Here is a 72,089-nt window from a genome sequence, read left to right on the forward strand (position 1 = left end):
GGGATTCGAACCCGGAACACTTACATCATCAAGCAATTTATTTAAATCTCACAAAAAATAGGGTGATTCCCCCTTACAAATTTGTGGCAAGTTAAAGAAAATAGAAACAGAAACAGAAACAAAAGAAAACAAAAAAGAAAGAAATTAAGAAGAGAAAATAAAAGCAATTAACCGTGTAAACAGACGGAATTCCCACGGGAATTCCCATGAGATTTTCCATTCCGGATGGGAATTCCGGATGGAAATTCCCATATTGAACTGTCAAATTTTTACCATCCGCTCTATGCGCCTCTGGTGGACTTCAAGCGCAACACAAAAATGCTCCGAAGATTTGAATTTCAAATTTTGTTTTTTCCGAATATAAATAACGGAATGTGTATTTAAAAGATATTTTACGTACTTTATTTTATTAAAGTGGCTTTATTATACCACAAGGATATTAGTAATATTATCTATTAATACATTTCATGGAAAATCTTTTAAAATTTCTCGAGAAATGATTAGAAACGTTGTTATAGCGTAAATATCTTGTCAAAAACCCCCAATTAAAGTGGATAAATCAACGACAGGCTTTGGATATCTTTGCTGATAGGATCTATTGATTAATTTTCGTTTAATTGTAGTGCTGATAATTTAAAATTTTATAAAGTGTTGGAAGAAAATGTATAAAATATCCCTGGGTGACCAAGCAGTCAATTCATTCGGAACAGAGATGTTTACAAAAATTAGTTAATTGTATAATAATTGAATACAAATTGTTTTAAAAAACAAGAAGACTGTAAAATATTTTAAAATTTTATTTCCAAAAAAAAGTAAACAATAAAAAATATTTATATCCGAAAAGGCAGTTTATATGGTTTCTGGCTATAATTTTCATCAGTGAACTTCGATAGTTCTTGTTCTTACTATTCTTTGTATTTCCTTATCTACACTATTATATTCTTCACATTTTTTAATAATGGGATTTATTGAAAAAGATAAATTTTGAATCTGCCTTTCCAATCATTTAAACCTCTTCTGAAATGTTATTGATGAATATTTAATTTAATCCAGAAACACTAATCCTTTCAAAATTATTATAGTATTATTATTCGATTTCAAATTTGCTTTTAAAATCAATGTTTTGATCACTACAGGAGATTTTACATGTTTTTTCATATATTATTTGCTTAAAAACACTCCAAATTAAATTTTCGGAATTCTCCGGAAGCAAAAAGCTATCTCGAGCGAGATAGCTTTTTTCCATTTTAGAAAATTGAATATTTCACCCTCCAACGGAAAATTTCCATTTGAAATTCAAAATATTTCAAGACATTCGGGCAGTTTCGTGCACTTTTGCAGAGGGCGCTTGTATAGCAAATTTACCATTTGCTCGTGGGAATTCCCGTGGAAATTCCGTCTGTTTACACGGTAAAGAGAAATATGTTGATAAACAATTTCATCCTGAGTACTGCAAATGTAATCCCGAATTGCATCCGATGATCGTCGATTATGTTTACTAAAACAGGTGTATATATATACACCTCTAACGAATAGTGTGCGTCTGAAGCACTCATGATTACACTTCGGCACTATGAGACTCCTGACCCTGACCGAACTTCACGAGAGAGGCCAGATATCCAGGACACCTAAACTCTTGAAGGCGATGTAGAAAAATGAGGGCACACGTAAGCTGAAGTGATGGAAGATCACATCCCAGTAGAGACTAGAACGTTGCGGTGAGCTGAAATATGGTCACGGGGACGCAATCCGCAAACGTACCTGACGAAAAATGAAGTGGATAGGCGGCGAATAGTCTCACAGTCTGCCAGTGGTAGAGCGAGTGCTCTACCATTTGACACATTGAGTGCTTTATAGGTTATGTAGGTGAGGAAAAACTAATTGGATTTCAAATAAATAGTTACACGCTCGAAGTTCTTGATAATTCGGATGACATTTTTTAACACATTACCCAATAAATCCTGAAGCTATATTTAATGCGATTTAATTAGCCTTGATATTAGCAAATTTAGCCTCTTGTTTAGCCGCATCGCTTATTGATCGATGTGACTGTGCTTCAATTTAATTTTCACAATAATTCTTCTATAATAATACTAATATAATGATGCTTCTATGCGTTATTTTGCTTTAAAAATCAGTTGAGTTGATAGATTTTCATTAATTAACCTGGGTATGAATTCTGAAATGGTGAGTTATTCACGTCAGAAATTCACGTCTCTTAGATCACTTTCATTAAGCGTTTTGTGAAGCTTTCACAAAAATGATCATGTAAATTCTTAGGTACTGTAAGTGGTTGACGTGAAACTTTTTTGTGAAAACTTCACGAAACACTTACAAAAGACGATCCAAAACTCGTGAATTTCTCACGTGAAAAACTCACGGGTTTTTAGAAATTTAAACCGTGGTCTACAAGAACACGTTTAAATATGCTAAAATAGCTTTAAAATGGTTGCCCAAATAAATTTCAATAAAATCAAAAAATTAAATGTGAAAATTGTTGATTTATTTCAATATTCTTCCACTCAAACTTGCAGTCTTTTTGAACTGAATTGCTCTTATTCAAATAAATTTACTCGGATCGGAATTATTATTATTTGTGGTCAAAAAGTAAAATAAATACCATGGTGTAATAATAATCTAATTGGAAGTGAATGCTAGACAATTTCCTGGGGATGCCCCCCCACCAAATTTACTAGATACTAAATTTAACTCAGAATAAAAGATTTCAATCAAACAATTTTGTAAGCAGTGGTGTAAATCTTTTCTAAATATTTTTCGCGAAAGCAAAAATATTTTAAACGCTAGTTTTTTGGCTTTTCAGTCTTATTTGAATACAAATAATTCCTTTCCAGAAATATGCAGCTTTTTTGGATCTTTTCTTATTTGTTTTTTTTTTATATCATGGTAAAAGCCCTTACAAATCGTCTGATTGAATTGTTTGCTGTACAGTAGGCTCTCTGAAAATTCGGGCATTTGGGGCCGAAATGTCACTCGGATTAGAAGGAAAGTCGGGCATCAAATTGTTTGAAATGCAATTATTTTTTGTTCAATTTCATACTCATATTAAGTTTACATGCTCATATTAATTCTAAATTTCATGAAAGCCCCTTAACTCTTTCGCGTCCCACTTTCATTCAGCAAGTGAGTTCATGTAAAATTGAGTTTTTCCTAATGCTTTATTATCAAATATAATAGTTCTGAGAGAAAGAAATTTTCCATTGCGTGAAAATTCGGAAAAGCTCCGGGTCATGACCCTATTGTCGGCAAGGGAAGTATACATACCATTTTCAAAATCTATATCACGGGCTTTCTAAAAGTTTTTTTTGCTTGAAGTTATTAATTTGGCCAAAACCATGGCAAACTGGATTGTTTTGATGGACACTGTACTCCTGGTGTTCAAGGAATCTTCCTGATAATCCCTTGAACAGTCTCACTGTCACAATATTTTGAGTGGTATTTGGCAAAAATAAACTTATCTACATATTTATTCACACACAATAGAATTGCACAATATGAGACGCTTGTTGAATACTCTAAAATATTGCAAAATATGTTATAATTCATCAGATAAGGAGCAAGAGTCCAGGAGCAAGATATTTTTCTCCTGGATTTCACAAAGAAAAACAATGTCCCAACTGTCCCAACTGCATTGTTGGCACGAAAACACTTTCATAAACTTTTAACTCTGGAAAATTGAGAGTAGTTTATTATATCAAAATATGCAATGTACAATCTTTGGATATTCTATTTTGTGTTTCTAAAGAACTTTTTGCTGAAAAAAAAATAAATTAATATAAAAAATTTTGAAAAAGGAAAGTCATTTCACAAAGTTCGAAATTAGTGATTTTTGATCTCAAATATTTTCTTTTCCTGAATATCTGAAGTCTTGAGAAAATTAGCCAAGAATCTTACATCCTTCTATTATGATGTCGTGCACAAACCGATAGATTTCAATTAATGTAAATAGTCAAAAAAAATTTCCCCGGGTCATATATGACCCTAATGACGTGAAAGAGTTAATAATGCAGAATCACATCACAACTGAGACAAACCATGACAAATTTGATCATATTTGCTTCATTTGATAATTACAGTAGACTCTCTCTCAATCGGGAATATGGGGCAAAATGTCATCCGGTTTAGCGATAGAATTGAGCGTGAAAGCCTTTGTAAATTCCACAAAAAGCGCTCAATTATAAAGAATCACGATATAATAGGAAGAATTACAGCGAATTTGAACGAATTAGCTTCATAATTAAACGTGAAAATTGTCAACAAAATTTGTCGCCCGATTGAAAAAGAGCTGATTGAGTGAGAGTCTACTGTATAGTCAAACTTGAAAAATATCAACAAACTTTTTTCAACTTTAATTGCTGCCCGAATTAAAAAGTAGCCCGATCTTAAAAGAGCCGAATTAGCGAGTGTCTACTGTAGTTGACATGCTAAAAATCCCACTGAAAGTTAAATTTGTTCCTCTTTGATGCCCAATATGAATACCAATAAAATATTAAGTACATATATTACTTACTCGTATGCTGTATCAGTTAGTCCAGCCGGGCAGTGCTACGAAATAGTTAAACGCCGAAATGTAGGCAATTTGCAGCTTTTGAATAAAACAACTTACAAAATTAAATTTTCAACAAAAATCAGAGATTTTCACCAGGAGATCCTTCTCAATTGAAACACAATGCATTTTTTAAAATAGTTTTATTTATTTAATATCCTTCAAAGCATAATCCTTAAAAGTAGGAATAAAAATGAAAACAGATTCAAAAAATTCTCATTTACAATTTTTTTGTGTTAATTAAATTTTACAATGAACACTTTTTGTCTTATTAGTTCAGTGATTTCCTTTCTGCGTTCACTTTTTCATTCTTCTATCTTGTATTGCATCCAAAAATATTGGGGACAAATTTCAAAAAAAAAAGATAACAGATTAATAGAAAATGGGCAAAGATGAAAAACCGCGGCGTGCCTTCAATGCGATTTTATGTACAAGCACGAATGAAGAAAAAGTTCTTTTCCTTTTTATCTTATATCAAACGAACACATTGGAAGCAAATTTCTGTGCATGATGCTTCCTCCCAGCTAAGAGACTCCTAAAAATTGCCAAAAATTCTCAGGGACTTAAAAAAAACCAATTTCGCTCCGACAATTTTATTTTAAATTTTGGAGCTATTTTTATTTTTTTTAGATTTTTCCGTCTTAAAATAATTCCAATTTCTTATCAATTAATTTTTCCTTTTTACAAATTTCTTAGCCGAAAAATATCTCTCTTTTTTTTCGCACTTTGAATCGTCGATTGTATCTTTATTTTTTTTTAATCTGAAAGAGTTTTTCAGACACAAAAATTGTCATTAAAAATATTACCCAAAAAATAAAAATATCACTTTACATTCCTTATTTGTGTATATTTTTTTTCTCAATTTTTTTTTTAAATCTTCTTTCTAGCTTTCTTAAAAAATACTTTATTCATCTCAAATATGTTTGATTTCATTGTTTAACCATTACACCTATTTTATTTTCATTTCACTGTACAAAAGATTACAAATTGGGGGGAGTTTAGTTGATATTTTTTCCTCATAGGATTCCTCTTTTTTTTTTAGTTACAAATTCTAGGTTAGAAAAAAAGCTAGATGTTCCAATTTTTTCAGTATCTCATTTTTTATGACTTCATTTTTTTTTATTTATTAAATTAATCGAATTTGACTTAATTATACAACCCTAGTTATTAAACATGGGCCTCAATTCCTGATTTAACCGTGAAGTTGCTTTGGATGTGAGGTTATGGTGAATTTAACCTCAAAATTTTTGGACGTACGTTACGTGGTGAAAATTGCGATAAGTATCTGTTGCAATGCAATTTCCTAAGACCGATCTGATTACTTTACAAAGTTCGTAATTAAAATATCTTCTATATTTCGAAATTTAACAAATTCTAACCACACAAATTTTACCATAAAGCTGCTTTTGTTTTCTAGCCACAACATTTGAAAAAGAAAACACAAACAAATTTCGACTGATCCATGTGAGAAAAGAAAATCACAAAAACACAATTTGGTCGAGTGAGTTTTTGAGATTGTCCAAAAATGATCCTTGCCTTGTAAATATTGCAAAATAAGTTTTAATGCTCTTCCAGATACTGAAAGAGGTCCATATCGGGACCGAAAGCTCTGGGCAAGAGCAGAAAAGTGTCTTCTTCAAAAGGTAACGATTTTTTCATTGGCAAATCGCGCCAATTAACGTTTAGAAAAAAGAAAAGGTGAAGTTAAAAGGTAACATAACCTAGAATTTATAGTCGTACTAACCAAAATTTAAAAAAAGTCTCTTTCGAAAGTAGACTACATTGCAAAAAGCTTTATGTTTAGAAACCAAATACTCTTTTTAGTATATTTTTTTCAAAGAGTATAAGATATTTCCGCTCAGTAAATTTCTGCTTGGAAACATAACCTAAAAATTTACGAGCTCAAATGACTGAAAAAGGTAACTTTAGCAGAAAAAACGTAATAAATTCCGCTATTTAGATTCTGAATAATAAAAATTTTAGTCTTTTTCCCAGGGGCATAACATTTCCTATGTTTTCCATATATTTCTAGCGAGCCGAAAAAACTTTTGAGTTTATTAGCTGTTTTCTGTCATTGTAGAATGAATAAGCAAAAAGTACTAATACAAAATGAAAGCCAATTTAATAACGAAGAGGCAACCGAAAACCCTAAATTGGCAACCTACGCAGTTTTGAAGATATCTCGTGAAATGTGTACGAAAACAGGGAAAAAATTACACTAAAATCGGTAGCATTTTTCAGATCTATAGTCACCCCCCTGCTTTTTCCCCAAAAAGTTTAAGGAAAGGTCATTTTCGTGTTAACATCTTCCCTTTAGATCCAATCCATTGGCTGAAAATCAGACAAAAACCTCCTTTTCAACTTTTTTGTCCGAAAATACATTTTATTGCAAAAAATCCCGACTTAATGAAAAAATCTGGTAAGACTTGATCATTTTCTGTTCACTAAAATCCTTCTATCATGTCTATATTTCAACTCTCTAAGTACCTTGCGACTAACCTCAAAAATGGGCTACATTTAAATATTTATAGACAGAAGCCTTTCTAAATCTTCGCAATAACTCAAAAGACACTTTAGTTGTCCTTCAGCTCACGTAAATCCCTTTAAAATTTCTTCGGGACCAAAAGCTTGTTATGTATCTCTTAGGTAAATTACAAACATAACCCTACTTTTCAAACTCAAATTCCCAATTTGTTTTTATACTGGAAGTAGTACAGTACAAGAAATGTTATGAACACTTATAAATAAGTTCTAAGCCCAGAAAGGATTCTTCGCATATAATTCTCCCATTTAATAAACAGATAACTCCAAAATTTGGGGTTATGTATGACCTAACCCCGGAAGGGAAGATCATCTCATAACGGGAAATTTTCTCTTCTAGTTCAAGAATCTGGCATCTTTTAAAATCAGAATTCAACGAGCACTTCTGCTGAAATATTTTCCGGAGCCAGTAGGGGAATTTTGGAATAGAATTAGAATTAAATTCGAAAACCGGACGACAATAAAAGCCGTTTAGTATCAAATGGCCATTGCAAGCAGCTTCACAAACCTCTCAATTATTCGTATGAATCACATTTCGAATAGTTTTGGCGAATCTACCACATAAAAAATTCCAAATCTGTCATATGACATTGTCGCTCTTACAGAATCCCCCTACAGAATTTGAGGTTAGAATTCAATCTATTTAGTATTTAAATGACTTTAAAATAATATTCTGTATATTTTTCGGTGAATTATTGTTCAGAAATATCTCTACAAGATACAAGGCATATTGATTGATAATGCCAAAAGAAGATGTCCTAAAACATTTATAGGTTAGATTTAACATAACCTAAAACTTTCAAATTAACCTATTGGTCAAGTAATAAGACTCATTGCAACGTAGCTCACAAATAACTGGTAAATTTGATAGAATTTGTCAATTTTCTGTTCATGCGTTAAATTCAATAACCTTTAAATATTTTCTCTCTTGAACTTTATCAGAAGAGAAAGCCATTTCTAACCTCTCAGAATGCTTCAAAGCTTGAGTTATGCTTCTGTATATAACTTAAAATTGCAATGTTTTATGAAGTTTGACTATTACAGTTACAGTCTTTTAAATCTGAATGTCTCAAACTCGAACGCAGGTTGACTTCAAAATATCAAATGTGAGGTTATGTTAAAAAATTTATGAGTCAAACACTGAGAACCATATTTTCTTGCTGCTTCCTGAATGCACCGAACGATTATAATGCACACATTACAATCGTATAAAATGAAAAAGAAATTCATTACCACGAAGATTTGTGAAAAATACGGGCATTTGATTTAAAATACAATTTAACCTTATTCCAACTCCGTAATTTTCTAAAATATCGTTCGAATTTAGGAGCCCAGCGAGCACAGTTAGCTGAAAGAGTTGAAAGAAAACGCTTTCAGGATATTTTTGCTGAGTCAATCAGCAAAAATATGCTGAGCGGTCAGCCTTTCTCGAACAAAATAGTGCTTTAAGGTTAGCAGAATTCAGCTGAAAATACCAATGTTTTCAGCTGAATAGAAAACGGTTAGCATTTGGAGCTCGCTGCGGGAAGTGAGGAATATCATTCCCCAGCGACCATTAAATGCTAACTGATTTCAATTCAGCTGAAAACATGTATTCCGCTAATCTTAAAACGACATCCACGAGGCAGTACCATTTCCATTTACTTGGTTAGCATTTTTTGTTCAAGAACTGCTGATTGGTTAGCATATTTTTTTTTAGGAAGCAGCATATACGCTACTTTTCTTCAGCTTCAGCTTCTTCTGTGCTTCATGGGTTATACCCAAGCATTTAGAAGACTCCACTGTATTTCAATAAATGAATTGGTCAAGAGGTTGTCCAAAAATTTAAGGTTATGTAAAGGAAACTGCCATTTGAAGACCGTTTCTTATTCAATGAAGTATCTAAAGTTTTTAATGCCTCAAAAATCTCTATTTTTTTCTTCGGAATTACACAAATATAACAATTGAAAAACAATTTAAATATTCAGGTTTTTTTTTTAGGTTATGACTTGACTTAACCTCATAATTTAAGAAAATCCGATGTCTCTTTATCAAACGAAAGGCATAATGTAAATTAATGACTTGTTCTTGTCATTTAAAAAACAAATAAACGCAAATTCCGTATTTTTTGGTTTTGCTATTGTTAAAATGTCCAAGAATCTCAACAATTCTAACCACAAACAATTTGACAAATCTCAGTTTTAAGTCTAATTCAGTCAGAATTTCGTCTTTCCAGATCAAAATTAGTGAAAGAACTTCCATCCAGATGCAAAATCTAAATAAACCTCTAAAAGAAATTTTCGTATGCGTTTTTGAGGTTAGGTTAACATAACCTAAAATTCTAAACCGACTTTTTTAGGTTAGAATTTGTCAGACAGTTTAAAATTGCATAAAGACTGTCAAATTGAATAATTTATGCCAAAAAGCCTCTGCATATTGGGTGTAATTTTCATAAAAAATTGCATTTTTGACAGGATTTTGACGTTTTCTTGACATTTTGACAAAAAACGTTTTCTAAACATTTTTTGACAAGATTGCTCTCAACGTGTAGAGGTCGAAATTGCCAGTAAATCGATATATTTCGAAAATTTAACTATACCCAAAACTTCTCTGGCAATTTGAGGTTAGCTCCAACATAACCTAACATCCAAAGCAAAATCTCAGCCAAATCAGTGAAAAACCGGCACTTTTCGTCATAAATTTTAAACTAGTTTAATGTGACTAAATACAAAAAATATGAGAAATAAATCACGTCCACCAACCAAGAAAAAAATGTAAATGTTAACAACAAAAAAAATACTTTGAATATTACCATAATTACAAATTACCTTCTATACAAAAAATAATAATAGAAATTATTTAGAAAAAATAAACATTGACTTAATTCTCTAAAACTGTACAGGAAGATCCATGAAAATGCAAGAAAAAGAATCTTTTTCAAATATTACCATTCGAAAGATGATCAATTTGCGCTATTTAGAATTTGTCCAAACAATTGCTCATTCAGTTGCAAAACTTAAATCGAGAATAAATTACCATGAAAACCTCATTAAAAAGCCATCCCTTGAATAAAAGCTATTCAAATAAATGAAAAAAATACAATGGTGACTACTGAAGAATACTTTAGAAATAGTCAAAAAAAAAGCAAAAATACCATGAGATGCGAGGAAGATCAATCAAATGACTTATTTACAACTTTAATGACAATTGCAGGAGAGACACAAATCCCCCCCAAATTAGCAACATTTTCACAAGATCTATCCTGCTTTCTTTTTTCCTAAATATCTTACACAAAAATAACAAAAAAAATACCGAAATGAAAAGAGAAAATGAATATGGTTTAGTGTAAGAAAAATCCATGAGAATACGTGAGAAGTAGAAAAAAAAGAACCATTTGATAGTTAGAAACTAACGTTTTAAATTTAATATTTCAATGTAACAATAAATAGATCTTTGATTAATAATACGCTCCTTTGTTTTTTTTTATCAATCATAATGTCCCTCATTACAATTCCCATTTAATAACTTTTTTTCTTGTTTTACTTTTTTTTAGTGTTTTGTGTGTGATTCTTGCTCTTACTTTTTTTTTGGGTGTTTTTTTGTTTCCTTATTTCTTTTGCTAAAGTGATTGCCCTTGCGGAACACTTAATCGATGTTTCTTGTGCAGCAATCTCTTCTGCTATTTCACCTTCTTGGCATCCCCATTGAGCAAACCATTGTGATTCTGGTCACTCGTGTGCCCATTTGTAACGCCACCGTTGCTGTACCCATTGCGGTGGTGGACTCCATTCATCTTGTTCTTGCTCAGCAGCTGCTGCGACTCCTCTTCATCATTCATCACGGGCTGCAACAAAATTGATTACTAATCAGGGTGGAGAATCACAATAAACAAACCAAGAAAAATTTGCAAAATGCTCGTGGCTAATATTAGCGATTCGAATCTCCTTGACATGGACTCTTAACCCATCACTGACTGAGAGAAATCCGAAAAAGTTAAAATAACATTCCGGAAATGTTACTTTTACCCTGCAGTATTGATCCGAAATCGGTGTAAATATTACCCTTTTTAGGTGTATTAGGGGTTAAAGTTACCCTTTTTCATGTTAATTTTACACTTAAAAAGGTGTAAAATAACATTAAAAAATGTTGATATATTTTTACACCTAAAAAATGTTAAAGTTACGAGGAAAAAAAGTTAATAGCACCCCCTTTTCTTCTCAGTGATTACAGTCGCCATTAGCTGAAAATCTTAAACAAGCTCCGCCTTGAAATTTTTTCAAGCCACGCCCCTCTCAAAAACCTATGTCCAATTTATTTAAGGTTTCTTACTTTTTCAAAACCAATTATGTATAAATCTGAGACACATTGGAAGAAAAATAACACCACATATTTTTCAATTTAGAAAAAGACATATAATAAAAGAGGCCACTCCTATACATTTTTGGAAAGTACTTTCACATCATTTACCATTTACCGATTCTCAATCGATTTGAACGGATTCATATATCATTCAAAAGATCCCAAAAAAATTGTTTTAAAGTATCGATTTTCGGATAAAAATTAGTTATCGGCTATGAACCGGTTAATTACCGGTCCAAAACCGATTGGAACCGGTTTAGTTTTATAGCAAATTCCAAGACCTTTCCAACGACCCCAAACATGACCCTATTCGCTTGATAAATGCGCCCTCTAGTGTCTTTTTAACCTTTGACCTTGAAAAACCGTTATTAGGAATGATTCAACGGTATTATTCTTATTAATCTCACCTACTATAATCCTAACAAAATTTCATGTCGTCCGATCGAGCTCAAACTTGGCCAAAATGTGTTTCATCACTTCCTGATCACGAATATATGGGCGACTAAGTTACGTTCCCGGTCAGCCGTCCGTCCGTCCGGCCGTTCTTTGGAGCTCAATAGCTCCTAAACTAAAAGAGATATCGACTTGCGGTTTTCGACAAAGGTTATATACCGGGTGAAAATTGCAACTTGGTGCATTGACCCCCCACCCCCCACCCCTCCTTCCGCCATTTTGAATACCCCCCTTTTTTGTTTTCTCAATAGCTCCGCCCCTATGGCATCGAACAGGCTCAAATTTTAGTATGTTATAGCTGGGTCTTCGATCAATACCAAAACTAAAGTCCGCCGACCGCCCTGACCCGAGCTATAAGGGTCCAAAAAACAATTCTTAAAATGGCCATAACTCCGGTTCTAATTGTCAGAATTTAAAAAGTGAGGGCTTTTTGGAAAGCTCTCGTGAAATTCCACTTCCCCTTCTAACATCGCAAGTTCATAAAATCACCGCTAGGAGCGCTATTTAAAAAAAAAAATTTTTCAATTTTCTAAGTTAAATAACTCAAAAATTCCATTGTGCATCGGGCTGAAATTTTAGTATGTTGTAGCCGCTGATTATACCTATCAAACAAAAAAAAATACTTAAGTCGATCTAAAACCCCTGACCCAAGCTATAAGGGGTCAAAGTTCGAATATTGACCGGCCTCTATCTCCGGTTCTAATTAACATTTTGAGCTAAATTTTGGGTTTTTGGTTTCGTCTCGATAAGCACTTTCAGATAGAAGTTCAAAAAGTCACCACAGGTGGCGCTGCGATAGCGTCAAAATTCATCGAAATTCAAACTAGTTTTTTTCAAAAACGCCATTGTGTAAATTAATCAAATTTTAGTATGTTGTAGTCCAGTCTATGACGTTTCCAAAAAGTGGCATAAGTGCTCTATGGTTATAATAGAACCGGAGATATGAGGGGTCAAATTTCACAAAATTCAAAAAATCATATCTCCGGTTATATTAGACCGATTTTGATGAAACGAAAGATCTCACCAAATGCTACAACTTTCTAGAATATTTGAACTTCGTGGGACCAACACCAGGGGCGCCACAGTCGAAAAACCAATTTCAATATCACATAACCTCAATTATCTCGATACGTGCTTCACTGATTTTGATGATTACTTCGACATAATTGTAGAGGACATTTGTGTCTCCATTTCGTCCATGTATCATTTTCCACTCAAGCTACGCTATTTCTCCAATTTTGCCGTTTAAGTGTGAAAAAATTTACTTTTCCCATAATAACGCTTTCAAATCAAAACAACAAAGATGAAAAATTTGACTGCCTCTACTCGACCAAGACATTTAAAATAGGATTTTAAATGGAAAGTCTCACAAAATACAACAATTCTTTGATATAGTTGAATTTCATCAAATGAACACTAGGGGCGCTCTGGTCGAAAAAACGAGTTGAGAAACAAACAACCTCGATTATCTCGGCTTCTGATTAATCGATGAGATCAAGTTCTACAGCAAAATTATAGAGAAAATTCTGGTCTACGTTTCACCGATATATCACTTTTCTGTCAGTTCATCCAAATCCTTTATATTTTGGTTTAAATACAAAATTTGTATAATTTCACGAATTTGATTCAAGATAACTGAATGGCGTCCCCCAACTTCTGTTCTAAATTGAATTTGCATGCATTCCGAGTTAGCTCACGTTAATAATCTCACCCACATAAGCCGGTTAGGATTATCTGTTCCTTTAACTTGTGACCGTCCTGGAGCTTAAACGGTAAACGATATTAACTTCCGGTCTCCTATAATCCCCAATAAAAAATCTATATCTCCACAAGTTTTTTTCTTCCCCTACCACCTCCCAACCATCCCTTAAAAACCATGTTTTTTTATTCTTACAAAATTGGCCTAAGTTTTTTCAATGATTTTCATATATAGTTTAGAGGTAGTCCAGGCGAACACTTCGTCCAAACATACACAGTAAAAAATTGTGTGAGAAATAAAGTTGTGTATGGGAAAAGTTGTGTAAATTCACAAGCATTATGGTTGTAAATTGTAAAATTACTATCATATTGGTGGTACGATATTAACATAATGCTAGTAAAATTATGTATTGTGTAAGGAAATTTGTGTATTGGAAAATTTGTGTGAGAACTGTCAAAATTCCATTGTTTACTATTGCAATTTTTCTAAGATTTCAGATAGATTTTGCATTTTTAACTGCCTAATTGTCTTTTGGAATCATTCATTGGATTCTTAAAATGTGCCTCAGTCGTGAAAAATTAGGAATAATTATGTAATAACAGAAAACAGAGGAAGCATCATGTAAATTAGAAAAATTGACGATGCAACTCTTGGCCATTTGCTGAAGAGAAGTAAGCAAGTCGGTAGCGCAGGCAGAAAACACGAGACCATCAACGCAAAGATTATGGGTTCAAGTCTCAGACTCTCTCTTATTTTTTTTCCTTTTTTTATTCTTTTTTTCTTTTTTTTCTTAGTTTAATACCGAGACATATCACAGATAATACAAATAAACCGAACAAAATTGCTCTACAATCAAAATTATAGACAAGAAGCCATTTTATAAAATTGAAAATACACAACTTTGCCAATACACAACATTTCCAATACACAAAATTTACAACCATAGCGCTCGTGCAAAAATTACCAATCGTAGTGGTTGTAAATTTTTATTACTGTGTAGCTATGACCGGAAAATTCGCCATTTTAAATGATTTAAGGTGAAAGGTCAACCACTTTGGAGGGCCCATTTTTCAAGTGGCTTGCTTAAATTTGAATTTTTTGGAAAGGTATTGAAATTCTGAACCCGGCTTCATCGGTCTTCATCGGTAATGAACCGGTCAAATACCGATTTTTGAATACTTTTTCCAGATTTTTCTTTCTTTACCTTAAGTTTTTCCCGAGCTAGAGGTCAAACGGTAAGAGATATCGACTTCCGGTCTTCGATGATCGCCTCATTAGTGGACATTATCTCGGACGATCTTTTCTTCTTTTTCCCCTATCCCCCGTCCATCCCCTAAAACCATGTTTCTTTTATGTGTTTTTTAATTTTTTTTTCAAAAATGGCCCTAGCTTTTTCAATGATTTTCGGAAATGTTTTAGAGGTAGCCTAGGCGAACATTTCGTCTACACGTACCTATGACCGGAAAATGCCCCATTTTTAATTATTGAAAGTCGAAGGTCAATATCTTTGGATGGCTCATTTTTTAACCGATTTTCTCAATTCGGATTTTTTTGAAAGGTCTTGACATTTCTTATCCGGCTATAGCAGTTCAAATCGGTAAAGAGTTGTAACTGATTTATTTTTGTCGAATATTTAAACAGATTCGGTCGTTTCAAATTAACTTTATTTTACTAAGTTAGTTATTATTTATAAAAAAAACACTAAATTATTCATTGATATGTTTTCTCTTTTCCACTGTACGCAAGTTTGACGTAAGAATCGAACCCAGGACCTATACAACACAATATCATTACTTTATTCATTTAGCTAATTAAGCTCCAAAAATACTTTTATCTTAAACAATAAACTATTTTGAAAATTCAATTCAATAAATCCCATTGTTTCTGACGCCCAAATGCCATTTCAACTACCTCAAATTCGTTATAAATCTCAATTAAAAAGACATTTCGAAAAGCGATTAAAATTACATACTACTCTCGAGTTCCCTGCGGGTGTATTATTTATCCATTATTTGGCAAATTAAAATGCATGCAAGAACCCAAAAAAATTGTATTTTTTTTAAATAAACCTTTGTGATAAGTAAAAGAATAAATAAGGATGAAATTTCGAAAATGAACAAAAAAAACTCTCAAAATATTTTTTTTCCAAGCAAAATACGCACAGCAGATGCATGACGGGGATTTTACACTTGATTTATACAAAATCTGCTGATTAATCTCCATCAATAAGTTCTTTTACACATAAAACTCTCCAAAAACATTTCAAGAAGCAAATTTTAAGCAAAGGTTCAACGTTCAAGTTGATTCTTTGCACAACATCTTAAGAATTTTTGTGTTGAAATGGTCAAAGTCATGCTGAATAATTCTAAAAGGTATGCTTGGTCAATATTGAATAATTTTGACGCAATTTAATAATCTTAAGAAATCACAACACTTCAATATTTCACTCTTTTGTTCTCCTTTTTTTTCTATGGAAGAAAAGTAGGAAAGTTTCCCATTAGAATAACTCACCATACATGCCCCCTGATTGCCATTTCCATTCACAAATTTGCCATTTCTCGTGGCAAAATCTGCATTTGAATCACTAGCCGACAACTTTCCTCTCGGTCGGCTGTATTTGGCTTTGTAGAAGTCAGAGAAGAGGAACAAGAACATAACACCGTGCAGTCCAATCCACACCATGAATCCCTTCGGATAGTCGCACTCTCTGAAGAGCAACTGGAACTGATGAATGAAAATTGCCACAAATTGCACCTAAAAAGAAACAGAGGAAGGATTTAGAAATTTATTGAATTTTTAGACAGGACTTTATTGTTTCATTTTTTTTTTACTAACCATTTGGAATGTGGTAAGGTACTTCTTCCACCAAATGTACTTTTGATACCTTGGACCCATTGCTGCCAGCATATAGTAGAAATACATGACAATATGCACAAATGAGTTAAGCATAGCGAAGAATGTACTATGACCACCTGAAATTAAAAAAAGAAGTAATTTGCAAAAGAATCTTGATTAGAATCATCTGAAAATTGAATTCTCAATAGACTGCCTCAATAGACACCTCCTTAGATTTTGACCTTGAAAAATCCCATCGAAGGAATGGTACAAGGTCATAGCAGTACAAAATGTCCATCATCAGAAATAACGGGTGGAAAAGCGTCCCAGAGACTTTGCGAATTGTTCGAACTCGTGACATAGATGCTATACCTCAAAAGTCCTTTCGCATCATTTACCGTTCACCGGTTGACCGGTCGTCAACCGATTTAAACCGAATCATAAATCACTCAAAAGATCCAATAAAATAGTTTTAAGAGTAATTAAAGTGATTTTCGGACAAAAATTACTTATCGGTTCATAACCGATTCAATACCGGTTCATAACCGGTTTATTATCGGTTCACGACCGATTTAAACCGATTTATAAATCATTCAATACATTACCCAAAATACACTAGGAGTAATATAATTGGAAACTTCAGATTTTCCAAATTCTACCAAAATACGACCCCTTTTCCTTTGGAGGGTAAGGAATCGAAAGGGACAGATAATCCTAACCGGCTTATGTGGGTGAGATTCTTAACGTGAGCTAACTCGGAGTGCATGCAAATTCGATTTAGAGCTGAAGTTGGGAGACGCCATTCAGTTATCTTGAATCAAATTCGTGAAATTATACAAATTTTGTATTTAAACCAAAATATCAAGGATTTGGATGAACTGATAGAAAAGTGATATATGGATGAAATGTAGACCAGAATGTTCTCTATAATTTTCCCATAGAACATGATCTCATCGATTACTCAGAAGCCAAGATAAGCGAGGTTTTTTGTTTCTTAACTCGTTTTTTCATCCAGAGTGCCCCAAGTAGTCATTTGTTGAGCTTCAACTATTTCAAAGAATTGTTGTATTTTGTGGGACTTTCCATTTAAAACCCTATTTTAAGTGTCTTGGTGGAGTAGAGGCAGTCAAATTGGCATCTGAGTGATTTCAAAGCGTTTTTATGGGAAAAATCATTTTTTTCACACTTAAACGGCAAAATCGAAGTGATAGCGTAGTCTGAGCGGAAAATGATGTATGGACGAAATGTAGAGACAAATGTGTTCTACAATTGTGTCGAAGTAATCATCAAAATCGGTTTAGCGACAGTCGAGATAATTGAGGTTATGTGATATTGAAATTGGTTTTTCGACTGTGGCGCCCCTGGTGTTGGTCCCACGAAGTTCAAATATTCTAGAAAGTTGTAGCATTTGGTGAGATCTTTCGTTTAAGCCCTCACTCATCAAAATCGGTCACATAGAACCGGAGATATGATTTTTTGAATTTCGTGAACTTTGACCCCTCATATCTCCGGTTCTGTTTTAACCACAGCGCGCATACGCACCATTTTGGAAACGTCCTAGACTGGACTACAACATACTAAAATTTCATTAACTTGCACAATGCCGTTTTTGAGAAAAGTGACTTTGAATTTCGATGAATTTTGACGCTATCACAGCGCCACCTGTGGTGACTTTTTGAACTTCCATCTGAAAGTGCTCATCGAGACGAAACCAAAAAGGTAAAATTTATGTCGCTATGTTAATTAGAACCGGAGATAGAGGCCGGTCAATGTTCGAACTTTGACCCCTTATAGCTCGGGTCAGGGGTTATGGATCGACTTAAGGTTTTTTTTGTTTGATAGGTATAATCAACGGCTACAACATACTAAATTTTCAGCCCGATGCACAATGGAATTTTTGAGTTATTTAACTTTTAAGATTTAAAAATTTTCTTTTTAAAAAAAGCGCCCCTAGCGGTGGTTTTATGAACTTGCGATGTTAGAAGGGGAAGTGGCATTTCACGAGAGCTTTCCAAAAAGCCCTCACTTTTTAAATTCTGACAATTAGAACCGGAGTTATGGCCATTTTAAGAAATTTTTTTTGGACCCTTATAGCTCGGGTCAGGGGGGTCGGGGGACCTTAAGTTTGGTATTGATGGAAAGCTCTAAGGCCCAGCTATAACATACTAAAATTTGAGTCCGCTGAATGCCATAGGGGCGGAGCTATTGAGAAAACAAAAAAAGGGGGGTCTTCAAAATGGCGGAAGGAGGGGTGGGGGGTGGGGGGTCTATGCACCAAGTTGCAATTTTCACCCGATATATAACCTTTGCCGAAAACCGCAAGTCGATATCTTTTTTAGTTTAGGAGCTATTAAGCTCCAAAGAGCGGCCGGCCGGGAACGTAACTTAGCCACATATATATTCGGAATCAGGAAGTGGCGAAACACATTTTGGCCAAATTTGAGGTCGATCGGACGACATGAAATTTTGTTAGGATTATAGTAGGTGAGATTTTGTTAAGAATCTCACCTAATATATACCGTCGTTGCGGGTGACTTTGCACATTTTTTCGCTGTTTTTCAACTTTACCCTCTAAAAGTGGATAGTTAAAGTGAAGGAAGGGGATGAATGGGTAAAATTATTTGTATTCAGTTGTTAATGAATGGATTTTGTGCCACTAACATTAATTTTATAAAATTTTACTATATTAAAAAAAATCAAGGAAAAAGGCTTGCACTTGGGATAAGGTGCGGGTGACTTTGCACTTTTTAATAAACACTAAAAATCAACAATTTCTGATAATAAACGACAATGAAGATCTTCATATCTAAGGGTAAGATGTACGAGATCTACAAGATGACGTGGTCGCCATCTTGATCTGACGTTTCAAACCCTAAAACTGGTCCAATTGGGTTGAAATTTTAGTATGTTGTAGCTGATGTCAAGACCTTTTCAAAACGTATCTATGTTCCAGTCTACGTCAACTATTTACCTAGATACAGAGGCTCAAAGTGTAAAATTTTGTAATACTCATATTTTGGCGGTCTTTTTTTTTAATCTTCAATATTTGAAACCTAAACGAAATGCCTCAGTAACCATTAAAAATGGTTGAGGCAATTATTTTATATATTTATTTACTGTAATACAATTTAAGAAAAAATAAACGAAAAGTGCATTTAATTAATTTTTTATTTTTCATCTTTGCGAAAACATTTTATAAGATTCTCAAACAATGCGCTGTTATAAACAAAAACATTACTTTTCTTTTTGTTTGTTTGTTAGATCTAATCGCCTCACGATAGCGCTGTCTTTTTTATGATAGTTTTGATAAAAGAAGCTCCCTGTAGTTCTGTATTCATGAAAATGTCAAAATTTTGAACTTGGAGCCCCTATATCCAGGCAATTACTTGACCTAGGTCGGATTTTATATATGTTCTGAAAAGGCCTTGACATCAGCTATAGAACATACTAAAATTTCAGCTCAATCGGATGAGATTTTTGTTAACGGATTAACTCGTTGAGCACTCACAACTCCACCTAGCGAAACTATAGCGATATCGTAATACGAGGCTAGCCGCGGTTATAGCACCCCTCAGAGTTACCACCCAAGCTGAACAGGTATTGGTACCGTTGGCTTAGAAGAGTCTTCGTCAGGGCAGGCTTTCTCCCTAAAACTCCTCCAGGCTCAACAGTCCTACTACAATAACCACAAAATTTTTTTAAGATACATGCCCTCAATTTTGCGATACTAAAGTTTAAAATATAAAAAAAGCTTTCCTTCAGCGCGTAATTCTGGAGAATAAATTACCAACAAGATTTTTAAATTTTGTTTCTAAATTTTCATGTCTAGTTCCATCATCGTATAATCCGGAACCTGGGAATACAACTTCTTTCAAGTTCCACATAAACTTATATTCCGAGGGTCTACATATTGCAAATTTTCAATATTTTTTTTTACTATCGAATTTTGAGATGAAACACATCTTTTGAAGGATTTGAGGACAACAACAATTCCGTTTACATAAGAGAGCTGGTAGCAACGTGTTCATCTTGACAAATTAAGCTAGTACTTGTTTCTGTTTTTGTTTGAGACATAAAAAAAACTATGGTGAATTTAAAAACATAAGGTTTTTGGGCATTAGAGTAATGACTAAAAAAGTGCTTAACAGGAAGCCCTTCATTACGTACACAGTAAAAAATTGTGTGAGAAATAAAGTTGTGTATGGGAAAAGTTGTGTAAATTCACAAGCACTATGATTGTAAATTGTAAAATTACTATCATATTCGTAGTACGATACTAACATAATGCTAGTAAAATTATGTATTGTGTAAGGAAATTTGTGTATTGGAAAATTTGTGTGAGAACTGTCAAAATTTCATTGTTTACTATTGCAATTTTTCTAAGATTTCAGACAATTTTTGCATTTTTAACTGCCTAATTGTCTTCTGGAATCATTCATTGGGTTCTTAAAATGTGCCTCAGTCGTGAAAAATGAGGAATAATTATGTAATAACAGAAAACAGAGGAAACGTCATGTAAATTAGAAAATTGACGATGCAACTCTTGGACATTTGCTGAAGAGAAGTAAGCAAGTCGGTAGCGCAGGCAGAAAACACGAGACCAACAACGCAAAGATTATGGGTTCAAGTCTCAGACTCTCTCATTTTTTTTTTCCTTTTTTTATTCTTTTTTTTTCTTTTTTTTTCTTAGTTTAATACCGAGACATATCACAGATAATACAAATAAACCGAACAAAATTGCTCTACAATCAAAATTATAGACAGGAAGCCATTTTATAAAATTGAAAATACACAACTTTGCCAATACACAACATTGCCAATACACAAAATTTACAACCATAGCGCTCGTGCAAAAATTACCAACGATAGTGGTTGTAAATTTTTTTACTGTGTACTTATTGAGAATACTTTTTATGTCATTATTACAAACTACTTAATTAAGGTACACAGTAAAAAAAATTACAACCACTACGATTGGTAATTTTTGCACGAGTGCTATGGTTGTAAATTTTGTGTATTGGAAATGTTGTGTATTGGCAAAGTTGTGTATTTTCAATTTAATAAAATGGCTTCCTGTCTATAATTTTGATTGTAGAGCAATTTTGTTCGGTTTATTTGTATTATCTGTGATATGTCTCGGTATTAAACTAAGAAAAAAAAGAAAAAAAGAATAAAAAAAGGAAAAAAAATAAGAGAGTGTCTGAGACTTGAACCCATAATCTTTGCGTTGATGGTCTCGTGTTTTCTGCCTGCGCTACCGACTTGCTTACTTCTCTTCAGCAAATGTCCAAGAGTTGCATCGTCAATTTTTCTAATATACATGACGCTTCCTCTGTTTTCTGTTATTACATAATTATTCCTCGTTTTTCACGACTGGGGCACATTTTAAGAACCCAATGAATGATTCCAGGAGACAATTAGGCAGTTAAAAATTCAAAAATTGTCTGAAATCTTAGAAAAATTGCAATAGTAAACAATGAAATTTTGACAGTTCTCACACAAATTTTCCCATACACAAATTTCATTACACAATACGTAATTTTACTAACATTATGTTAGTATCGTACCACCAATATGATAGTAATTTTACAATTTACAACCATAGTGCTTGTGAATTTACACAACTTTTCCCATACACAACTTTATTTCTCACACAATTTTTTACTGTGTAGGTTAAATCGTTAAATGGTTATGCGATTTTAGTATCGCTATTCGCCCCATTACGCTGATGTTTTGCTCATCTTCATATATTAAGTGTGATTCTTACATATTCACACGTATTTTTAAGCAGTGGAATTTTCCGCAACCTCCTAAAATTAGGTCATTAAATAAGCACTTAATGTTTGAGCCATACTGCCACGTTTAACCAGAGCCAGAACTAACTATCGTACCAAAAAACACAGCTAATTCTAGATAGTTTCGTCTAAAAACGATTAAAAGACTTCTCAGAACATAATTTCAAATAAAAGTCTCAAGTACTCAAAAGTAAAAGAACCAAGTTTTGTATCTCAAATCCCAATAAACTTAATTTTTAGAATTTTGAAAAATACCAATACGTTCATTTGTTGAAAAAAAAAAACTTCTTGACTTTGAAAAAAAAAATGTTTTACGGTTTAAACATATTGGAAGAAGCATCGTTGTCAAAAGTTTTGCCATTTTGCAAAGTTTCTTACAACTCCATAGCCTCCTTTTTTATCGGTTTATAATGGATTAAACCTGATTAAAGTTTTTTGGGGATTCAAAGTCCTCTCAGGAGAATTCAAATTTGTCATAATCGGTTGAGAAATATAGATAGATCCTTCTCCTCCTTAATTTCTAAAACTGTTTTAGTAATGAATGAGGAAAAGAATCTTAGGTTAAAATGCGATTTTTTGACTTTGAGAAATTTTTAAAAGGGATAATTTAGGAGTGTTGCAAGGTATGAATGAAATGACCATTTAGTTTTGTAATGCCGACTTCAGACCTAAGGCTTAGCCATATGGCTTAATTTCTCTAACTTCTTATCAGTCAAATTTTACATAAACTTTTGACTTAGAATTGCATTATAAAACTCAACTAATCTATTAGGTTCTAAAGAACCAAGTTAATTGGTTGTTCTTTAAGATTTTGAGACCTTCTGGAACAAGGCTCTGGTCTGAAGACGGTCTAAGGAGTGATTCATAAAGAATTTTAATTAAAGATAGTGCATAAAAAAAAGAAATCAATTATCTGGAATGAGGTCTCATGAAAACCCCAAATCATTATCTCTGAACTTTTGGCCTATATTAACTATTCTCCCTTATTTCGATTATGAAGTGATAGGATATTGGTTTCCCAAGGCTTTAAGTATTACTACATTTAATTTAAATATTTTTTGGTAAAGATAAAAAAGACATCCAAAAAGTATCAACAAAACCCATTTCTTTGAGTGCACTTCATTAATTACAATTGCATCAGAAACCATCATGTTTAAATGATTTTTTCCAAATTATTCAAGTCTAACCATTTCTCGACATTCAAAGGGATAATAATAAACAGCACAGCGAATTAATTCATTTTGTGGTGAAAGGAAACCGTCAGAATTGATTGAATGCATCGTGTTATAAATTAATTTGTCCAGACAACAAATTATTACTGAACACAAACACCTGTATAGACTTTTCTTTTTCAGCTGCATTCTTAAGTTCGTAACAATAATTTACCAGACACTCAGACAGTTCACCACAATATTAAAGTTCAGGGGCAATTATGTTTAAAATTAATAAGTGGACATTAAAACCACAAAAATGACCATTTTTGAATGTACAAAAATCCATAAATTAAGAACTTGGGATTTTCCTCAGGAAATTAAAATGAAAAAGATACATTGACTTCTGCATTTTTGTATAAATCAAAAAAGGAGCAAAATGCATAGAAAGGTCACAGAGGTAAATGATCTCACGTGAGAGAACAATCTTAAGATCATTGGTCACAATGGAAAATTTTCTTGCCATCAACCTTCAACTTTAATTTATATCACCTCTAAATTAATCGTCCAGCACAAGAAAAAATCGAAGAATTGAGAATCCCTACAATAAATCTCAATTTTGTATAACTCCTTATATCAATATTTACGTTAAACACCTACGCAATAAATCTTATCCCAGTTTAATGCCTCTTGAACTGCGAAAAATAAAGTATTTTGGCAAGAATTTGCCCAAAAGAATGTGAAATGATAACATTTAATGAATACCAAAGAAGAAAATTAGAATATAAATCAATAAACAAAGTTGGAAAAAAATCGAATATACTCGCGGTACTCGCGTATCCATCCAAATTTCTCGCAGAGTCTGGGAAAGGCTGAAAAGTGTGATTGATGAATAATTAATGTGTCGAGAAAAATCTCCAACAATTTCCCACCAATCTAGCAATTAATTAGAAAATAATTAGTCATGCTATTAATTTCATTGTCAGATAGAAAAAAAACATTGATATGGTCACTATCAACAAGTAATGTAGAAAATTTCTTGTGGAAAAACACTAAAAAAGTGAATCTGTAGAGAGAGAAAAAATGGGAGGATTTCAAGCAACATTAAAAAATCAGCTGAAAAAAACACTTTAAATGCTTGATTGCACCCAAAAAGAACTTTCTGATGAAGAATTGCATGATTAAACACCAAAGTTATTATATATATGAGTGAAATGTCGATGGCCAATTTCAATCCAACAGGTTTTTTGACGGCTTCTCTTTAATGATGCCGATTGGATTTAAAACATTTGTTTTATTGTATCCACAAATAAGAAGAAAGGGAAAATGATATTAAATGATCAAAAACATATTAACCCATTAAAATCGTGCCGTACATTTGCAATCGAATAGGCAAACACGATCACGTTTGGGACTTTCTGTTTTTTCAAAAAAATAAATAAATAAAAAATAACGGTACGGTACGCTTTGCAACCAGAAGAAGTTTTTTTTTGATGAAAACATAGATTATGTTGTTAAAAAACTTTCAAAAAGGGGAGATGAAATATCTCAGTTTTGCAGAATTTTTTTTGAATTTGAACTTGGTTTTCAGTGGAAACCACTAAAGTATTCAGTAAAAACAAATGTAGGAAAATGTGCCAAATTTCGGACAGCGCGCAATATCGGACACTTATTTTGTTTCTCAAAATTTTATTATTGAATAATTAAGTTTAAAAATGAACAAAACGGCGCCGGCTCTACCAAATAGATATAGAAAAATTCTTAGAAAGGTTCGGGAAGCCGGATTGAATGTCGGTCAAAACCCTAAAAGCCACAATCCCGGACGTCAAAATCTTGAAAGGGTCAAAATTTCGAATGGGCTAAAAGCCCGAAAAGCCAAAAATTAGAATGGGTCAAAGTCCCGAAAGACGAAAATCCCGAATAGCCAAAATCCCGAACGTTAAAATCCTGAAAGCCAAAATTCATAATTATGACAAGCGTTATAGTTACTCTCACGATTGCAACTGTGTTTGCTAAGAGGTAAAGAGAAATTTTCTGCCTTGGGGGATTATTCACACATTATCCTCCGTATACACAAAAAAAAAATTTGTAAAAATGTTCGTAAATGTTTGTGAATTCCTATGGGGGAGTTACGAAATGCTCGTAAATCGTATAATCCACAAACATGTTCGAAAAAGTTTGTACTTTTTCACAAACATTGTTTGTAACATGAGCACTTTACGAGCATTTTATGTACTTTTACTAACATTTGTTCGTAAATATTCGTAAACACACAAAAAATGTTCGTAAAGTTTTGTCATTTGTTCGTAAATGTTTGTTTTCCTGTAGAACATTTTACGAACATTTACGAACAAATGATAAAATTTTACGAACATTTTTTGTGTGTTTACGAACATTTACGAACAAATGTTTATAAAAGTACGAAAAAATGTTCATCAAATGATCATATTACGAACAATGTGTATGAAATAAGTACAAACTTTTACGAACTTGTTTGTGGGTTATACGATTCACGAGCATTTTGTGACTCCCCCATAAGAATTCACAAACATTTACGAACATTTTTACAAAATATTTTTTTCTGTGTACTTTCATGCTCCTCAAGATTTTGACCATTCGATATTTTAACCCTTTTAACCTCTTTAATTGTGGTCCATCCGAGATTTTAGCTTTCAGGATTTAGACTTTTCGAGATTTCGACCCATTCGGGGTTTTGCCCTTCAGGATTTTGAACAGTTAGGAATGTCGTCTCTTCGAAATTTTAGCTTTGAGGATTTTAACCTTCTCAGGATTTTTGCTTTCGGAATTTTGATTTTCCGGATTTCGATCCATTCGGACACAATTTTGCCTTCCAGGATTTCTACCTATTCGGGATTTTGGCCGACACCGGTCCAATACAGCACAAAAAAATTATATATTTTGTCTTTCAATTTTCAATGTATCAAGAATACTATATGGAATTCTGCCGATAACTTGATGCAAATAGAGAAAACACGGAATTTCGACCTGGTTCTTCTCCGAAATCCTACGAATCCAGCTCCGAAACATTAGCTAGAGAATAAAGGAGGAGAAGAACCAGGTCGAAATTCTGTGTTCTCTCTATTTGTATTAAGAATAATTTTAGAAAAAAAACAAATATGATACGTTTTTTTTTTAGATTCCAAAAACGTTTCTAGAACGAAAGTTAAAAAAAAATGAATAAAAATTTAAAATTTTAAGCTTATGACTTTAGGGCTTATACGCAACATGTCCGAAATTGGGCACAGTTCCCGTACAATTGTAATTTTTAATTTACATTTACATCTCAATTATCAGTGTTGAACGTTTCAATGGAATTATGTTTTATGTAAACACGTGTAATTAATTAAATAGAATTAAGTATCAAGAACTTAAAAATTGCACAAAAATTATAAGCTTGAGTAGCATTACATTGACAGTCGTGTGAAAACTTTCAGTAATTGCCGGCATGCTTTTATTCTTTGATTATGCATTATTTATCAAGATTTACAAACAAATCTAGCAATTCAACTCACAGGAAGATTATCGAAGAAACGAGTTCGAGTATTTCGTATAGTTTTACTAAAATTACATTACAATTTATTTTTGGGCAAAAATTTATTATTACTCCATCTGTCCCAAAAACCGTACGTTTTTGAAACATTTTGAGAATAGGAAATGATTTTTAGGATTTTTTGTCATTGGTAAAAATCTTATATTTATACATGACGCATTTGCAGAGCATTAATCATTTTACCTAAAAGATCCCTTATTTTCAATGATTTTATTCGAAAAAAAAAACATTTCTCAGGGTAAAAGTTTTTCCCAAACGTACGACTTTTTGGGAGAGAAGGAATAGGTTATAATCGCTTCACTACCGATTTTAACTGCTTGAAAATAGTTCATTCATTATCTAGGAATTAAAGACCTTTCCAATGAATCCAAACTTTCCACAATTGATAGATTAATACGCATTCTATACGCTTTTACATTTTTGATCTTGAAAAACTCATTGTAAAAGTGATTCAAGGGCATTTAATTCTATTTTGTTTCGTAGCTCGACTAACCAGAAATGCACTTCTGAATTATTTGATAAAACAAATTAACAATAAACTTGACAGATTCATTCGGATTCAATTGCAAAAGGGCGATAAATATATTGAAATCAACACATTTTTTTCAAAAATGTGAAATCTTTCACACACGGGAGCCTCAAAAAACCATTTTTTCCAACTTTTAAATTAATTAATAAATTTAAAATGAAAAATCCATTTACAAATTGATCTCAAATCAAATCATTTTAATTTCCTATTAATTAGAAATCATATATATCATACTAAGATATACCAAAGTTGCCTTTTTTTACAATCTTATGAAAATTCATCTATTGAGAGATTTCTTCGTTAATAAATGTTTCTTTTAGCCGTTGAAATTTAATAAATTAACCTTTCAGAATAAAGGGTTAATGTATTAATATGAGAAGTTTTTGGAATGAAACTTTGTAGCAAAATAAACAACAGCAAATTTGTAGACATTTTTATACAAAAAAAAAAATTTAATGGTTTTTTGTATGTGAAATTGTGGAATATTTTCAAGAGAAAAAATATCAGTGTGTTCACCTTTCGAGATCTTCTTTTATAAAATAAAACTAGTGATTTGACTTTTGATCGTATCTTAATAATCTCCACTTATAATTAATTATGAGATACGAAGCTTGCATAAAATATTCAGCTGCAGTTGAATAAGGAAAATTTTCGAAAACACAGAACTAAACAATTTAGGTTATTCTTTTTTAGCAAAAGCGTTTATTCAGCATCAGCGCAATTTAGAGAAAATCATATCGAGGTTATACAAAAATATTCAAAAAACGTTACCACAATATAACCAGAATTTCCCCACTGATCCTTATTCTGTAAAATGATCAGAAATTTTAGATAAAAGAAAACACTAATCTATCGAAAGTAAGACATTATCTAAGAAACATACCCAGAAGCCATAAAATTTACAATAAATTTTTATTTATTGCTGTCAAATAATTTCTCATTATATTCACATTAAAAGTACATTTTCCGATAACACAGGTATACAATGAAAAAAATTCTTAAGAAGTATTAGTTGATTTATTATGCTATTGGGTGTGCTAATTTAGAAAATAACTTTAATTTTTTTCAATCACATCACAATTCTGAGAATTTATTACTTTTGCCTTTTAGCTGTTTTGTTTTACTTAATTGATTATATCTCCGGTTTTAGTGAAGGGAATTTAAATTTTAGATATCTGTTGGAATGGTAAAGAGTTGCCCTACAACTTTATATTAATACATGAAATCAGTAAAACCACCCCTTGAGGGTGAAATAATGAGGTTTTTCTAAGAAATCCCCAAAAAAATGCTTTGTACTGAGGTTAAAAAAAAATCATATATAACAAACTAAACCAGATATTTAAGTGCTCTCTTTGGGAGAACATAGAGAGTCCTTTGGGGTATATATTTAACCAATAGAGACACCTCCTGTGATTTCTCTAAATGTCTCATTTATTGATCTTAGTTATTTTTGAAAATAAAAAATTCTGTCTTAGGGTAAATTAAGCTAATTCAAAACCTGCTCCAAATGGAAATTTTTCGCTACTCCAAATGGAAACGTCACTGTTTTCATGATAAATACAGTACCAAATTACTATATTTATATATTTTCTATACCACAGTTTCATTATCTAATTAATTTTGCTCCAAAAAAAGCGAAAATCAATTCATATTCACAAATTTTAATTTGTTAATTTTTCAGAAAAATTAAAAGTGTAACCCTTTCACCATCGATTTTTTCATCGATTAACCATGTTTTCCAATGAAAAATACAATAAGATGACTGTTTCTTATTTGTTTCTTTTTAGAATTTATGTTATATTTCTGGCTAATTTTAGTTGAATTAAGTGCAAATCTTTATTGTTAATGGTACGTGAAGTTTTCAAATGAAATAATTACCTATTTCGTGAACAAAAAGGGTTTTTCTGAAGTGTCTGCATAATGCTTCAATAGGAAACCCCGGAAATATGATTTTTTGGAGAGATTTTCTTATTGTTTTAGATGGGAAAGGAGAAAAGACCAGGAATAAGAACAAATTCTGTACTCAGGAGCAACTCAACAAGGTTTTGGAAGCCTTTCGTCGCAGTTTCACTTACACTGTTTGTCTCCAATTAGAAAATTTCCCTTGTCTCTATTTGGATTAATTTGTTTCCAATAAGAGCATTTTACACTCGCGTATTTTTCTTGTATTTAAGAAGTTTTCAAATTATATTTAAAGAATTTTGACTAAACAGTAACATTCTAGAAGAGTCAAAGGGCAAATTTATGTAATTCTCTTCAGAAAAAAATATGAACTTAATGTGTTGAATCTTCTGTCAAAGTTAAAGCATCTGGAAATGGTTTTGAATTAGAACACTTACCCTACAGCAAATTGTTCTAGGGATTTTTGGGATTCAATTCTTTATAGTCGGGAAATTAATTCTTTAGCAATAGATTGCTTAAATTTGTTTGGAAAACACAATCACAGCGAACAGACTGGGCTTTTCTACATGGTAATTGCTGTATGAGAAATGAATCGTAGTTTTTTTTTTTGATCACTATTTATCGAATTTTCGTTTAATTCTTCAATTTTCTTATATTATTTTCACCTAGTGCCACCGAGTATGAGATAAGGTAATACGGTAATGGAAAATCTGCGTAAGAATTGCAATGAAAATGCGTAAATTAACGAAATACAGTGAGGCTACGGTGTGCATTTTAGTGTCAATGTTATTCTGCCCTTAAGTTTCAATATTAAACAGATAAAAAATTTTAATTTGCATAATAAGCAAAGACACAAAAAGTGTGCCATACGTGCCATAATTTTTTCTTCATACTATTTATGGCATTTTTCATGCTTTCTGAAAACGCGATATCACCGATCTCATCAAAATAATCGTCATAATGGTGCGTAGTACGAGATAATTGATATTATTGATGGATAAATTTCTGGTTATAGCCAAACACTTGCCGAGTTAAATAAATAATAGGGGCTACATTGATATACATACATTTTTTCGTATATTTTTAAAGAAAACTGGACCTTACAATTAATTCATTTAGTTACAGAATTATTTTGTAGAGCTAGATTATATTACGCTTAAAGAAACTTTACTTTAAAAATATGCCAAAAACGTGTATCTTTGTAGTAGCTCCACAGTTAAAAGTAGCCCAATCTCTCCTCTTAACTAGAAATCAAATTTATCTAGCTTGATTTGTGAATAAGTATTCAAGATTAACATAAATGAGAATATTGAAATTCTTACTTGTATATTATTCATTTGAGATGAATTATGCGATATTAATATAAAATTTGTTTTGCTATAAAAGGTCTAAACCCAAGGTGCTATAAATTCATTTTCTATAAATATTTATGGCACACTGTTTTGTGTCTTAGCTAACTTTTCTTTTACTGATACAGTGATTTTTCCGTCATATTAGATCTCAAATGACCGATGATTCACTCATAATAGGATTAAAATTGATGAGTAGTCCTGAAATATAACAGATTATGACTAGATAATGTTACTATTAAGCCAATAAACAAAATTTTATTGATTTAATTCCACGCTTGTTACAAAACACCGTGAATTCAGCAACTTGTTTTCATCTTCATTTTGCAATCTTTTCTTCAATCGCATTGGCGCAGTTGAGAAAATAAACAAAATCAATCTCATCTCTTATTAAGTCATTTTGAGTCAATCGGAAATGTCTGATTAATATGGTAAATTGAAAGAGTAATTTGCAGGAGTACCTTCTAATTGTTCGTCACAGCAAAAAGCGATAGTTCATATTCATCATCTGAGTTCTCTTCATCCCATTCAATCGCGCTCATCAATTGCCATCAATTGCATTTATTGAGCCGATAATATGGATTATAAAGAGAAATATGAGAGGAGTGCCAAGACTATGTACAATTTTCACTCTCCCTCCGAGAAAACTAGGAAATATCGCATGGCTGAAGGCAACTTTCAGCGATCGAAGCTGGTTAGATATTGGTGCATATAACACTTACATATATATCATATATTAATGTATATAAAACGAGCGACAAGTGAAAAGCGAAATTGCATATTACCACCCATGCAATTGCCACTGTACACATTCACCCGTCCGTCTGTCCATTTCATTTGCTCTTTTGCTTTTGCGACTTCTTTTTTTTTTGGTGTGTACATACACATATTTTTCCAGCTAACACCGGACATGTCATTTTGCGCGCCGATCTCCCACCCACTCAATCTTCCTTCCCAACAACTATTATCCGTCTTTTTACAAATACACTTCAACTTCAAAGCCTTACGAGATACACAAAGATGCATTTGACGTAAAAAATCCTTTTATAAATTATCAGTTAGTTGTCATCAATTGAATTCTTAATAAGGCTAAATTTAGAATCAGAAGAAAGTGCTCATTTTTGCAGAATTTGTTTCAAATGCAACTTAAATGCCACCTAGCGGAAATTAATATAACTTTCCATGTCTGAAAAAGTTGTTGTACGTTATTTTCAGGCTTTTTAACTGCTCGAACTCCAGTGGAAAGTGAATAAATCACTCAATTTTGACCCATCCCTCTAAAAGTTCTAGGGTGGAGTAACCACTTATCGCCACTTTTAGGAAAAAGTGAAATTAATTGTATTATAACTTTCGACCACTTATTAGCAGATAACTCAAATTTGACACAAAAGTTACTTAGATATGTTAGCTCTACATTCGTCAAAACAAAAGTCCTACATTTCAACGCGGGAGTACATTAAAAGAAACTTATTTTTATTAACAATGCAAAAATACCCACTTCGTCGTCACTTTTTACCATTTTTCGCCTGTTCTGTAACCACTTCCCGCCACCCTCTTGAAAACGTCCAAACTCGATTATTTTGAGCAATATTATGCAAAGAATATGGTAAAGTGCCCTCAATTCGACAGATTCCTCAATTCGACCGGTAGAATTATTTATTCTATTTATTTACATATGCACTAATATTTGGCGTATGATCTAACATTAATAGGTCAATTATTACATAAATAAATACGAATCACTGACGATTTTATAGAAATTCATCATTAAAACATTCAAATATTGACCACCGATCGAGTCGAGGAACCGGTAGACTCGAGGGCACTTTACCTTACATTCAGCATTTCTTTTTCCTCATGTTCACCTTATTATTATTATTATTAAATGATTTTTCTTCACTTTCATTTGATAAAATCAAATTATAGGTCTATTACAGATAGTAAATAAAGCAAATTTGACAACTGAGAATGTATGAAGTGAAGATAGCGTCGCCTATTGAACAGCAATAGCGACAGGTGGTTAATCAATTTTAGAATATTACCACTTTCCGCCATGGCTCATTTTTATATAAAAATAATATAAAATGAAATATTAACTAAACTAAATACAAATTTTATGTATTCGCCGAATGTAATTAAATGTTCAATAGGCAAATTATTTATTCAAAAATTAAATTTTCTTCGATAAAAGTTTCATTACACTTACTATATTTGGTAAGAAATATTGGATTCGATGCACATGCTTAAAATATTCCTCTAAAAAATGCCCAAAACATTTAAATTCAAAACAAAAAATTAGTGTTTTTCGACTTTATACGTAGCAGCAATAAAAATACAAGTAACTTTACGGCTCACTTGTTTCATAAATCGTGAAAAATAGCGATTTCAATATACGTGGCGAGAAGTGGTGATTCCAACCTACCATTGACTTCTCAGGGATCACTTTTCTCAAAATATCTTCATATTTCAGACGATTTCTGAGAAATGATGTCACCTGTTTGTTCATCTGTCTGTCTGTCTGTCCGACCGTTACCACATCTAGAGGCCAAACGGTAAGAGATAGCGACTTGGGACTTTCATGTGTTCCCTCGTAAATCGACCTTGAGATCATCAATATACCATTCAATTTTCCCCCCACACTCTACCCCGCCCTCTAAAACCATGTTTTTTTTATTGCTCAAAAGCGCGTCGTGCAATTTTTTTCATTTTTGAATGTTTTTGAGATTATCATTCTTCATAACAGGTTTTCAAGGTCAAAGATTAAAAAGGCTCTAGAGAGCGTATTTATCAACCGAATGAAGTCAAATTTGGGTTCGTTGGAAAGGTCTTGGAATGTATGAAAAGACTAAACCAATTCCAATCGGTTATGAACTGATAATACACATATTCATAATCGATAAGTAACCTTTATCAAAAAAAAAAACAATTGTTTTACTCCTAAGTTATTTTGGGCGATCTTTTGAATGATTCAATCTGTTCAAGAAATTCGTTGTTAACCGGTAAATGGTGCATTATGTGAAAGCATTTCTGAGGTAAGGCGTCTAAGTCATGAATTCGAGCTTTCCTCAAAGCTGGGACGCTTTGCCACCCCTTTTCTCTACACATTTCACTTCATACGACTTTGTTCTAATTCGGTAAAATATTTCTGATCAATATTACTACAAGGTAATAAAACCAAATTATTTTGGAATTTAAAAAAAGTTATTAAACGATAAAAAAACACGTAAATACAATTTTAAACATTTTTATATATCTTTCTTACGCTTCCTGTAAGTTAATCGCGAAGTTTATCAATAATTTCAAATCGATATCAAGAAATTTCACTAAACAAAAATTTTATAAGCAAATAAAAATTATCGCAGACACATATTCACAACGAAATTACAATAGCTTAAAAAAAATTATGTTTGAATCAATTGAGAATCAATTAGTGAGTTTTACATTTTCTTTCTAGGATGTAGCGCCCTCTAGCAGCTGTATTGCAGTATTTGAAATTTTACTCGCCACATTTACAGGCCGTAAATGATTCGGTATAAATTATTTTACATAACTTTAGTAGCACTGAATTTTAATTAATAAGGAAGCTCAGTAAAAAAAAAATAATTCCCAAAAGATCTTTTGAACTGAATTCTTCAGAAATTCAAGTTATAAATTTCACTTTCACAAGTGCAGTCAAAACACAATAATAAAGTCAAAATATTTGCAAAAGAAAAAAAGCCGCTTACCTGGTGCAAATTTCATTCCCATCCACACTGAGAATGGCATACATCCATGATGAATGACATGAAGTGTTGAGACATGTTCCATTTTTCTCCTCAAGATGAAAAAGAGTGTATCGAAGAATTCTGTAAATTTCGCTATGTAGTACCACCAACAAGTGTTTGCCATCTAGAAAAGGACCAATAGCAAAGTTTACGATAAAGTTCAAGTTATTTGTCTATAAAATTGTATTTGAACATACTATTTTATAGACAAATTATTGACAGTGTAAATTTCTGCATAAATTTATGACTGCACTGAGAAAAATTTGTTATTTTATTAGAAATCATAGTTTTTCTATTTTATCGATTTTATCTGAACCTAATTTTACCTGTAAATAAGAAAAAACTACCAAATCGTACTAGAGATATTAGATTTTTTTAATCAAACAGTAAAATAGTCGCTCGAGATAAAAGAAAATCCTAAAAAAAAGTATGGTAAAATTTACCATATTTATATTAAATTCTACTATAAATATAGTACATTGTCGTTTCAATATACAGTAGACTCTCGCTCAATCGGCTCTTTTTCAATCGGGCACAAAACTCTGTTGGCGATTTTCACGCTTGATTTTGAAGCAAATTTGTTCAAATTCGTTCTAGTTCCTCTTGTTTTATCGTGATTCTTTATATTTAAGCGCTTTTTGTGGAATTTACAATAATTTTGATACCCAAATCTCTTCGATAATTTAGATGACATTTTGCCCCATATGCCCGATTGAGAGAGCGTCTACTGTAAGTAAGATAATTGTATACCAGATTGAGTTTATTAAACAGATATTAAATTCTACTATCCAAATAGCGAAATTGATCAAGGCTATGATGAATTGTAAAATATGAATAAGAAAACGTTGGCTCAGTTTCGCTCATGGGCGAATCTTTAATATCTTAATAGTAAAATTGTCGCACAATTATAAAATAATTTAGTAAAAATGACTAAGATGATACTAAATTGATGAAAAAATTCTAAAATCGGAATATAAGAACTGTCGCCCAGTTGTTAGTTGCTAGTTGTTAGTTAGTCAAAAAAAATCCGTGCTGTTTATTGGACTAATACAGTATCTGATGCAGCAGCAAATCGGTACTTTAAACGATTCTGTTCTGTGAAAATTGACGACAAAGATGAAGAACGCACTAGTACTCCAATTGTCGAAAATGACAATAAAATCGTGGAATTAGTTAAGTTGGACCAGCACACGAGCATTTATTTCATTGTCCAAGAACTGAAGATTAGACAAAAGGGAAATTCTGTGATTTTTGTGGCATTGTCAGACTTGTATTGGACACCTGGCAATGTCAATAGAGCTTTTTATTTTATCACATGAGGTCGAAAATGCAATTAATTGCTTTTTTTTTAATAAAATCCCTTTACTTGATGATATTTATTTGGAATTATAGTGCGTTTAAGATAATTTGTTTACTAAAATTAATTTTCATTTGAATTGACAGAAATCCCAAATATCTGACTTCTGATAATGCCACGTGAGTTAAAATGGTAGTGTCTGTGTCACGATTACAAAATCACATTTTCGAAAAAGCTTTTATTTATATTCAAACGCAATGGCTCCGTTCAGTAATAACCTTTCGAAGAGACAAAGCCACTCCAAAGCCAAGCCAAACCTATTCAAAAATCTACCAGAAGCCTAAAGTGCAAGTTTATATACCCGCCGCTTTAGCGCTGATTGTTCTGCCATTTCGAATTTCGATATTCTTGACACTTCCAATCATCAACAATGTCAACAACAGTGTGCGAACGTTTGCTGCAAAAAGTTAATTTTGGTGTAGTTTTGTGGAATTTCAGGATGGCAGAACGTTTGAATTGTAATTTTATTAAGATAAATGTCCTTTTCATGAACTGGTTCACTTTTGTGTAACTCGTCGGTTGAAACTTTCGAACTTCCAATGGGTTTTTAGGTAAGTTCCTTCAAACTTATCTTCGAATTGGTAAAGGAAAAACCTCAACCGGAGAGAGCTCTCAAATTGGGAAGGTTATTACTGAACGAGAGGAATATATCACAGAATTGTCAGAGTCTTATAGAATTCCTCTACAAGGTGCAGTTTGGACCTATTTGCATAAGGCTGGTCTCACGAAGAAGCTAGCTGTATGGGTGCCATACGAATTGTCGAAAGGGAACCTTTTGGAGGAAATTTATGTCTGCGATTCTTTGCTGAAATGCAACACAATTGACTAATTTTTGAAACGGATTTTGGTTGGCGATGAAAAATAGGTCACATACGAGAACAAAAAAAGTGACGTCAAACGATCGTCAGTCCCGGATTAACAGCCAAAAAGGTTTTGCTATGTATTTGGTGAGTATTTGGTCAATTTGGGCTTCGATTGCCAACAAATGATCAGGGTATTGTGTTTCATCAAGATAACGCCAGGTCGCACACATCTTTAACGACACTCCAGTCCAGAAGCTCCGAGAATTTAGAAGGAAGTGTTGTATCGCACACGCCGTATAGTTGAGGTTCGGCACCAAACGTTTACTATCTTTTCAAGCATATGCAAAATTTTCTTGATGGAACAAAACTGTCCTCAAGAAAGGCTTGTAAAAATGAGTTGTTCAAGTGTTTTACCAAGTAGGGACGCGGGGTTTTTCAATCGTGGAATTATAAAATTGCCTTCAAAATAGACAAAAGTTAACAAAAACACGGTACATATTTGATCTAAATCGGATAATCCTAACTATGTAAATTTCATCCCTAAAATAAAGCTTCAAAATACTTTTTACTTGACCTTAAGATTTTTATAACCAAATATAGTAAAATTATCACTCATTTATGGATTCTAAAATATAAAACCGTATTAGTAAACTCAATAATTTCAAAATTTGTTATCTAAATATCTATTTTGATATAATATTAACAACTATAAATATAGTAGAATTTACTATAAAATATGGCAATTTTCACTATCTAATTTTTCTCAGTGCAAAAAGCACTTTATCAAATATCTATGTGGAATTTTTATGTTACTAAATTGATTTGTGTTGAATATATTTTTATATGAACCATAATCAATAATATTTAACCAAAAAACTATAAGAATTTAATTTTGTCGTAAATAACTCTTTTGTTACATTTAATATAACATGGAAAAATGGCAGTGATTTTTTATGGATTTATGGGGCATTTTAGAATACATTGGCAATGAAATCATACAAGTTCGAGAGAAATTGAAGTCATTAAACTCTGTTCTCAGAAATGCAGTGCAATACATCAGGAATTTAACAAATGTTTCTGGGAGAAATAACAAAACAAATGTCAAAAGGGACACTTAAACTGGGTGAATTTGCAAAAACATGGAAATGTTGGAATGCAATTGCCTTGTTCTGAATCTCAATCCCAGACATTGCATTGTGTCAAAATGGGGCTTCAAAAGAATAAATTACACACTTTTTCATGTCACTTACCCTCATTGCCATTGGGCTTCGGGAATAGTCCACTGGTTGGCACTTTAAACTATAATGACCCCACCATCCACTTTGCAAATACTGCAAATGAAAGAAATAATAAAAAAGAGAAATAAATAAAACGAAAATTGCAGATGAAATAAATTTAAAAAAATAACTTGATTAGATTATCTCTATCCTTCATGCAAATGTTTCTAGGTTAATTGCAATTAAATAGTAACAGGTATATAATTGTAGCTTAAATAGGAAGTCATCTGCGCATATTGACTTATTGGATATTCTTGTTTGATAATGCAAAAAACTACTTGTTTTTATTTATTTTTTTCCTCTCTCTATACTCTTATTTCCTCACACATGTAATAAGATATTTTAATTTATTGACAAATGAACAAAGTGAGGTAAATTCACAAGAAATAAGACTATTCACAAGTAGCAAATAAGTAAGTTAATGAATGATTTATAGTTTTTTTTTTGTGTGTAAAGACTCACCTCATAGAAGATCCAAGCACTAAATATTGTCTGAATAAAATTGTACACAACTAGAATATTTCTAAGATTCATTGGTTTACGATTGGCCATAATTCGTGGTCCCAGCACTTTACTGAAATATGCATAAAATAAGCATATCGCCATGGTAGGTAATGGGGATGACATTAGTGGCCAGTCTTGCACTCTTGGATCTAAAAACAAAAAACAGCATTATAATTTATTTTCACAAGTTCTCCTATAAACGATAGATAAATAACGACAATAATTATTGCTCTAAATCTCTTGAATCTTTCGATAATTATAAGTTCCCCTACTTCTTCTACGCAATTTTTTGCATGCTTTTTTGCCACTTTAATATTCCGGTTAAAGCCATACAAAATACAATGATCCAGATGTCTAAACTAGATATTTTATTAAATTAAATTAAGTTATGATCTTTCTAGCTTATTAAATGAGAATGATCAGGAATTAGGTTAAAAACGGGAAATTGTACAAAAACTTTGTAGAGAAAGATGGTTCACTTAACTTTCGAGAATATAAAATTATGTATAGTAAATAAATTATATGGAATAAATAAATGAATTGTCAAATAACCAAGGAAATTCAGCTGAACTTATATAAAGTTTATAAAACTTTGAAAAATGAGTTATAAACAAAAAAAAATTTCTCTACTATAAATTTCACAGTAAGCCAAGACACATGCCATAAACTCTGATCATTTAAGCCATAGTAGATTACATAGTTTATCCTTTAATTTTTAACGAATATTATTTTTGAAATTAATAAACGAAAAAAAAAATATTTAGCAAGATATTGCAAACTGAAAGGTATCATACTCTTTATTCGTAACTATATATGGTCTGTGTCTCGACTAATCATTTTTGTAGTATTTACAAAACAGTAAATCCGATACGACGCTTAGTACTGAATTGAATTGGATTTTTCCACTTGCCCCAAAAAATTTTCGGAACACGCAAAAACGAATTCGGTGTAACATTTGACGTTCAATGTAACCTCATTTTATGATTTGTCGTGGCAAAAAGCAACAAAAACAAATTATTTTTGTGGATTTTTCTTTTTTCAAATTCATTAATAGAAATAAGAGCCGAAAAGGCTAAAAAGAAAAATAACGAGGATAAAGTTTAAACTCTTTAGATCTAAACTGTCTTTTTAAAAAATCCAAGAAAATGAGATTTATTTTTAAATTTTATATTTTATTCCATTAAAAGTAGAGGTATATATACATTTTAAGAATCTGTTCCAATTTTAATGTAATTGTTTCATCTTTAATTCAGAGTATATTATAAATATTAAACAGAGGATTAGAACAGAAAGAAAATACTATAAAGTAGATTTAGGTGACTTTTACTCAGTGGCCTATCGACATTTAATTTTTTCATACGTTTTTGCAATGAGGCTTTGAAGACTATTGGCAAGTATTTTCCTAAAGAGAATTGACTTATCAGTCTGATATATTTCGAAATTGTGCATTAAAAGCTATCTAAAAATATAAATTTCCGCCGAAATAATATAAGAACTACGAGCAAATTTGTTTAAGTCGCGGTGCAATATCTGTAAAATTTTTACATAGGGTAAGTGTGCCAAATTTCGACATAGTTGCATGCAAGCGTAAAAGTCTCAAGTTTGAAATGTAATATTTTAAATACAATTGATTTTTTTTATTTTTTCTTCTGAAAAAGTGTTGTTGGGAACCTTGTAAAGAGTTTACCGTCTTTATTTACTCTAAAATCATTCTTAATACATTTTAAAATGAATAAAAATATAGACATAGTTTTGGTGCCCTATTTCGGCCACCTTCATTCTCATAGTTCCTTGCCCTTCCGGAATTCTTCCAATATCTTTTTCACGTCATCTCGTTTGTCGAAGTTACATTTTTGGTTATTCTTTTGCATTGTATAATCTCTAGAGTACGTAAAATCTAAAAGTTCATGGAAATTCGAGGAACAAAAAAGGTGGCCGAAATTGCAAACTGGTCGGAATTTGGCACACTTACCCTAAGGAAAAGTGAGAAATAGCCTCGCTTTTTATTAAGCTTGATGGCCTCCTGCTTCTACTTTGAAAATGAAACAAAATATATGATAGACTATTAAGGTGATTAGAAAGAGTCTAATAGCATTTTTGGCTAAGATTTAACACTGAGTTATTAGAAATAAAACAAAAATTCTATTTAGAAGTTAGAATAATATTTCTATATTTTCTAATCCCACAAAAGTCATCCTGCTAAAAATATAAATTCAATCTTCACATTACTATATAAACCCATAAGATTAGATTCCGATTTTGGGACATTTCAATCACACTGTCATGACGGTGTGAATAGCCTCTATGACATGATTTATAAATGGCTGAATGGTTTACCTTTTTACTGACCAAATTAGACTAGGGGAAAGCGTGCTACCTTCGGACGACTCAATCTTCGGACAATTCAATTTTTTCTCTATGTTCCTAATGGATTTCACCCATAGCTCTTTTCTGAAATTTCGAGGCATTGGACTAGCTATTAAAGCATAATATTATAATGGGCCAAATTTATTTACAACACATTGAAGAAAAAATGATTTGTGGGAAGCATAAATTGCCCGAAGGTAGCGCGCTTTCCCCTACTGACCAATCTACTAATTTATTGACTAAATACTTTTTCCACTTATAAGTTGATAAACATAAAAAAGGGTGGCAAATCAATGCTGAATTCAATTAAATTTGAATTCAGCAATTTAAAATCTTAAAATTGCTCATTAATTTAAATTTTATTGCAGTTAAACAAATTAGCCTTTTAAACCAAATTGTTCTTATTTATTCACTCGTAATTAATTATTATTTGTGGCCAAAAAAATAAACTAAGTACAGTGATTAGTGATAAACTTGTACGCGAGTAAAGCTTCAGTATCAGTAGTAATTTGCTGAGTTTCTCTAAAGCAATTCGAAGGAAATTGTTGTGTCAAGAAATCGCAGTTGGGATGACTTCATACAGATTTTCAACAAGACTGTATGAGAGTCTCTTCATGAGCCCCCAGGCCTACAACCCTTTCTTCTGGCTTTGGGAATTCTTTTGCGTAACAGATAAGTGACTTAAAAGACATTTTAAGTATACTATCACACATTTTCCGGAGTCCTTCACAATCAAAAATCTCGCGGCACTATTTAAAATTGAGCAAATTTCTTGCAAAATGTGTCCTAGCTGTGAGAATTTTCAAGGAAATTCTAGAAATCTGAATGCTCAATTGGCTCAATTGAATTTAAAATTAAATTGTGAAAATTCTAGTGTGATAGCACCATTAGATGATTTACAAGAGGCTTTTTGATCACATAAAAACAATAAAAAAAATGTATTGCATTAATTTGTAGTGAAGACGAGTTTTTGATCAAAAATCTCGCGGCACTATTTAAAATTGAGCAAATTTCTTGCAAAATGTGTCCTGGCTGTGAGAATTTTCAAGTAAATTCTAGAAATCTTTTAATGCTCAATTGGCTCAATTGAATTCAAAATTAAATTGTGAAAATCCTAGTGTGATAGTACCCTTAGACTTTTGACCTTAAAAAACAGTTTATTAGGAATGATTCACCGAAAACATAAATTCAAATATGACGACGCGTTTTTGAACAATCCATAAAACGTGGAAGGTGGAAATTTTTGGTGGTGAAAAAATCAAGGGATTTATATAGGGTAAGTGTGCCAAATTTCGGCTTAGTTGCATGCAAGCGTCAAAGTCTCAAGTTTGAAATGTAATATTTTAAATACAAATTGATTTTTTTATTCTTTATTCTGAAAGAGTGTTGCTTGGAACCTTGTAAAGAGTTTACCGTCTTTATTTACTCAAAAATCATTCTTAATAGATTTTAAAATGAATAAAAATATAGACATAGCTTTGGTGCCCTATTTCGGCCACCTTCGTTCTCATAGTGCCTTGCCCTTCAGGAATTCTTCCAATGTCTTTTTCATGTCATCTCGTTTGTCGAAGGTACATTTTTTGTTATTCTTTTGCATTGTATAATCTCTAGAGTACATAGAATCTAAAAGTTCATGGAAATTCTAGGAACAAAAAAGGTGGCCGAAATTGCAAGCTGGCCGGAATTTGGCACACTTAACCTAACTGCTCTTTTTGTGCAGTTTAAGAAATAAAATAGAGAAAATATAGAGTTTTTTTTTAGTCTTTTTAACCCGTATAAGCCCTCAAGAAAAGCATCGTTGTCACAAATACGAGCTCTTTACTTTTAATTTTTAATTTAAAAAAGGATTTCATTGAAATCCTATTTTTTTAATATTGGTCAAAAACTAGTTTTCGTTTCGCAATCGGGTCATTACCGTTCCATAACAGATTGAAATCGGTTTGCACCTTTTTAGGATTGAAAAAAAAAACAAAGTTGCCTCACTTTATTGAGAAATACTTTTTATAGAGAATTATATACTTTATTAGGAATGATTCAAAGATATTTTCATCTAACGAGAAATGTCTGTTAATGAAGCAACAATTCACGAACCTTATTTTTGAAAACAATGTGAAGTTTTTCGAAGAACGTAAGTCGGTATCTCTAATCGTTTGTCCTGTGGCTCTAGTATCGTCTGGATAGATGCATTAACGGGCCAAATAGACTAGGGAAATTTTGTTCATCGCATTATTTACAAAACTGTTGGAAAAGTGAGTTCCCACGATATTTATCCGACTTTTAATATTAATTATATTAATTATATTAAATTTGTTGCAACTCCAAGACCGGGCCATTCTTTGATAAAGTGGGGGATATTTTTGTGCTAGAATTTTCCACATTTTTCCACTAAGACACTATGCCAAATGGCTCGATGTATTTGATTTAGCCTTGAGCGGGAAAATGCCTCTTATTAATTGCACTGATTGATATAAAACTCCGCTTAATAATAATGAGAATTGATGCATTAAAAAAAAAGACACCGTGAACACTATAAAACATTGGTTAGCAATTGCCATAAACAACAAACCACTACTGGAGATTTATAAAAATGAATTGCTATTCCCCCTATCTTTCTATATAGTAATATACAGTCAATTAACTTACCACTTTTGTTATCCATGAGATCCCTATACCAGTCATACATGTCTGTGATGAGGTAAACCATTGTTGCTAGAATCCCAAACGGGGTATCTTCTCCGGTCCAAAGAAAAACTGCAGTTGAGGTCGGCTAATTATCTAGAAAATAACCACAAAAAAAGAGAAAAAAAGAACGTAAGATTTTTTTGGATAAAAAGTGCAAACACATAAAAAATCACACATAATCAAAAGACTCTGTCAATTTTTTATGTTTAATGTGATTTCTTTATCGATAGCGCTCTCCTTATTCAACAAAACGATGAATCTTCTCTTTCAACAATAAAAAATTTCCGCTTTTTAACTATATGAGCGAAATTTTCGCAAAGAAATGCGTTTATTCAGTGTCAGCGTCACAATTAGAATGATCACTTTCACACATTCCCAACTTACTGAATCGGAAAGATTGAAATTTTTCTCTTATATTTTCCTCGCGACTGAAAGTTGATAAGTGTATAAGTGAAATTGGTTGGGGAAGCTTGCACATTCTGCTATATATAATAATCACAACACCAGTTCCAATTTATTTTCCATCAAATACCACTGAAGAAGTTTTATATTAAGGAAGAAGTGTCAAAGTTGCTTGAAAAGTTGCATCTCTCTACATTACATCGAGATTATTCGATTTAATTACATGTAATTTATATAGACAAGAAAAATTAAATAGATTTTTATCTTCGTTAAATTTAAGCGTTTTATTTGATATTTCATTATTTTTGAACTTTTAGAGAAAGAAAAGCAAAGCAGACAACTAGCCTTCCTGAAGATTTTAGTAGTGAAAAAATCAATAAAATGAGTTAAGGCAGTAAAATCGATAAAAGGCAGCAAAGTCTACAAAAGATTACGCAGAACGTTTCAAATCAAGTCATGAAAATTAGTTCTGAATTATTTAGTTAAATAAAGTTCTTAATCGTTTCAACTAATGCATAAAGCATCATGTACGAGTTCAAATATTTTGCAAAATTTTCACAAATACATGATTGCTCTTAAAGATAATTTATAATCTTAAAATTTATCCAAATGAATTTTGAATAATAAATTAATTTCTTCCTAATTTATCGGTCTATTAGCTTTTAGAACTAATTAAAAATGAAAAAAATAGTAAGGAAACATTCCACAAATATTTCTGATCACTTGACCTTGAGAATCGTTTTAAAAGGCAGATTCAAGGTCAATGCTTAGGTCAATCAATGAGAATTGGATTGGATCAATTACAATAATGCTTAATAGGAACGATTCCAGTGGATTAAAGCCTGGGGTGGAATGATAACTTTTCGACACTATCAAATCGACAGTATCGATAAATCTAATATCTGTTAGATTACGTGAATGTCGACTTTTTACGGATTGTTGGGTCATTCATTGGGACATTTTTAACAGAATAATACTGTTGATAAATATCTATATTAGTTACAGGAAGTGTAGCTATTGTTTTAATATTTCAGAATCGACAGTCGATAGTATTGATAATAAGTCATTATATCACCCCTGATTCAATTCTACAACAAATGAAACATGAAAGAGCGGCGAAAGAAGATTTCGGCTTAGTTTTCAGGATCTCAAAAGAATTTCGTCAATTCACCACATTGAAAAAATAAAACAATCACCCCTGAATAGTATAGTGATAGTATAGTATAGTTTGGATAAACCAAACCCAAAAATTCTAGGAAAAAGACCTAACTCTTATGTTCTGGATATACCTACGACTTGAGGCAACAGTCGACTTAACGTTATTATAATCAAAATAATGTTTTAGACAACAGTAGACTCTCTCTCAAACGGGCATTTGGGGCGAAATGTCATCCGGTTTATCGATAGATTTGGGCGTCAAAGCCTTTGTAAATTCCACAAAAAGCGCTCAATTATAAAGAATCACGATAAAATAGGAAGAACTACAGCGAATTTGAGCAAATTAGCTTCATAATTAAATGTGAAAATTGTCAACAAAATTTTTCGCCCGATTGAAAAAGAGCCGATTGAGCGAGAGTCTATTGCACATTCTTTTCAGTTTCCTACTGAGCCATCTCTCGGCTTAAGACGTAAAGCGGTCTTCAGATTAGAGTTCTAGCCCAGTTCCCAAAGGTCAAGATTTTCTAAACCCTGACTTTTAAGCATATATTGAGTCAATTGCTATTAATATACAAAACTAAGTTAAAAAAAATCTCTATTGTTCATTGAAAAATTAGTGTTCAAACCACATGGTTAAGCCTTAGGTCTCAATCCTGTATGAGTCTGTCTAGGGCCTCATCTAAAGTCATTTTCAAGAAGTTAAAGCATATCTTTTCGCAAAGCTATTTGGAAATGTTCAAAAAGATATTTATGAATTACTTTTTCATCTGCCGTATTTGCCTAATTTCTCTTCCAGAAAAAATTTACTTTCTTCTTAAGTAAGGAAGTAATAGCAAGATTAGAAAAATATTTATTAGAAATTTAAAAAATAACCATACACATTTTGACCATCTTCATTTGCCATCTCAATATAACATTTTTTAGGTTGTAGGTTTAAAGTTTCTACATCCAATGATGTACTACTGTAAGTAGGCTTACAATAGTCTTGTTGCGAGCTGACAAAATGCATTTTTTTTAAATCAGATGTTTAACAACAAATACCTAACTTGTTTAAATACAAATGACGCAAAACTTTAAGAGATTTTTTTACGTTGAACGTTAAAATAATAAAAAAATTTAATGCTCCTAAAATTTACTACATTTATTTGTTGTTCAGAATCTATTTAAATGTATAAACTGTATAAATTGTATTTTGTCCAAAATTGTATTGTCCAAAATTTTATAACGACAACATTTTTACTGGAGGACAATTCTAGTTTTTTGAGAAGCGTTTTCTCAAAAAGAACATTCAAAATAACTTTATTTTTTAACCCTTTAAGGACGATTGGAACACCGGTGTCCCATAAAGAAAATAATTTTTCCTGACTACCTGAAGTTATTTTTTTCTTATATTTGTACGTAATTGTGAAGTAGAAGGTTGAAGGAATCTAGAATATTTTTTGCAAGTCTCTAGCTATTTGCTATGTAGTAAATATTTAAACTCAAATTCATAATTGATTTTATATATTTTTTATACTTCCAATATTTTTTAAGCAAAACCCTTTTGGCAATAAAAACTACAATACTCATACGTAATATTTTTTATTAAATTTTTGTGATATTTTTGTCTCTATCGTTTATAGAAGCACAAAATACACCAAATCAGACTTTTAGACCAGGGGCCCATCAAGCCTAATAAAAAGTGAAGATATTTTTCACTTTTCCTTGTAAAAATTTTTCAGATATTGCACCGCGACTTAAATAAATTTCTTCATAGTTCTTGTATTATTTCGGCGAGCATTATGAAATATGTATTTTTAGATAACTTTTAATGCATGATTTCGAAATATATTAAACAAATAAGTCAATTCTCTTTAGGAAAAATCTTGCCAATAGTCTTCAGTGCCTCTATGCAAAAACGTATGTAAAAATGAAATGTCGAGAGGCCCCTAGTTAGACTTTCCAAGGTTAAATGTAAAACTTATCATTGATTATGTTTCTTAGTTTAATTTTTATTGTTGATTTTCAGTAGATAAAAAAAGTCTAGTCGTTAAAGGGTTAAATAAACATTTTAAAGGTCACAAGTTTTATTGTGGTTTATTGAGAAAGAACTTTTAGTGTATTTAAGACTCGAAAAACATCAAATCTGTCTAATTAATTTTGTGTCTAAAATAAAAAAAGTCGGGTTTTTAGTTATTGACTTGTCACATATTGTCCCAGAGTTGTCTCAAAAATTTTCCAAGAGACAGAATTTTTCATGGAAAAAACTAAGTGACTTTATAAAATGTATCCGTTTTTATTTATCTTAGGCTTCTACTTTCTTGATTGTGTATAATTTGGGAGATATTTAAAAAAAAAGCACACGTAATGTAGATAAATCTATAAACTCTCTAGACTTGAATAAAAATTTATATAACGCGATTCAGTCAATATTATTCCGCAGTTAGGAAAAGTTTCAAATAAACTATTAACAATTTATTGTCACTTGTTTATTTGCTTTTTTGGCCTTTTTTCTTTCCCTTTCTTTGTAAGAATCTACCAAGGTTTATAAATTTTCATTTCCTTAAGTTTTTGTAGATTGATTAATAGTCCAGTTAATTAGTCTAGATAATAATAATAATAGTGGCAAAACCAACCAAAATATTCAGGATATCTACTATTATTTTTTGTCTTATACAGGGATGGAGTTGTCAGTCTCATTCCCGTGGAATCAAGTGCAGTGAAACTCACTGGATGCAATTCGAACACCTTTAACACCAGAAAAATTCCTGGTGATCTAAAGGGGATTCGAACCCGGGACAATTGCATCATAGAGCGAGTGCTCTATCACTTGACCTATTGAGTGCCCTTACAATGAATATTGAGGAAACCATAATTTTATCGAAGTAAACATCTCCCTTCCTATTATTTAAAATATTTATAAGCCTGATACTAACATTTTTTGTGAATTATACGTAATGAAAAATTTCATTCGCTGACTAATTTTGCCCCAGTCTCCCCTACTTAGAAACCAAGCCCTCTGTGGTGTTAACTCATCATAGTTCCGAAGTTCAGGGTAAAAAGGGTTGAAATAGTCTTCAATTACAACTAAAATAATTAGAACTAGGTGTTTAGAAGTGCAGTCGATAAACTAATCTAATTCATTCACAAAAAAACTAATTTGTTTATATACAAGAAAATACTTTAAATAAAAGTCATGTAATTTAATATCACAACATGAAACTGAATCCCAACAGTAGTACGGCGACATAATATAGATTTCGATATATTATAACATATGATATGAGAGAATTTCCGGGAAATCAACAAGTAAACACTGAATGTTCCTCATCTCATTCACACACCGACATCCATTTATATAAAATACTCTATTAAATGCACTTAATGCAACTTTCAGCAACCACATATCACACATCAAACCAGTGATATTGTAAGTCCAGTTTAAGAGCAAAAAAAATCATTTAATCAATGACTTCTCGTGGTTTACTAATTGCAATTTCTCACACTCCATATTGAAAAAAAACTCAAGATACGCCATTTACATATATAGTCATTTAACCAATTTCACTTTTATGAATAATTTTTCCATGTCTTTTATACGCATCTCGTGCGTTTCTCAACTCTTCATCTCTTTGGTGATCTCCGCACTCATTTTCACTCAGCGAGAGCAAGATAGAAAATGTCTCCAAAGACGATCGGCAGTTAACATTTTGACTTTGTTTCTATTGCTTCATATTTTTTTGGTCAACACCAAAGATATTTTTAAAACAATTTAGCTAGGAATACTGCCTTAAAGTTATTTGTCTTAAACTGGGTAAAATAGATAAAACACAGTTGGGAAAAATTAAAAAAAAAAAAAGAATCTTCATTAAAATGACTGGGGATCCCAGTGGCGTAATAGGTAAGACCGCACTGGGTCTTGGGTAGTGAGATCTTTGGCTCGACTCTCACAGTTGTGAGTTCGAGTCCAGCCAGGTGCAAACAACCGAATGTCAGAAAAAGACATTTCCATTGTGAGCACGGAAGAAGCATTCATCACGGGGAAAGTGTTCCTAGGCGATCTACGATCAGCAGATTCTTCCAATACGAGAGCATTGTAATGATTACATTGTAATGCAAAATATTAGTGTCTTGACACGATTAAAAATAATTAAAATTACTGATTAAAAAATAGAAGCAAAAAAAAAATAATTTAGATATCAAGTTAATGGGTATTGAGGGTGAATTGAAACGTTTGCTGCATCATATCTTCTAACTTGCGACTTAGATAGTAACCAGACTCTTGATTTATCAATGACCCAACATTCTAACTTCCATTAGGACTGTTTCGATTAAGGAATTTATCAAGACCACTCAAGACTAGGTTTTGTAAAACAGAAGTAAATCCAATTAGATAAGAAGATTCGAGTTAAAGATCGTTAATTCAGTTACTTCTATATCAGCATTCGTATACTCAAAGCTCTTAGGGTTCCTCATGTCGACTATATTGTATACCCATTAGGGCGTTTCAACTAGGAAAAAAATTTTTGGCACTATTCTCACGGTGCTGTATTTGATGAGACAAGAAAGTTTTTCTTCTACGACCATATGATCAGACGTCGTTTAGAGGTGGCTGAACGACCCTCTCTGTAGTGTAAAATCCGGTAAAATCATAAATTTGTTCTACAGAGAGGGTCGTTCAGCCACCTCTAAACAGCGTCTGATCATATGGTCGTAGAAGAAAAACTTTCTTGTCTCATCAAATACAGCACCGTGAGAATAGTGCCAAAAAAAATTTTTCCTAGTTGAAACGCCCTAATACCCATCTTACCCATGCTTCCCATGGTTAGAATCAACATCTATTAGAATGAAAGCCATAATTTCACTGATCAACTAGAATAACCCATAGTGGCCGATTTGTGGAACGTCTGACTAAAAGGTACTTTATCTTACATAAAATGTATGACCTATTCGACAATTGCGAACCTATGACGATGGAATCCAATGGAATCCCTTAATTTTCCATCCTTTATTCCCATTTCAACCCTGAATCTTTACTTGTTGGCCGATTATAAAGTTTGCTGATGCTTTGTATCATAGTTAAAAGTAGGGTAATCACTTTAAGAACTCGTGTTATGACCTATTGACACTTTTTTTGTACTATTTGGGATATGAAATTTCAATATTTTTCCTAATTAGAAAAGGTAGATTTGAAGAAAAAACGTCAGAGTACAAATATTCCTTCAACTATATACCAGTTCAGTAGAGTACCATCAGTACTCCTAGTTCTCTCTTGTGAACTCGCAACCTTCAGTCCCTTGTTCAGTCCTCTTAAAAACTATAATATTGTTAAAATGAGTCCCATCGGGGTTTACAAATTGGCCCACCAGGAAAATATTCAAAATGGGAGAAAAAGTCCAGTTTAAAAGGTGACCCAATTCAAAGGTACCCCACTTCGCCCTAGTTGGCTTTTTTTTAGATTTCAAGAAAGAGGTTAAAAGGAGTGTTATGACCGTTATGACAGATATGGACGCATTGCACAGAGGAAGGATTTTAAGGACGGAACCAAATGTTAACAATGGAGGATTGACAGATGTGTTTTATTAACCAGAGTAACCTAATCCCGCGACTCTGATAGGGCTAAGCGGTTGAAAATTAATGAAGGAACCAAATTAAATACAGCTGAGTTATTTAGGGCTTTTTAGTAATTTTTTGTTGTACTAAATTAGTAAAGCTACAGGGAAATGCTTTAAGGATTTGCACACATTCTGGATTCCAACCTTCATACTTTCCCATTTTCCTTTAATGACTCTGACTTGATTTTGTCAGGAAATCTGTGATTTAATACGGGCTATTGAAATATATTGCCATTAGGCCATATTAATTAAAATAATATGGGAAAAAATATAGTGTTCGATGAGTTCGATGGGTTCGAAGCTAGGGTGTGTGTGTTAATGATCTCCCAGAAATAAACACTCCTAAAATCCTACAGGGCAGGGGTTAAATAAGTGGAAAAAACTACTATGTAACCGATGCAATATTGTAAAATAATCAACAGAATAATAAAGTAATAAAGACTTCGAGTAATATTAAAATTGTAAAGTAATAGATAGTGGGTCAAAAGTCCAACATACAACATACACCACTTTTATTAAAACAGGTTCACTTTTTTTAGCACCAAACAGGTAGACTTTTCCCATAAAGAAAACCCAAGAAACAAAAACAACAATAAAGTTGTAATGAGACTGTTAAACCTCAATATTTATGATACTGTATGTACTTATCTCTATTCCATCATCAATTTTTTTTTATTTAATATATTTTACATCAAATGAAACACTTTCATGATTTTATTTTCTTCTCTCTCCTTCTCTCTTTCGCATTCAATTATTACACTTTAAAAGTCAATGAAATAGAAGAGAAAATATTGCAAAATTTTGCAATCTATTGGCAAGTGTTACTATTGCAATTTAAGGATATTTTTTTTTTAGATTACACAGAAATGTATGATTTTTCAGTTGTGAAAGTCAAGTAGGGGAAGGCTTTCAGACTTTGTAGACACTTTGGCTTCGAGCACTTTATTTTTTTTCCATATATTTTATTAACGAATTTGATCTAATTTTTTCAGGAATATTTGAATACGGGAAAAAATATAAAGTGTTCGAAGCCAGAGTATGAGCGAAGCCTAAAAGCCTTCCCCTACGAATATCCTTTTAAATCATCAGGTTACATATCCCAGCACAAAAGAACCCTTATAAATTGATCCTCAATATCGATAAATATTCAAATACTATTTTTCACCTTGATAAATGGATTCAAACACTTTTTTCGTCACCCTAATATCCTGTCTTCAATAAATAAATAAATTCTCCAAACTTGTTTACACGAGGCAAAAAGCACAAGAGAGAACTCACCCCTAGATTAAGGGTGTGCTAATTGAGGGATTGGCCTTTTCTAGCACAAAAAAAGCCAGGATTCTCACTTATGGGATAATATCACGGAGAATTATTGTCAATAAATGTGTTCTCCGGGAGAAGTTTATAACTTGTCCCACTGAAATTCCACCAACTAGTAATTCACACGGTGAGAAGAATCAATTTTTATAAGCGTTTTGGTGTAAGAGTTTTCTCGGAAGAACAAACAAGCGATATTACGTCAAAAAAATTATACTAACACTTCAATCATAATTTTAATGTAACTGTGCAATATTGTTGATTGCACCAAACGTAGAGAAAAACGCACACTATTCGCTTGGCTGATTAATCACAACTAAATATTTATTTATCGTGAAATTTTCTCTTGTACAGCATTACGTTTTTACTTAAAAGTTCTTTACTTCTTCATTTTTCTTTTCGTTCCTGGACAACACATCTCTTACATAAAAAATACATTTGCAATTTATACTGTGCAATTTTATTATTACTCTATCTAATTCATCATTGCAATTGCAACCAATTTTTCTCTTCTCTTCTCTCCTCTACCCCAAAAGGACAATTTATTAAAGTAATTTTTCATACTTCTCTTTCAACAATCTTGAAGAAAATCTCTTAGCAATTGAATCACATGACAAAGAAAATATACCTAATTATTCACCAATAAGACATTCATTAAAAGCAAAGAAGAAAAAAAAAACATTGCAATTTTGTGAAAATAATTGAGACTCATGTTTCATTACAACATAATATTTCAAAATCAATTTTTTCTTATCTAATAGGTATAGATTTTTTTTTTTAAATAATTTTTCTTTCTTTCTACAAAACGCTTTTACCTATAAATCACTCCAAATTGCAGCCAACCGCGTAAGTGCATATGAATTTTACTACAAATTAAGCATTTCACTTGTTTGTTGATGAAAAATGTTTGAGTGATAAAAGTAACGCACTAGAAAATTTTCAATTATTATGCAAATGTTTTGTGATTGAAAATCTATTTTCAGTTAGCATTTACTACCCTCAATTCTAATAACACAATTAAGATTACAATCAAGAAAATGTAGATTTATTTAAAATAATATCAAAAATAAGAAAATTGATATTTTGCTAATATATCGTTAAAAAATCTTAGTTTTTATAATTTTGATATTTACGTTAACAATTTTTCAAAATATATTTCTTTAGCCTGATAGAACAGATGAATCAAACCAATTCTGTAATTTTGTGTTCTATTCAGAAGAGGGATATGTAACCATGAGAATGTGGCTAAATTTTTGACTGCAAGTTCGAGAACTAAAAATTGAGAACAGTTAACAGCGCCACGTGCGAGAAAAGGACAGTGCCCTCTAGTAGAGATTTTTTTCTAACTTCATTGAATATCCAACAATTTATTTATTCTAATTTTGATGTGAATATAATTTTCTAACTAAAGAAAACACTCAGCTCTGTCTTATAAATGCCCCTTGAGTTGATTAATGTGAAGGAGGTACGCTCGGAAGACTTCAAATCATTATTATCTCTAATCGTCTGGCAGATTTTGGCCTGATGACCGCCAGATGAATCAGGCGGACAGACAAATAAACTGCATGACAGCATTTCACAAAAATCACCCGATTTCCCACTATTTTATGCAGAAATTTGTTAGATTTGGAAAACCATAATTTCACAATAATTGTATGGAATTATGCTCTAATAATGAGTCCGATCGCAGAATGAGAGATCTGCAGAATTATTTAGAAAATTTTACACTCTTTTCGGTCGTTTTTCTTTCAAAGATATGTTTTTTTTCTGTCAAAATGGATTCTGCCTATGTTCTCTGAAAATGTTTATCAATTTTGTGGAAATTGTATTCAAGATTTTCATGGTCTATAGGGGAGACTGGTGCAAAACGTCACAAAACGGATATTTTATTTTTTTACAAGCTACTCGAGCGCTTCAAAAATTTCTAATTAGCGCAGTTTTATAGTAAACTAGTAAACCGATTTTATGAATGTTTCCGAAGATCGTGGACCGTTTTTTGTTAAAGGCTTTTGACAAATATTCAAACTTCAATCTCAACTGTCACTTTGCAAAGTTATATATTTTAGTCAATTTATGGAAAATAATAAATCACAATGGAAGATTTATAAAAAAATATTTTTTTCAAGTGACACTTGTGCCTTTGGCCACATTGTTATTACAATAGTTTATAGGAAATTTACCGCTCTACAACTTTGTGAAAGTAATTTTCCTCTATTTTGTAAGGAAATACGTTTATCGAGCCAATTTCTAAAAGGTAATTTTGTGACTATTCTCAAAAATGCTGGGGCAAATAGTACCAGACATTGGGTATTATAATATTTTAATTCGCTTCATTATGGGCTTCCGTAAATTTTAAAAAATACCTAGAGGACATATTTTCATAGAAAATTTATTCATCTATACACTTTTGTAAAACACCGTTTTCTCTGCGAGAAAAGTGGAAAAACGAGAAAAGCGCTTTTCAAGCTATTTTAGAAAAAAAAAACACAAAAGACTGCAAATCGTTTGACCAATGTAAACAACAAGCGGCGAGACATTATAATGACGTTTCTTTTCGCCGTGAGACATCAGAAATTGCTTCACTTTTTTGTTACTTTTTGCTCTATACCTTTTGTTACTTTTTACCCCAAGTGACCATTTTTAATAAAAGGATTTCTGGAGAAAAGAACCTTTGTGAAATTCCAAAATATATAGCGGATTCTTATTCGAAAATCCAAATTATTTACAATATATTCACCAGTGCATCAATTTTGGAAAATATGTATAGGTAATAATTGTTATCTTCTGCAAAGAAAATATATGAAAAATAGGGCAAAAAAATTTTGATATTTTATATTTTCTAAATTCCTTGTTTAAATTCTAAGAAACTTACGACATTGAATAAGGTCTATGGAGGCTATCTATAAAAAAAAATTGTGCCGCTATCTTTTTTATCTTGGAAGATATTTAATTTTGAATTTCTCGATTTGTGACTTTTTGCCCCAGTGTCCCCTAAATTATAATATAGAAATTATGCAATGATATGCTGCCTATCAGCTGAGACAAATTTGAATAATTTAAATAATCGTCATAAGGATCACTAAAAAGGTTAGCGTTCCGACTAAAGACTTACGGAATGCTCGTAAATTGCATAATCCACAAACAAATACATAAAAGTTTGTAATTCGTAAAATGATCACATGACGAGCATTTTTTGTTCTTTTGCAAACATTTGTAGAATGTTCGTAAATACACAAATAAAATATTCGTAAAATTTTGTCATTTGTTCGTAAAGTTCTGCTAGATAAACAAAAATATACGGACAATTTTTTTTTGTAAAACAATAAAAAATTCTAGTCAAATGATCATGTTACGACCAAAATTTGTGTTAAATTACAAAGTTTTACGAACTTTTTGTGGGTCTATACAATTTACCAGCATTTCGCGTCCCCAGTGAGAATTTGCAAACATTTACAAACAATTTTACAAAATATTTTTTTCTGTGTAGAATGAGCATTGATGCCTTACAAGGTCACGACCTTTCAGTATAGTTCGAACCAAAAAACCCGTTGCAATTTTGTTTAAATTTTTTGCCAGAAATCAAGCAATTTATGATTTTATTAAACTAACAATGAAAATATTTCTCGTCAATTACTTTTTTTGGTTATGCTTTCATTGTCACATTCTCAGTAAAAATGGCGACAAATAATAAAACAAAAGCAAACGACCACCTTAATGTAAAATGTGTGTCCATAATATCCATAATTTTCATTATAAGATGTCATTAAAATCTGCGTTATTAAAAAAATGTACATAATTCGTGCGCGTGATAAAAATTTTGTATGCTATAAAAGTATTAAGCCTAAACACTTCATGATTTGGTCAATAAATTTCATGACTTTCCATTTCATTAATATTTGCAAAGAAATTTATTATCTAAATTTCAATTGGAAAAGTTAAATACTTTTCCCATTTTTCCCCTCTTTTATTTTGTGAAAATTGGCAATTCGGCACAATTTTAAATCAATTAACAGTTTTTTCTCTCTCTCTCTGAAAATGAATAATAAATGCTGGAGATTTTTGCCTTGACCCTTTGAAGCTGAAATTTTTTTTCGGAAATTCTCAATGGTATTTCTTTTGAAGCTGCATACCAATACTTAATCAACGCAACCACTACAACATTCCGATTTATCCACGTTATTCATTTATGTGCAGTGAAAAACAAAATATTAAGTGTCCAAAATGAAAGTTGTCTGAATGGACGGGTTAACAAAAAAAAATTTACCACGCCAATATAAGAGTCACATTTTATTGAAGTTTGTCTTATGTCTCGGAATTTCGGATGGTATAAACTCTCAAGACCAATTTCATTAATACCTCTCCCTCTCTGTTTCAGTAATTGACCACACAGTTTCTGTTGTTCCTTATTTCTTACGCATTCAGTTCAGCACCCAATCCCAATCAATTTACAACGCTAAAATCACATTTTTCTCTCTAACATTATACAGGGAAAAATGGGAAGTGGCAATGCGACTAAGATTTTGCGGAATGCTCGACTTCATGAGGGCAATACAGTAGACTCTCGCTTCAATTTTATCTAAGGGAAGAGTACCCCGGATCGGAATGTTAAGAGGCATGCTCCATATTTAGTTGAAAATATAATCCTCAAAACATTATTTGGTATTTTTATGTATGCTAATTGATACATTAGTTTACATTAACTATATCTGTGCTTTTGATTTTTTAATTTTTACAATAAATTAATAAAAAATATGTGTAATTGCAAACTTGCACTCTGTACCTCGGATCGTCAGGAATTTAATCAGGTGTCTCAGGGAAAATTGGTTTTATAAATTAAATCTGAGTTAATGCACTGTTTTCTTGTGAGAGTTAAATGGTAAAAAGTAGCTAATTATTTTAAAAAAATCATTTAATTTGGAGCAACAAAGTGGTATTAACCTGACGATCCGAGGAACACTGCCGATTGCTGGTGCTCTTCCCTTAACTAGGATTGCATAGAAGTGAAAGCATTGTACATAGCTCAGACTTATCAGGTACCGTCGTAGCGGGTGACTTTGCACGTTTTTTCGCTGTTTTTCAACTTTACCCTCTAAAAGTGGATAGTTAAAGTGAACGGAGGGGGGTGAATGGGTAAAATGATTTGTATTCAGTTGTTAATGAATGGATTTTGTGCCACTAACATTAATTTTATAAAATTTTACCATGTTAAAAAAAATTAAGAAAAAAGGCTGGCACTTGGGATAAGGTGCGGGTGACTTTGCACTTTTTAATAAATACTAAAAAATCAACAATTTCTGATAATAAACGACAATGAAGATCTTCAGTTCTAAGGGTAAGATGCACGAGATCTGCAAGATGACGCGGTCGACATCTTGATTTGACGTTTCTGTCGGCCATTTTGAATAACTGTCAAACCCTAAAACTGGTCCGATTGGGTTGAAATTTTAGTATGTTGTAGCTGATGTCAAGACCTTTTCAAAACGTATCTATGTTCCAGTCTACGTCAAGTATTTACCTAGATACAGACACTCAAAGTTTAAAATTTTGTAATACTCATATTTTGGCGGTCTTAATTTTTTAATCTTCAATATTTGAAACCTAAACGAAATGCCTCAGTAACCATTAAAAATGGTAGAGACTTTTATTTTATATATTTATTTACTCTAACATAATTTAAAAAAAAATAAACGAAAAGCACATTTAATTAATTTTTTTATTTTTCATCTTTGTGAAAACAGTTTATAAGATTCTCAAATAATGCGCTGTTATAAACAAAAACATTACTTTTCTTTTTGTTTGATTGTTAGATCTCATTGCCTAACGATAGCGCTGTCTTTTTTGTGATGGTTTTGATAAAAGAAGCTCGTCGTTGTTCTGTATTCATGAAAGTGTCAAAAATTTGAACTTGGAGCCCCTATATCCAGACACTCACTTGACCTAGGTCGGATTTTATATATGTTCTGAAAAGGCCTTGACATCAGCTAGAACATACTAAAATTTCAGCTCAATCGTATCAGATTTTTGTTTTGACAGTTATTCAAAATGGCGGACGGAAACGTCAAATCAAGATGGCGAACATACCATCTTGTAGATCTCGGTCATTTTATTTTAAGTTCCCAAAAAATTGGATAATTTTTAGCCAAATACTTCTATCATAAAGCTTTAGAAAGACCATTATATGCAATTTTATAACATAAATCATGCGTTCTTAGGAACATAATAGCGAAAAAAAAGTATTTGAATAAAAATAATCAACAAAATCGAAGTGGATTATTCTAGCCAGATAAATTTAAAATAGATTTGAATAATTTACTACTCTGAAATTGATTTTGGAATTGCACATTCAGATAACTTTTTCACGGAGCCGTTTTTTGATAAAATACCTATATTAGCACTTCATTGACTATTACTGAATCTATAAGACTCCTTTTGAGGATCATTGTACCTTACTTGGTACATAACATATCCCTATATACTTTGACATGGTAGACCGGATCGGCGAAGACCATCAGTAAGTGCTAGAATTTATGAAAGTCTTACGGACAGCAGAGTGCAAGGTCACCCCCCGAGTGCAAAGTCACCCGCAACGACGGTACTTCAATACCTTTCCAACGCACCCAAACTCCACCAAACTGATTGATAAATACCCACCAAAGACGCTTTTTATTTTTGATTTTGAAAAACGATATTTCGAATGTTTCAAACACCGTTCAAAATACTTTGGGAATTAAATAAAATTATAAATTAAATTGACAACTATTTCAAACTTATCAGACACCCAAATTTCCAAATTTTTCAAATGAATTCGAACTTGGAAGAATTTATAGAAAAAAAGAGTGCGTTCACCTTCACAGTGAGACAACTCTCCAATACTGTCTTAGCTAGAATGTAAATACAGTGCTCGCTCTCTTATTCGGATTGGAGTTAAATACTTTTGCCACCATGTGGACAAAACGATAAGAACTAATGTATATTGTTTAGCTTTCGAAACCGATCTTCGAATATCTTTTCTCTTTGGGGTAAAATGAGGTAATTTGGAACCATTTACAATTTGGGACATTTGAGATTTTCTCATTGTTTCAGATGAGCAAAGAGAAAACAAAGACCGCGAAATAGAAGAAAAGAAGATTAAGAATAAAAGGAACAGCTTTTCTTCCTTCTGAATCTCTAAAACAGTGAGATCACAAATGTCCCAAGTTGTAAATGGTTCCAAATTACCTCATTTTACCCTATATCTTTTCAAAAAAAAAGAGCTTTGATAATCCCCAAAATAAACTCAAAATAGGGAAAATTTCACGATAAAATTTTGAAATATCCTAAAATAACTACATTGTTTTTAAGAACAAGAAAATGGACGAAGGATAATTAAATTATGCAAATATCGACTTATGTGAGGGTCTCTCAAGAACCTTAAATCCCTATCTCTAATTGTTTGCCTTCTAACCTCTACAAACAGACAAATCACAAGATTATTTACATTGCTATCTCTTTAGATCTCGAGCAATATAAACACTTTCAAAAAATCATAGAAAGATCATGAACTGTATGATTCCCTTTACCTCAATCATTAACATTAATATTTCTCTCATGAAAAAAAAAAACAAAAGGTGTCAGTGACATTGTCCTTGGCTCTTTTTCACCACTCTTTCTCTCTCTCTCTCTCCCTCTTTCCAAATTTTTACATTTTGGGAACACGTTCTTGAAATTAATTAAAAAAGCGTGCAAATTGTTTTTTTTTTGTCTTCCTCCTGTGCTTATTGCAAAACACTTCAACAACATTACAACTATTACCGATTAACCAGTATGCTGGTTAACTATTAATTCCCATTTTTAAATATTTCACAACGAATTTTTTAGAGCCTAGGATAAGAAAAAAAAGCCAAGTGAATTAGCGGCTAAATAAAAATCTCTTTTCTCCCTCTTTCTTCTCTTTTGAAAGTGACCTTCATTGAGATGCTTGGCGGTCATCAAATAAAAGCTCTTTGCGCACTTTTGTCAAGTATGTGTTTTTGGTATTTTTTTAGCGTTGTACTCAAGAGACTTTTCTTCTCTGTACAAAATCTGGTTAAAAAAAATCATTCACGTCTTCACTTAGAAGGTCATCGTCTATTGTAATAACAATGTGGCCAAAGGCACAAGTGTCACTTGAAAAAAATAATTTTCTATAAACCTTCCATTGTGATTTATTATTTTTCATAAATTGACTAAAACATATAACTTTGCAAAGTGACAGTTGAGATTGAAGTTTGAACATTTGTCAAAAGCCTTTAACAAAAAAACGTTCCACGATCTTCGGAAACATTCATAAAATCGGTTTACTTTAGAAAATAAGTTCTAAAGATGTTATAACTGCGATTTGTTGGGAATTAAAATGATACATTTATGATTAAAATGATACATTTTGTATTAATGGTATTAGTTCAAATTCAAATTACTGTCAAAAATTATTTCATAGGGTAAAATGGAGCTATTTGGATTCATGTCTAATTTGGAACATTCAGACTTCCTAACAGTCTTAGATGGCAAACGAAAAAAAAACAACGAAGAAGTACTCTCGAATGTAATTATAAAATCTTATACTTCTTCGTTTCTTTTCTCTTTGACCATCTGAAAGATTGAGAAAATCTCAAAATTCCAAAATAAACCTCATTCCGAATTACCCAACCTTTCGCTAGATGATGTTCAGACATCTTCTGACCATTAGCGTAAAATTGCGCTGACTGTTTCATTGACATTTCATGACATTTTCACAGTTTCAGAACACACTATTCGTAAATACGTCATTACCGAAAATTTGAAATTTCAACGACATTTTAGAAGATATTCTCAATGAAAAATTCCAACTACAGGTATTGATGAAAGGTTGAAAACCTTTACCATGACATTCACAAAAGATGTTTAGAAAACAAACTCTCTGAGAAATTTATTACACAAGTTTCTGAGATAATCACGAACAACACTATTAATCTTGTGGGAATGTGAATGAAAATATTTAGTATTAAAATTACATAGGATTTTCGAGACACATTCTAACAGACTCTTCAGCAAAATATCTTTGCCTTTTAAATCGATTGAGCCATTAAGTCAATCGTTGAATGATGTAGCGTTACAACGAAAAAAATCTATATGACAAATCGAAAGGAGAAAAATATACCAATGTATATACCAGAGTGTGGAAAATGGGAAACACTCTATTCACATGAAGACATTCCATTTCACCAACATTTAGATTATGTATCAATGCTCAATCAATTGACTATCATCAATCAATTGACAATACGTGTTTAATGCCCTCTTCAGCATATTTAATGTTACCAGTAGCACCGGATAACAACATTCCACTGCGTACAATCATTTACACCAATTCCAAATTCAGTTGATTTCAAATGTGTAGACGCGAAAGACTGGAAAGAAATTTCACAAATTCCAACAAAAACAGACACAATTTCTATTGTAACATCAAATCTTTCACCAATTGATGAATTTTAAATGCGGCAGCTAATTAAATCATAAGCTTAAACTTTATAGAGACATAACATAATTTCTGCGTATTTTGTACTTGTCATCATTGTCATTTACCTACGTTTATTACCCCATCCATTTGCCAATTTTTTTCTAACACTTTATTGCAAGAAATAAGTACGTGTATACACTACATCTTCAATCAAAATACATCTAGTCATTTGCGTTTTTTGACAAATATTTGAAGAAGTGTCGATGGAGAATAAGTCAATAGCAATGTCGTACAGAGATTCATCATTCATTTGCCTTTCATACACCAGCACCCATTAGGCTCGTCAATGTTTCCCCCCATCACGATGAGACTCTAAATTCTATTTACATGACTTTCCGTCTCATTCAGAACTGAATTCAAATAAATAACAGGTAGATCTGCGCAGTGATTTTTATTAATCTTTGTATCCTTTTGTCTTAAAAGAACCGACAAAGTGTCTAGCTTAGCAAAATGCCCAAACTAAAGTAGTTACAAGAACCTAATAGGACAGACTTGTACTTTACTACAATTAGGGTGAAAGGAACGTCTATTGACACTTTAAGAACTGGTGTCAGCACCTATTGACACCCTACTCTGTAGTATTTGGGATACGAAATTTGAACATCTCTGTTTATATAAAAGGTATAAATATAATATAAATATAATAAAAGGTATATTACAGAAAAAACGTTACATTACTTATATTTTACTAGATACATTAAATAATTTTCAACATTTTAACAAAAGTGTCAATAGGGGTTCCGTGTCGAACAGACGTTCCTCCGACCGTTTCTCTTTCGATAGAGCTCAAACATTTATAGATAGCGATTTTAAATCTTAAGAACCCTCCATAAGTTGATAATTCGTCAGTTGGATCAGCAATTGTCGTAACTTTCTCATCACCTCATCAGCAGTTCTTGTATAATGCGTGTATTTCCATGTTGTTAGTAAAAGTGCTGATGAGGCGATGAGGAAGTTACGACAATTGCTGATCCAACTGACGAATTATATAAAGATAGGGGAAATATGTAATCCTAAACTTCGTAATGGCTAACTTTTTCCTATGTTTCTCAATAAATGTGACTCATCGCACCCATATTTTAAAAATTAGAGGAAAGTGCTGACTTTTTAATAATTGCGGAGTTACATTTATTCAAAAACATAGGAAAAATTTAGTCTACGAAGCTTGGGATCATTTAGTAGAAGGGAATCGGAATTCGTCGGGTAAGTGGAGTCACTCTTAAAAAAGCGGTAGCTCTTTCCAAAGCCTTTGATTCGGTGTTCAAGCCTTTATCAATGGCTGGAGTATAAAGTGAGCATTCTTTATTGGGATCATACGAAGTATGGGCACTTTACCCTACATTTCCCTTCCACTCGACATCCTATAGTAACATTTTTTTTTAGCTTATTTCGGAAACGGTCTTCTTTTTGCATCTTCGGATATATTTCGCAGGCAGTCCAGAATGCAGATATATAGATGACCCCACTATTGACGAATCTATATGATTTTTTAATCTTTCAAGGACGAGTGGCGCACCGGTGTTCCAAAATCAAAAACTTTTTTTTTTAATATAGAAAGTTATTTTGTCCTCTAAATAGTCCGAAAATTTAGTTTTTTTTTTATTTTTGGGACACCGCTGTCCCATTCATCCTTAAAGGGTTAAAAAACCAATCTTCAAACAATGTATGTCACAATTTTATGGCATTAAAGTTACAAATTCGGGCTCTCCGATATTCGAGTGATTGGGACCAAAATAATAACAGATAAAATCCATGTGAGAATTATCATTTTAACTTCTCCATATGTTTGACAACTGTCACCCGAATAAGCCCGAAGCCAAGATAAAAGTGTTAAATTGAGTTAGACAAAATTTCAAAATCAGAACTGTGAATGAGCATATGAAAAAAATAGCAAACACTATCCGAATGATAGAAAAACTACTAAAGTACATTTCGACCACCTTTAGATGGTCTAGTCTAATGTCTAATACTCCAGCGTTGAAACAGAACTCCTGAAGGCATGAAATGCTTCTGTTTCATTCAGGAAAAGACTTCATTGCTTGTGGAATCATTTAAGCTTAATAACACAGCAATAGTGGACGCTGCTAAGTTCTAGCTAGAATATCGGTAAGCTCTGTGTATAAGTTTGTGCTTTAGAGGATAGCGCCCTACATTCGGACGACTAAAACTTCGAACAACTCATTTTTTAATAATGAATTTGGCCTATTATAATATAATTATTTTAATAGTTAGTCCAAGGCCTCAAACTTCCTGAAAAGAGCCATGTGTGGGTCAAACCCATTAAGAATACAGATTAAAAAATTGAATTATCCGAAGCTTAAGTCGTCCGAAGTTAGATCACTTTCCATAGAGTTTAGTAAAGCACCTTTTGATATTTTCGGAATCAAATAATTTTCGAATTTATATTATCATTTTTTCTGATGAAAAAAATACTGTTACGGCATAGGATTCGCTTTATAAGCATTATCCACGTTTTGGCTGTTGGACTCATTCAGGTCCCATTATAGCCATTCTCGCTTATCCATAGATGTGGGACCAAAATATCATCCGGATCATGGAATTGATGGACGTCAGGACGTTAAACCATTTGAAATCCAAAGATTTTTTTTGAACGTAGGGAGTATGTGGATTAAATCCTGACCTTTCCCAGTTAACATTCTCCTGACCTAACCTAGTTGGACGAAAAACAAACGAATAATGATAATAATGCTGGCACAACATTTCATAGAGGGACTAGGAGGGTCAATCCAATGCCCCGTAGAATCAAGTTCAGTTAAGCTCACTGGATGTAATTCGAATACCTTTAACTCTAGAAAAATTCCTGGTAACCTAAAGGAAATTCAATCCCGAGACACTAGCATCATAGAGCGAGTACTCTACCACTTGACCCATTGAATGCCCGTAGACGTATAAGCGAGAACACTGAGAGAAATCCGAAAAAGTTAAAATAACATTCCGGAACTGTTAATTTTACCCTGCAGTATTGATCCGAAAACGGTGTAAATATTACCCTTTTTAGGTATATTATGGGTTAAAGTTACCCTTCTTTCATGTTGATTTTACTCTTAAAAGGTGTAAAATTAACATTAAAAAATGTTGATATCTTTTTACATCTAAAAAGTGTTAAAGTTATGACGAAAAAAAGTTAATCGCACCCTCTTTTTTTTCAGTGAATCTACTGTACTGTAAGGAGTGTAAGGTATAGAAAACTTAGAGAAAAACTCCATGATTATTGTATCAATTTTCGATCTGAAGATCTCTTACATAAATCAGACCTAATTTTGTTCAAGAAATGTGTGACTTAGAACTAACTATTAAAATATATTACCATTCGGTCAGATTTAGTAAGGGAATGCAGGAAAAAAATAAAGTGTTCGAAGCCAGAGTGTGCGCGAATCCTGAAAGCCTTCCCCTACAATCTGTAGGACTCGTTTCTATAACGGATTGATTAAAATTGGATTTACAGAAATCTTAAAAATTCTAATACAGCTGCATCAGTCTAAACCGGTATTCCGGTCTCTGTTCCAAATAGTAAGACGTATCAACTTCCAGTTTTCCAAGACTTTCGCATAAATAAACATTCTTTTTTTGAAAAAAAAATTTAGAAAATATCGTGAAAATGAAAAAAAAACTCACAAATTCGGTTGGGTTAAGAATGAAACATTGCGTGTTAGCATATTAATTCCATATGGATCTTAAATCACACATTCCATAGCCAGTGCTATATCCGGTCTTGACACAGCCACTCTTCTTGCTTTTTACGAACAAAAAAAAAAAAAGAAAGAGCGAAACAAGCCAAAAACTGCGAGAATTTCTCTGATCTCAACAGTATCAATGAGGAATTTAATACCGAGTCTGACGTTTCAATCCCTTTCTCTTTCAATTTTCACCATGTGATTTTTGGTGTTGCCGAAATTATGCACAACCACACTTGGCTGAAAAATGTTCGTCGAGACAGGTGATAAACATCGTTCGAAATATAGATTGTAATTTTATAATAAAATATAATTTGTGAAATAAAAAATATTCCTAAACAAATCACAAAACGTCAGATTAATTCAAGTTTTTTTTTTTCAATTTTTGGTACAACTTTAAAAGACATTTAATGTCATTAAATTGTAGAGTGAGAAGATATTGGAATCATTTATAGGTGAAATCGTCTTGTGGCTTATTTGTCAATCTCGTTAACATGGGAGTGTCATATACATTCACAGATGATTTTTTTCAGGCAAGGAGAAAAAATGTGCGTATATCTAAAGCCATTATCGCTGATTTCCATATAAACCATTCTTTTGCTGACTTCTCTCTGTCCTCTCTGAGAAATTGTAAACAAAACGGAAAACCTATTACAAAAGATTACTTTTATTCCTCTCTGCTGTAACTCTCTCTCATTGACTAAAAAAAAAATAAATAAAAATAAAAAAAGCAAACCTCTCACTGACAAAACTCTTCGATATATACCAAAAGATATTTCATTGAAGAGATTTCAAGGTGTCAGTGCGAAAAAGCTATGCTTACACAAGTGCAAATACATAATTTTTACAACAATATTGAATCTCCTTCTCCCACAAGTCTCTCTCGTCATTCACGATATCCGGTTCATCAGTGTCCACAAAAGTCAACACTATATATTCCGCATATTGAAATTCATGAGAAACAGGGAAACTCCCAAAAGGAATGTCGTTCGATATTGAGATTTACATATTGACTGACTTACTTCTATATAAATTTCTTTTCATACCCATTCTTGGAAATTATTCTGGATTTAAATAGAAAAATTTTAATACAAATAGATTTATATTAATGATATTCTAACAAAATTAGAATTAGAATCAATTTGAATGGGAATAGAATTTTTAAAAGCTAATAAATTTTTTAACACAGATAATGCTTTGAAAACTTTTGACATTAAACTCTAAAAAAATAGTTTGATTTTTTTTTTTAATTTCGTCTAGTCTTTCAGATATTAAGCAAAACAAAATATACGAAGAATTTCAAGCTTCGCAAATACCCTCTGGCTTCCAACATTTCATATTTTTCATATTTTAGCTCAAGTATGTGCAAAGCCTAAAAGTCTTCCTCTAATCTGATATAAATATCAAAATAATTCTAGAGACATTGGCCAGTGCATGCATTGGCTAGTAATGTTCTTTTTTTGGTTTTCGAAAGCATTGAGAAGTTTCTGAGAAGAAGAAAAGACTGAGAGATTTTCTAATTTAAGTAAGTTAGTTTTCGCGGTTTTCAAAAATTTTAAACCAAATTTAAACAGAATAGCAAAAACTTTTTTAAAAAATAAAATTAAAGTTCACGGCTGGGTTCAATTAGTTGGCGCTATACAAAGGCCTTCTGAAGACCTACCCAACTAATCCAGCTAAGCTGGATATAAAGTTCACCAAATGCCGGTATCTCTGAGTTAGAAGATCTGCGCATTTCGTATGAGACAAGTCAACACTTTTAGTGTAGAATTATCAAATTCTAAATTCCTAAAATTTATTAAAATTTTTGGAATATAGGGGAGACTGGGGCACATGTAATCATTTTCGATACATGCGAATTTGAGGTGATTTTCCAAGAACACCGTGATTTTTTGGAAAATATTTCTTAGCTCATGTTTTACCCTTGGGTATAGGCAATTCGTCGAGGGTAATGCGGATGCTGGAAAACAATTGAGTTTTCCATAAAAATAAAATTTGTGTCCCTGTGCATTTTTCTCTTTTCACAAAATACCTGAGGTAGAAGTAACCACTTTCTGGGGAGGATGTAAACACCTTTTTTCCCACCCTTGAAATTAACTTTGCACCACTCTCGATTATTTTAATTACTTAACTCTTTCGCGTCTTTAGGGTCATATATGACCCGGGGAAAAAAGTTTCTTTTTGGCTATTTACATTAATTGAAATCTAACTGGAGTCTTGAGAAAATGAGCCAAGAATCTTACATCCTTCTATTATGATGTCGTGCACGAACAGATAGATTTCAATTAATGTAAATACCCAAAAAAAACTTTTTTCCCCGAGTCATGACATTACCCTAAAGACGCGAAAGAGTTAAGAGATATATAAAGACTGTATATTTTTCAAAAAATCACGACACTTTTTACAAAGAATAATTAAAATAGCAAAAAAACTAAAAGCATGCATATCAAAGACATTTTTCAATGGATTTTCCCCATATTTTGACATCATGTGACTTTTTATTGAACACAGCGCCACCAATTTTTTTCGTAATCTATGAATTATAGATATTTCGCATGAAGGTCAATTTCCCGCTCTTTTACCTACTCATTTTGTGAAATTGAAATTGCCTGATTACATCTACCCCAAATGCTGTTTTCTGACCAATTATTAATTCTTTTGAAATAATGAGAATCTCAATTTCTCTAGTAAATGCATTAATATAATCCTAAAAGATGTAGGAAAGAACTGGTATTGCTACATTTCGATTATTTTACACAATTTTTAATTTCCAGGTGGAAATCCAAATGATCAAAATAATCGAAATATCAATATTTTCAGGAAAATGATTTTTATTTTTAAAGTATATTAGGATTTTATTGACCAATTTATCTGTGGACATACATCCCCATGGTATCTATGAATGCTTATCGGTTTTATCCTCTGGAGTCTTAAAATTATTGAAAAAAATCACAGTGTTTACAACTACCCCAGATTACTACTGCCCCAGTTCCCCCTATATCGAATCTTGATGGAGGATCCTTCCAAATTACTTTCATAAACCAGGAATTGAAAAATTCCACATGACGAGCTTAGTTTTATCGCGAGATCAAACTTTTCTTCACAAAAGATAGGGTAAAAAAGAGTAATTCAGAATCATTTTAAAATCGTAATTTTGATATTTCTCCACTGACTGTTTCAGATAGGCAATGAAAAAAATGCAGGAAGTTCCCTTGAGTGTCAGGACTTAAATAGACTTATACGGGTTTCAGACCTAAGGCTTAGCCATATGGCTTAACTTCTCTAATATCTTATTACTCAAGATTTTTTAGAAAAATTTGATTTAGAATTGGATTATTAAAGTCAAATTACCAATTAGATTTTGAAAAATCAATAAAATCGGTTGGTGTTTAAGGTTTTGAGACCCTTGGGAACTGGACTAAACCTCTAGTCTGAAGACGGTCTTAGGCTAAACCTCGAGAATATTTATCCTGTAAAATTTGGCAGTAAGTTTTAGTTCAAACTTGTCCCAAACTGTCATGCACAGAGAGCTTATGATCATCGATTAGAAGTCATTTGCATTAATTTCCCTTACCCCCTTTACATAATCCTTTAACGTCAAATTTGACAGGCTACATATTCTCGAGGATATGAGGCTATTTAGGGTCTAAAGTCCAAAACAGACAGAGTGATTGGTTTAGGTATCAGGTCGAAAAATGAGGATTGGTGTCAATACACTCAGCGATCAGCCCAAAAATTTGGAGGATCAGGCTGATCTTCTAAATTCGTGAGGTCTAGTGAAATTACGGGGATTAGGCGACATCAGCGCCAGTGCTGAAAATAAAAACCTTCACTTTCGGTGTTTTTGGATACTTTTCAAAATGTCAATTGAGAGTGCTCCTACCTGTATGAAAAATCCCTTGATATTGAACTAAAGAAGTCTTTCAGCAATCAAAGTATGCACATGCACATTTAATAGAAATTTACGCTGAGAACGCTAATCCTTGATATTAAATCCTTAGTGTATAATAGTTTGGGCAAATCCTTTCCCGCCAAATTTACTGAGTATTCTCGAGGATCAGCCCCTGTCTATTTTCGGCATTAACGCTCGAATTTTTTCCTGGTCTTCTATTCCTTTTTGACCATCTGAGAAAGTTAAAAAATCTAAAAATTCCGAATTCGAAAAGAGTCAGAATTATCCCATTTTACTCAAGTTTGTGCAATGTATTACTTTAAGAACCATAAGAATTTAAATTTATTAAAAAAAAAATTAAAAAAAAAATATATAAATATATCGAATAAAGGATGCAGCAATAGAATAACTAAAGATCAGATTATCAATATCTCCTGCCGTTTGACCGGTAGACCGTCATAATTTCAAAATTTTACAAAAATAGGTAATTCAATTTAAATCAAAATTTTTCAATAAAATGTACTTTATCCAAAGCTTTAAACCAATTTCCTTACGAATACTTGGTTCACTGATAGTAAAAACCGCGCGAAACACGTAACTTGTATAATAAGAATTAATAGAAACGAAAATTTTATTTAATTGGTTTAACCTTTTAAAGACGAATAGGATACCGGTGTCTCAAAAATCAAAACAAATTTTTCGGACTATTTAGAGGACAAAAAAAACTTTCTATAGTCGATTTTTTTTTTGTTTTTGGGAACCGGTGTCCCACTCATCCTGTTTTTTAATTATTTACTGTTTATCATTGAGTATTACATTCACTGAGAAGAACTTCCAGTTTTAAGATTAATTTAGTTTTAAAAAGCTTTAAGATTCCCAAAATAAAGATTGGTAGAGTAAAATAAATAGGGTAATGCCCAGCGCACAATAATTTTTGTTTAGTAAACATGTTTATGACATTTCAATGAGAGTGAGTGAGATCTAGATCTAGTCATCTCGCTCTATGTCATAGGAAATTTTGAAAACATGTTTATAAACAAAAGTTATTGTGCGTTGGGCATAATACAAAATCACGGCTCTTTTGGAATTTTGAGATTTTCGCACTATTGCAGATGGCCAAAGAAAAACAGAAAACCACGAAGTACAAGACTTTACATTAGAGAGTAGTTCTTGGTTTTTTTTTATTCCTTTGGTCATCTAAAACTGTTAGGAAATCTCAAAGTTCCAGATTAGACATATTTACAAAATAATTCATATTACACTAGTTATGACCAGCGCACAATAACTTTTGTTTGTAAATATGTATTTAAAATTTTCCATGAGTATGAGCGAGATGACTAGATCTAGATCTCACTCACTCTCATTGAAATGTCAAAAAACATGTTTACTAAACAAAAGTTATTGTGCGTTGGGCATTATGTCAAAATTGATGCAATATATTGTTTATATTGATTTTAAGAGTTTAGGAAGATTTTATATGGTTAGACTTACAACATTCAAGATTTATTACTTCGCTAAAATTACACAATATATTTATACATAGCCCCCACTTGACATCTTATTCTTATGATTTCTCTTACTAATTTTGGCAATTTGATTTTTCGACCTTGATCTAAATCTCAGTATTATGGCAATTGAAAGAAATATCTTTCCAAAGTATTAGATTAAAGTACACCACTAGAAAGTTTCTACGATAGGCTTTTAATAAGGAATAAATGATGAAAAATTGAGATTGACATGGTTCGACTGATCTCCAAAATCGTTGTTCGATCTAAATTTGATTAAAAATTTCATTTAATTATCACAATACACGTTAATCAGTTTAAAAAAAAATAATCATAATTATATCTACATCAGCTATACATTTCATTCGAATGAATCAGTTTATATCCGAAAAAAAAATTTCACACTCATTCACTGCTACATTTGCGTTTAAAATCAATATCAAGAGAATTCCATCACTTTCTCTCCGCATTATCGATTTAAGTTTTCCGACTAGTCTTCTTTCACTTTTTTTTCCCTCCTCGCTGCGACGCCAAAATGAACAAGCCCAGAGACGCCTCTAGTATTCTAAGTGTTTATGTGTATCCGAAAGCAAAAAAAAAAAAAAAGAAAAGAAACCGGTCAAGGCCACTCCACGGTCGTTGTCTTATGAGAAGATCCGATTTAGAGAGCTTGCCAATCGATATTTCAGCCACAATCGCAAATTGAATCCCACTAAAATTGTGGCCTGTCTGCACCTCATCTCTTCCTCATGGTCTCTATGTTATTCCAAACACCGTGTTCCCTGTACAAACTTCGCACTGTTATCTCATAACCACCACTTCATGTGATTGTATCAAGGAATACTCATTGGATTGTAGAGCAATGAGATATTGAGATAAAAGAGAGAGACAACATAACGTCAAAAATCGTACGTTACTTTAACCATGCTTCTCTGAGTCATAAGTGCGAAAAAAAATTGTTTAGAGAAATATTCGGGGAAAGAATGAGCAAATGAGCTTAGAGTGAAAGAAATAAATAGAAAAATTCTTATCTTCAACCCACTCATGAGTAAAGATTCGCCCGATATCAAAATGTCTCTCAAGCATACAAAAAAAATGTTTATAAGCATTCTTTCTGCCCAGGAGTTAAGAAACGTTAAGTTACATAATAGTTGGTGAAAATAGGGAAAAAAATAGCTAATAAAAGCAAAAATTACATGTAAGCCACATAATATAACCACATGCTAATTAATTTCAATCACTTCTGTGAAAAATTCAGCACGCTTTTTTCTCCATCAAATGATAGTTTTGTAATATTTTGGAATTTTTCATACTTTCAAATTTTCCGGGAAGTGTCTTTTATTGCGCCAACTCAATAGATATAGAAGCATTAAACTCTGTCAGTTTTTTCTTCTCTGAAAAAGATTCATAGAAGATCCTGCACAAAAAAAAATGATATTCATTACAGTACTTGGAATCCTTTAAAACATCAAGTTAAGCATCCCAAGCTTAACATAAGAGATGAACACTTAAGCGTATACTTCGGGAGAGA

The 72,089-nt window shown here is 32.1% G+C and overlaps 1 protein-coding gene across 3 annotated transcripts; it reads right to left on the reverse strand.

Annotated features, from left to right (window-relative positions):
• Positions 1 to 4,692: 4,692 nt before the first annotated feature.
• Positions 4,693 to 52,079, reverse strand: LOC129798824 (elongation of very long chain fatty acids protein 7). Of its 3 annotated transcripts, XR_008751464.1 has the most exons (9): positions 51,914 to 52,079; positions 43,443 to 43,574; positions 38,391 to 38,581; positions 37,902 to 37,982; positions 34,453 to 34,615; positions 16,431 to 16,567; positions 16,107 to 16,349; positions 6,818 to 10,928; positions 4,693 to 6,548 (listed from the first exon to the last, which is right to left on the reverse strand). XR_008751464.1 is itself a non-coding variant. In XM_055842212.1 (8 exons), the coding sequence occupies exons 2-8, from the start codon at positions 43,501 to 43,503 to the stop codon at positions 10,764 to 10,766; spliced, it is 1,041 nt and encodes a 346-aa protein (XP_055698187.1). In that variant the 5' UTR covers positions 43,504 to 43,574; positions 51,914 to 52,079; the 3' UTR covers positions 4,693 to 10,763. The 3 variants fall into 3 exon arrangements, 2 of the variants coding, with proteins under 2 accessions (XP_055698187.1, XP_055698188.1); XM_055842212.1 differs by having other exon boundaries at positions 4,693 to 10,928; XM_055842213.1 differs by having other exon boundaries at positions 4,693 to 10,928; positions 51,801 to 52,070.
• Between the last annotated feature and the right edge of the window lie 20,010 nt (positions 52,080 to 72,089).

This window comes from Phlebotomus papatasi, chromosome 1, assembly GCF_024763615.1.
Source record: "Phlebotomus papatasi isolate M1 chromosome 1, Ppap_2.1, whole genome shotgun sequence".
Classification (NCBI taxonomy): Eukaryota; Metazoa; Arthropoda; class Insecta; order Diptera; family Psychodidae; genus Phlebotomus; species Phlebotomus papatasi.

Excerpts from the sequence above, each read along its gene's own strand:
- LOC129798824 (XM_055842212.1), bottom strand. The coding sequence starts at position 43,503 with ATGGTTTACCTCATCACAGACATGTATGACTGGTATAGGGATCTCATG. Across the intron at positions 34,616-37,901 it reads GAAGCCCAATGGCAATGAGG|ATGGCAAACACTTGTTGGTG; the intron begins GTAAGTGACATG and ends GTCCTTTTCTAG. Across the intron at positions 16,568-34,452 it reads GGGAATGAAATTTGCACCAG|GTGGTCATAGTACATTCTTC; the intron begins GTAAGCGGCTTT and ends TTTTAATTTCAG.